Source organism: Aplidium turbinatum, chromosome 4 (assembly GCF_918807975.1).
Source record: "Aplidium turbinatum chromosome 4, kaAplTurb1.1, whole genome shotgun sequence".
Taxonomy (NCBI): Eukaryota; Metazoa; Chordata; class Ascidiacea; order Aplousobranchia; family Polyclinidae; genus Aplidium; species Aplidium turbinatum.
In genome coordinates, this window is record NC_137475.1 from 8,075,462 (window position 1) to 8,147,550 (window position 72,089).

Here is a 72,089-nt window from a genome sequence, read left to right on the forward strand (position 1 = left end):
CATGGTTTATTCAAAATGGCATTTGTCTCTCAGTACGTTTTATTAGCCATGCTTTTGTGAAAGTGATAAGAATTGAAAGAATTAAATCAAGCCCCCAGATCGAACGATGAACGAATTCAATTTATGCCCACATTTTTTGAATTGCTACATGCCAAGTGTTTAACACTGCACTGTAATAACAAAAAACAAGAACTACTTTGAAATCTTTTAGTTTTGCTCCAAGTATATTTAGACACTGGATCTTTTCATGTTATCACAAGTCAAATACTTTGTAATATCCAAATTGTGGTAACTTGACTGTATTTGGTTGAAGGTTTTTGCAGTCCGGTGTGCTACACTTTATAAAAATGGAGTAAGCAATTTAACGTACAGTATTTTCTCAAAATTGGGCAGAATTCCATGTCTGGCAACCCTTGTACGGGAATAATAACCGCAGTCATTTTTATTAACCCTTTTTCTAAACTGAGCTGCTGTAAATGTTAATGTGCTGATTATAGAGTTGTACCGGTACTGAAGAGGGTTTTATACCCGAAATCGCGATATATATACAACATGGTAATTTAGGCTTGGTCTTTGTCCTACATTTACCTTGAATATAGAATTTCCAGGCATTGCTACACTATAGTTAGACTTATTCATAGTTCAGAAATGTATTTGAACTGATTGGTAGTAGCCTATAGTGACATCCTTCCATTAGTTAATAATATATCAATATAATTTTTGCATCAGTAAAGATTGTTAAGCTCAATAATAGAGTATCATTAAGGAGATTGGTTATTTATCAGTTATATCCTATCATTATGAAAAGTGGAGCAAAGAGAATAATTGAGAATAAAAGACTTTTTAAACAATTATACAAAGCTTTCATCATTATTCGAGTTTATTTAATCTACTGGCATTATTATCATTGAAGTTACAACACTTTTGCAGCAACAATAACCAGAAAAGTACGGTACCACTGTGTCATACTTACCATAAACAGTTTATTGACATGCAGGAGCTATGTTTTTATAAACAAAAATACATCATACATAATAGATATGTTAAAAAATGAGTTTACTGAAAAAACTTTTTTAAATGCCATCGCTTTTTTAATCAAACGCGTTTTTAAACATCCTGAAGCAACAAATTTATTTTCTGCTGGTAAGTGTTAGACTGAAACATTGTCCCAAAAACGGTGTACTTATAACAATCCTCCTTATAACAAGGTGCTTAGCGAAGATATTTATATATCTAGTTTTATCCGTAATTCATAGCAATCACCATTTAGATGTGCAGAAATTTTGCTGTTATAGTTAATCAGGTCCTCGTAAAAACATTTTTGAAAGTTATAATTTTGTATTTAATTGATTGTGTCCTTTCTTGGAAAGTTAATCCATCAAAAAAAGAGGCACAAGAAAATAGAATGGAAAGTTCAGTTGTGTGATGTTGAACAAAGGAATGAAGTTGCTTTTTAGCATATTCATGGTGATGGACCACTTTCTGGTGGCAGAAAGGCATTCAAATTCTCTATAAAATAACAGTTGTTTGCAAATGACTCAGCATTTGACTAGGTTTGACTTCATTAATTAAGAAGCTTTGCCACATATAAAAACAAGAGGAAAAAACACAAAGAGTTCAAGAACAACTTCAAAACAAGACAAAGTTGAAAGAATTAATACGTACTACAAAAGTATTTAAGTGACAAGTAGAAACATAAAAGTAATTAGAAAGTTTTTGTCTACCACCCTCTCTCATTATCCGTTGGTAGAGTCAGAGTGGCTGGAGCTGGTATTGTTGGCATGTACAGATTTCAGTAGACCTTGGTGTTAAAGGGGTATTAAAGGAAAAACCTGACTTGGCGATTTTCCACGTTCTTTGTGTTTAACATGCTACCATAAAACGATTTTCAATAAAATTTTGCCCCATTGCGGTCTGACCACCATTGTGCGCGTGCTTTTGTCAGAGCTTTCAAAACGAGATTGGCCTGAGCAACGAAGCGTGCGACTGTAAAGAACGTCATAAAGTCTACGTCATAAAGTCTAGCAATCAACCGATCACGCAATAATTGTTACTGCGGGCGATTTGACTGTAGGCTATGTATGTATTTACATCAAAACAGCACATTTTAACATCAAAACAGCAGACAGTTTGCTCAAAACATCAGATTGGTAACGTGGTTTTTGTTATTGCTGGACTTTATGACGTATTCTTGAGCTGTGTTTGCACGTTTTGGTCATTTTGAAAAAAATGAAAATAAATGAAACACTGGACTTTGGGCCTTGCCAGCGCCATTGAAAACAAATTTTTTTGGGTAATTGTTTTTGAAATGTATTCTTGAATGTTCAGTTTACTCATTTTAATGCTTAATTCCGGTTTGAAATTTTCCTTTAGTATGCCTTTAAACTTCAGTGCCATGATGAGTAAGTAGCTTACTGCATTAGTGAATATACTTTTGTTATAAAAATGCTGTAAGGCAAAAAGTGCTCATCGCGATGAACAAGGATGCATTGTATCCAAACCCTCCTACAAGGTTGGAACGTGATGATTATATATATACCTTTGTTGATTGTGACCAGTACCTTTGCTTTGTAGATATGTTCAAAATACTGTGTTAAAAAATTGGTATTAATAAATCAGCTGGGTACCACAACTGAGAGTATTAATCCGTCTTATGATTTTTTGTATGTTACCTTTTTCTAGTCATGTCTTCAATGTATCTTGGACATGCACCCAATTACTGCATGTATTCTGAAATTGTACGTACTGTGAAAAGCAACAAAGACAACAGTAGTTGTTATAGTACCAGTGACTACAGACCAAGTACATTTGCCAACATAACATTCAAAATTTTTAAGGATTTTGTTTTTTCGTAAATGGAGTCTTTTTATGTATGACTGACAATCAGTTTGGCTTCAACTTCAGTAAGTGTATTTGTTTTTAAATCAATAGGTTAACTATCTTGCATTTTGCTAAACCCATTGCCTACACTTACTTACTGTACTATATATATGTTTAGACTGTTCAAATGAATTTGACCAAGTAAAGTTTTCAAGCTTGTTCAATGATCCGATGCTATTATTTGTACAATTCTTCTATTTTTATGCAAAACAATGTATGATTGTAAAGTAGGGATACCATAATTCTCATCCCTTTGGTGTATGTGATGGTGTGAGGCAAGATCGAGTATTAATTTTGAAATTTTACTTAGGCTATGAAATATAATATCAGGGGTGCAGCCAGCACAAAATTTCGGGGGGTGGCAAACAAGTATTTTTTCATATGTGAGTGAGCCTGGCAACGAGTTTCATCGAAAGCGGAGCACTCACTGGGGTCCTCCCCCAGAAAAAAAATCTTAAAATTGCGCATTCTTTCAGCCTAATCGATAGTAAAACTTTGTCAAATGATCTTGTAATAGAGTGTGAAATGTTACTTTAAAATATTTCCAGGAGAGACAATTGCTCCTTTGCCCGCCCCCTGACTACACCCCTGATAAACATTTATCATTACAATTTAATGGTCTTTCTTTTGGCTACTGATTTGGAAATTATTTTGTATTCGTGTTGTGTATGCTAAAGACGTATGTTATTTTGCACCAAGTATTCATGGTATTTTCTAAAGTGTGCCACTTCTACAGGCAAACGTATTTAAAACGGTTATTATTTTTATATGAGCTTTAAAGTTTGATTATTTTTACTACACACCGTACTTGTTGTGAGGACCTATGTAACAAATAATAATAGTTAGTGCTAATTATGCAGAAAAAGTAAACTTGTGAAAGAGAAATTCAGGTTGTACGTATGTTTATTAGTGCATTGCCAATTGAAAATTTAAGGGGACCCGGAGTTTGGCTTGGTACAGGGCCCCAATTATGCACTCAATGGCCCTGCCAAGACGTATTTTTTTCATAATGTGCATTGAGTAAAGATCATCAGTAACAATCTACTGAATTGTAGAAAATGTGTATATGTATATTTCCTCCGTTTACGTTAATGTTGGTGGTTTGGAGAAAACTACTTCTAATAGAGATTTCATTTCGTATTACAACTGGCATTTATGAAAATTAATAACTCTCAATCAACTCAAAGAAAGCTCACGATATCGTACAAAGCTTTAAATACTTATTACTAATAAAGGAAATGTTTGTCACAATCTTACAATATTTCCTGAAAGAACTTTAGTTGTAGAAACTGCATTGTTTAAGACAATTTGAGTCAGCCTGTTAATAAAATCCTTCAAAATGTGACAAATCTGGCCTTATCTGCAGTGGGCCATGTTGGAGCCTATTTTTCGCTAATATGTTTGCAGGTCACTATTGTTGCCTGCATTGCGATGTGTCAAACATTTCCTTGTTTACTGAAATTGTTGATTGCAAGATATCTTTTGTGAAGCGAAGTGACAACACCACTCTTGCTTGGCGATAAATATTCTGATGAAACCGCTCGCCTCGCTATAAATGCGCAAAACAAGTGGCCTCGTATGCTCGTTTATTAGGCATTGTTAAAAACAGTCAGAAGTGTTGTAAAAGGAGCTTGGCCTGGCAGTAGCGTTGTTCGATTAATTTTGTTGCTGCGGTATTCTAACATAAATATGAACAATATGTAACGCTGGATACTGGGTACAAAATGCGTTCTTTTCTAGCATAAGAGTCAACCTATTTCTTCACATAACCCACCCCAGGCACCTGCTGGTTTTGTTGGCTCTTTCTTTCCACAAAGATAAGAGTTAAACTGACTGGTAAAGCGGCGGTCGATTACTCAAGTGGCAAGAATACGGTGCGATACTGATGAGCCCAGCCTCATGGGCGAAACACGTGTCTTCGCTGTCTATTCGATGCTACAATCGGCTGCCAAAATAACTTAAACGTTTAATTGGAGGTCTTTATGGCTAGCGTGGAAGCTACACCGTTCTGGTTAGCGAAGCGTTACTGCTGCTCGCTGTGCTAGTGAGTAATCAGCCTTGTGCTGATAGCCGGGAAGAACGCCTTTCTTCACATAACCCACCCCAGGCACCTGCTGGTTTTGTTGGCTCTTTCTTTCCACAAAGATAAGAGTTAAACTGACTGGTAAAGCGGCGGTCGATTACTCAAGTGGCAAGAATACGGTGCGATACTGATGAGCCCAGCCTCATGGGCGAAACACGTGTCTATCGCTGTCTATTCGATGCTACAATCGGCTGCCAAAATAACTTAAACGTTTAATTGGAGGTCTTTATGGCTAGCGTGGAAGCTACACCGTTCTGGTTAGCGAAGCGTTACTGCTGCTCGCTGTGCTAGTGAGTAATCAGCCTTGTGCTGATAGCCGGGAAGAACGCCTTTCTTCACATAACCCACCCCAGGCACCTGCTGGTTTTGTTGGCTCTTTCTTTCCACAAAGATAAGAGTTAAACTGACTGGTAAAGCGGCGGTCGATTACTCAAGTGGCAAGAATACGGTGCGATACTGATGAGCCCAGCCTCATGGGCGAAACACGTGTCTATCGCTGTCTATTCGATGCTACAATCGGCTGCCAAAATAACTTAAACGTTTAATTGGAGGTCTTTATGGCTAGCGTGGAAGCTACACCGTTCTGGTTAGCGAAGCGTTACTGCTGCTCGCTGTGCTAGTGAGTAATCAGCCTTGTGCTGATAGCCGGGAAGAACGCCTTTCTTCACAGAGTCAACCTACTTAAAATTTTATTAGTGCGGCCCGCCGCAGCTCTCCTTAGTTCCAAAATGGCCCGCATGCAAAAAGGGTTGGTGACCCCTGCCTAAACTACAACCGGGCCTCCGAGGCCCTAAATTGCAATTTGAGGTGTAACCTACTTTTGTTTTTAGCCAACAAAATTTTTTTTGGACATTAATCCTTACACTCCGGTTTTAAGTTTTGCAAACGACACTATTTTAGGCATTTCTAGAGCAACAACTCTAAAAACCAAAAAAGAAAAAAAAATTAAAGTATTTTCTCTCTCACCGGGCCTCCCAGACCCGTAATTACAGGATAAGGGTTACATTTGGCAATGTTTTACAAGACCTGTTTCATAAAAAAAACCTGCAGCAGGCTACCTAGCCTACTGGAACTGTTTTAGCCATTTCAGTCTCCACAACAGGGAAAGATTTTGTTGCAATGTGGTGTGCAGATTATAGCGATTTATTATAAGTTAGCCTACACAGGCCTTGACAACGTGCGAACTGAAGGCCGGTGTTATTTTGATTTTGCAATCTAAGCCAAATTTATTTTAGGCTATATTCCTAATGATAGTTTTGAGAATCCAAGGAGTGATCACTGAATCTCAAATCAATGCAAAACTTCTAATTATAGGCTACTTCTACTACGGCACTCAAACTATCAACTTATAAGTTACAAGCGATTTTGGCGATTGACAGGTCGGCCTTCAGTCAAGTTTTAAGCTGCACGTTGTCATGGCCTGTGTATAAAGGTCGCCATGGTGGTGTGTCATTATCGAAACAGTTTAAAAGCGGGCTATCAGCCTGGTGTGGAATTATGCCCAATTGTAGGCTACTGCCCTTTAGAGAATTTTAGTGACAGCCTAATATTCGTTTGTCCATAAGCCGTAGCCTACAGCTAAGCTATAGGCTACTGCATCTTTGCCTTTGAACAATGTTGCCACTCTCTTGTCATGGAAAAGTAGGCTACTAGATTTGACTGAAAAAAACACTAGATTCACAAAAAAACACTAATATCATAAATACACGATCACTTACATGCACAATGTACAAAAATGACAGCCACTGGCGTTAGCGAGTGTTAAAAGTCCTTAAAATTTCCTTGAAAGTGAGAGCCCTGAAGCCGTAGGAGAGTAAAACATTTTGGGGGGGCGAACAAAATTTGCCCAAATTTTCCCTAAATTTGGCCTTTGCAAATATATTGTCAAAAACGCAATATTACTCAGTTACTCACAATCTTTGAGGTAGTGTAGTCAAAAAACTCCACACTCATCAACTTGGCAGTTGTTCCCGACAATTTTCACCAAATCAAACGTCATATAAAAACCGTTCAAGTCTACTGAATATTACGTCATGGAAATTCCTAAAACATGAGCCAAAATTGCACCAGCGTTCATAAGAATTGTGTCAAACCTGTTTGGGCCTGTTTGGGCCTGTTTAAACAGGAAATATTACATCAGCTTTAAACACCTGTTGAATGACTTCATAATTGTCTTTCATTATTGCGTCACAGTACTGCATACGTGAATTTGAGATATTGCTATCTATTCTGGTCATTCGTAAAATGATTGTTTGAAAGTTGGCCGCACATTTAACTGTTGGCTTAGTGCTTGCTAGCTGGACAAAGGTTCCGTCTTTTATCCAAGTAATCTGTTCTGTAGTGACAGTTTTCAGTGGTGTACGCGTTGCACCCCCTCGTTTTCGGTAGCCGCGGGCTAATTTTACTGGAATACATTTTTGAATAGACGTTTCGAAAGTGTGTTTATTTTTGGGTCATTGCATGCAGACGAACGGATTCGGGAATCTTATGTTACAATTTTCCCACGAAGAGATTATGGTTTACCGCTGTGACCAGCAGTGTATGATATTAAGAGTTCACTCTTTGATTAGGCTATAGTTGGTCACAGCGGTAAATCATAATCTCTTCGTGGGAAAATTGTAACGTAAGATTTCCGAATCCGTTCGTCTGCATGTAATGACCGAAAAAGAAACACTCTTTCGAAACGTCTATTCAAGTTTGTATTTCTGTAAAATTAGCAACCTGGCTGTCGAAAATAGGATGCAACGCCGTACACCACTAAAACTTGTCACTACAGAACAGATTACTTGGATAAAAGACGGAAAATTTGTCCAGCTAGTAAGCACCAAGCAAACAGTTAAATATGCGACTGACTTCCAACAAACAATTTTAAGAATAACCAGAATGATTTGCAATATCTCAAACTCACGTACGCAGTACTGTGACGCAATAATGAAAGACAATTATGAAGTCATTCAAACAGGTGTTTAAAGCGGTTGATGCAATATTTCATAAGGTCTTACGAACGATGGTGCAATATTTGGACATTTTTTAGGAAAAATTCCATGACGTAAGATTCAGTAGACCTGAACGGTTTTATATGACGTTTGATTTGTACAGAGATTGGCCGTAACAATAGTACCTACTGTTACTTATAAACAAGTGTAAACTGATGCCTCGTCTTCTACCATTATAATCCACAGCCGAAACGTAAGCGACTAACGTAAGCCTACCATGTAAGCCTTACATAATGTAAGCCGACAAAATGTAAGCCTACCAAAAGGTACGTCACGCTACCTACTTTAGTCTACTTTGAACACTTTTCACAGTTATTTGTGTGTATTTTTTAAAGTGTTTATGCTAAATATCTCAAATTTGGTCATCATTGGGTGTAAATAGACAAAAAACTCGCTGTCCACTTTGAAAAGCACTACAAACACATTGATGCAGCCAAACAAAAAATAGGTGGGCTACTTTGAACACTGTCCAAACTTATGCAAACCAACATAACGCTAAAGCGCTAAAAAAACACTAAATAGCAAAAAAAAAACACTAGAACACTAGATGCAACCCAAAAACACTAGATGTAGTGGAAAAACACTAGGAGTGGCACCACTGCCGATGAAGAAAAATACTACGTCAAAGCCTATTCAGTGTTTCCAATAGAGTTTTTGTTTATTCTCATAGTGTTATTTAGTTTAGATAATCGTGGCACATTAGTAGCGTGCTAAAAGGCAGATAGATAAATTTTGCATGGTTGCATGTTATCACATGAAGCATCGACATCAATGTGATGTCATTTCCGTTATCGTGAACTGGCTTTGCAGTGAATTGTTGCCGCCCTGCTCTTCGAGAGAACTTTTTGCTTCATGATTATGCATATACGACCAACGATAGAAGGTTAGTTGATAGGTGAAACCATTGTGTGACCTAGCCAGCCTCAAAGCGTAGGCCTATCACATGGCCTATTGTGCTCTGTGTTACATTACAATTGCAACTTGTCTCTAGTTCTAAAGCAGCATTCAAACTCCGTTAGTGCACCAGGTATTGCAATCAGATAACGAAGCTTCATATTGTCAACTGGGCAATAAAATAGCATACAGTAGTCTATTCTGCTACTGTACGAGAAGCTTTGTTTTCCTAGAGTTTAAGTTTCACAGTTTTGGCAAAAGACACTAGACCTCTTGCTCTCTCAACGCATTGTGATTACTTACGAAACTCAGTTTGCAAATATTTTTTAACAAAAGCAACACTTCTCAACTTGACAATTTGCTCATTCATAGTCTTGCAGAGACGATAATGAGTTGCTTCCTCAATCACAGTCCGAGACTGGCTAACAGAAAATATTCTATACAGTTAGAAGTTCAGTTATTAGGCTATATTTTTGAGAAGGTTTGTGAAAGGTGCAGCAAGTCTAGTATAAATAATAGGCTATCCCATAGGTGTCAAACTTAAACATTTGAAATAAAGTAGAATTCACCCATAGTTCCACACTTCAAGATAAGTTTTTCTGATAATGCGTGAAAAAAATGCCGCCAAAGTTGCCCTTAAACAGCGTTGCCAGAGTAAAATGTTTGAAAACAATTCTTTTTTTCAAAGTAGGCCTACAATCAATTAGCCTATTTATTGGGAACCTTTTCAATCAACGATTATACAATCTTATCGTACCTGGTAGCAAGAGACATAATTTTTTATATAAACATATAGCCTACTGTCATAACCAAAACTTTCGATCCACTTTTTTTCTAATCTCCATTTTGAGTTTATTTTCCTAAATTTGGAAAAGTTTGCGAAAAAAAACATGGTAGAAAATTTGCAAATTACTCAACTTTGATCATTTCAGGCCGAACGTGCTTTTTCTAGTTTTGTATGTTGTGTCAATAACAGCAGCAATTGAGTTGGAGACAACAGTTGTGTTACATATAGGTTATATTTTAAGTTATTTTGGCAGCCGATTGTAGCATCAAATAGACAGCGATAGACACGTGTTTCGCCCATGAGGCTGGGCTCATCAGTATCGCACCGTATTCTTGCCACTTGAGTAATCGACCGCCGCTTTACCAGTCAGTTTAACTCTTATCTTTGTGGAAAGAAAGAGCCAACAAAACCAGCAGGTGCCAGGGGTAGGTCAATGTGAAGAAAGGCGTTCTTCCCGGCTATCAGCACAAGGCTGATTACTCACTAGCACAGCGAAGCGTCACGGCAAGGAAGCTACACCGTTCTGGTTAGCGAAGCGTCACTGCAGCTCGCTGTGCTAGTGAGTAATCAGCCTTGTGCTGATAGCCGGGAAGAACGCCTTTTTTCATATAGGTTATATTTTGGTATAGTTTGCATTTTTTCCATCTTTGTCATCGTTAAAAGTTTTAAACAAGTGTAAAACTTTTGCATTGTCCATTATTTTGCTTCGTTAAAACTGTGGTCGTTCCTCAAGTTTTTCTTGATTCGCTGCTGTATTGTCAGCGTATTGACTATTCTTTCGGAGAAAATTTTGAGAGGTATTTAGCTTAAGCTACCCTACGCTAAAGTGGTGAATGTGAACCTTTTTTCAACATTTACAAAGATTGCAGCCCTAAACTAATGCTTTCTCGCCCTGGTTTTAAACAAGCCTATGATTTTAGAAACATTTTAAGCGCCATCAGTAAACTTAACGGTAAACTCACTAGTGGATTTCGGGGGGAGAGGCAAGTGCTGTTACCACGGTTTTGGTGTTTCTGGTTGCGACACTTGGTTGAAAAGTTAGAAATAAGCCTAATGAACGTCCAATCAATCCCCTCACCCCGTCAGGTGCAACAAGCGACTGTCCGTTTCCGGGAGTTTTGGTAAGCTATCACGAAACAAAGCAGGCTTATTTTACGACTAAGGCACTTCTAGGCCTACTTACTGCAGGTGTCCGCAAATACTTGTTTGCGTGAGTCTAAAAACTAGTTTTAAATAATTAAGCGTTTAGAAGCATACAATTTTGTGGAAAATAGTTTGTAATTAAATATGAACTTTAAAACTAGGCTACCCTACGGTACTATTAACAGTAGGCAACCATTTTTTGCACAAAGTTGTATGAAGCTTTGCTTATCATAGGGTAAAATAGTTGTAGCCTACTCATTTTTTTGTATTAAGATTGATAAGCTTTGTCAATAGAACCAAATAATAAATCAACTCGATGTTGAATTTGAGAGGTGGCAACCTGAAGATATTTATCTACAGTATTTGTAACTTAGTCTTGATCTGTGTTGTTGTTCTGCTATGTATTCCGTGACAATTCAGTAAACGTAAGTGGTCCAGTTCCCAATGGTAAAAGAACATTCATTGCAGCCGCTTAGGCCTATAACTGTTGGTTGGTTTTGAATCTTTATCTTCGGACTGACAAAGGCTTGATTGGTTATTCCTGGTAGTTTCGCATGCTTGTAGAGGCTCTTGACGCAGGGCCGGTTACCGAGATTGGAAGAGTGAAGTTTTCCGATTGTTGAAGGGTTGTTGCCGGGGAATTATTCCATTCACTAGGTGCCGCTGAATAGACAGCGGTCCTGAAATGAGTTGCTCAAGCGCATATCCCGAAAGTCGAACTAGCACCGCGTGATTTTAAGCCGGGCGCTTAACCACGGAGCTAACGGGGCGGACGAAATTGTAATCTCTTGCAACTGAAATCCAAAACGTATCCCAATTTATGTTTGCATCAAAAGCAATTTTGAACTGTTGTGATTTCGTTGTTCTTCAAGTCAATTTCGTTCATGAAAGAACTACAGCTTGGTTAAACTGGTAGTTTTTCACTGTTGACATGTTTGTTTGACTATTCAATATTGAATAACAATGCAATAATAAAATAAAACTGGTCAACGATTTTGCAGTTTTGATGATTTTATTTCCCCAACTGTAATTTTAAATAATTTTGCGACGAAGAGTGGAAAGTATCACGAATTAATTTTCGTACTTTTGGTTTACTGTATGTAGGCTAGTTTGTGCGATATGCTTGATAATATTTAAGCCAATGCATTTTTGATAATCGGTGGTAAAATATAGACAACCTATGCAATCGGTTCAAACGTCACCTACAGCTTACTCATCAATAGCACACACACGAAACTGATACTGTTTTGCAATCATTGAGAGTAAAAGCTGTCAAAACTGAGATGGACTTCCTTGTTGCATTTGTGAAATCACGAGAAACACTGTCTAGGTTCAAAGCGTTTACAGAAATATGGTTAGACCACTATCAAGAATTTCACAAAGCTTTGAGCGGAAGAGTTTAATATAGGCTTATATATCAATCGGGCGTTTTAGTAATATAAATAAATAAACATATCAAAAGCAGCTTGATTTGCTTATGTGAAATTGACGCAAAATCGTAGGCTGCTGTAAAAACTTTTCTTCGTATAGCAAGTTCGTAAGCTTGCAAATAGATTGCTATGCCCTAACAAAACACATAATAAACTGGTGTGTCCAAAAAATAATGTACACCTGTGAAAAAAAAATCATATGCAAATCCATTAATATTATCGACTGCTTGAAATATAATGGGCCTAAGTCGCTAATATTACTGTTCAGTGGATGTGCAGTTGTGTATTGTAGTCCAAGCCTACCCAGCTAGCATAATATCAAGTTTGTAGACGTTGAATCGATATAAAAAGGATGGATTTTTCCAGCTGTGTATGAAACTAACTTTCACAACCATAAGTCAAATGACTGCCGCTGGTAAGTGGTAACCTACATGAACGTTGCAGTAGCCTAACCTACATTTCAATAACTTCAAAGACATTTTTGCAGATGCAATATAGTCCATTGCAGACACTGATAGCCTAAAACAGCCACTTTATAACAGTATGTGTAGTATGACTGTATAACCGTATAACAGTATGTTATAGTGTAGATTGAAGAAGATTCTTCATGTGAACCCGGAAATTCATTTTGGTTTCAAGATTCTTTCCAGATTGCAGCAGTTAATAAAAGCCAACTGTTGAGTTATAGGTTCGTTACAAACGTCATGATATTTGTCATCTAATGAAAGGTGAAATGATAGGCTATAGCTTGAGCATTGATTAAGAGAGTGCACAATGTATATTATACGTAAATAAAAACAAGCAGAGAGTGTTTTATTGCTTCTACGACTTTTGCGCATAGACTTTCCCGGAAAAACAGTTTTTCGTCTACGTAGCGTAATTTTTATAACGTTGACGTGTCTTGCAAAATTAATAAGCAAACTTTCCTTCATGTGCGTAGTCTCACCACGATCTAAAGCAGCGTGAGATGAAAAAAATTTACACTTTACGTCGATAGACATTTCCATTCACGCACTATCACGTCTTTTGTATAGCGCTATGCGTAAGAGTTAATATTTTGCCTACTTGAAAACTTGTTTCATAAGTTGTTGGTAAGTTGAACTTTGATCTGTTTGGGCTATGCCAGTTGGAATAGAATAAAATAGAAGCAATCTTATAAAATAAACCTACTTATGTTGCTACTGGGGCATCAGTGAATTTACTTCTTGAAAGTGGTGGATGTGAAACAGCGGTGACAACAAGGGCAAGATTGGGCTGGGCAAAGTTCAGGGAATGTGGGGAAATGTTGCATGGCAGAAAATTTTCACTAAGGATGAAAGGAAAAGTATATCGGAGCTGTGTGCGGCCTGCAATGCTATATGGTAGCGAGACATGGGTATTGAGAGAGAGTGAACTGGCAATCCTGAGAAGAACTTAAAGGTCAATGGTGAGAGCAATGTGTGGGGTGAAAACGAGAAGGGAAAAAAGGACTGAAGAATTGTTGGATATGCTAGAGATGAGAGAGACCATAGACCAACTGGCAAGGGCAAATGGAGTAAGATGGTATGGACATGTGATAAGGAGGGAGGAAGGAAGTTTTCTTAGAAAGGCACTAGATCTAAAGGTGAATGGGAAGAGGAAACGCGGTCGTCCAAGAAGAACGTGGAAACAACAAGTGAAGGATGAGTTTAAAAAAGTCGGACTGAAGGAGGAAGATGCAAGGGACAGGGTGAAATGGAGAAAAGGGATTAAGACAATTGCTGCGCGGAAACAATCGGCCACCCCCACTAGTGGGGAACAAACCGACGATGGATTATGATGATGAAAGGCAAGAAAGTTGTTATAAAATATGCAGCTGTTTATACCTACCGATAGCCATATATGCTTTAAAGTTTGAACTACCGAGTTTGAGTTGACTGAACTTGCTGTTTATGGATATGTGATTCATCTTAAAAGCCGTAAATCAGTGCTTCTCTCCTTGTTAAGTCATAAGCTATCAAGTTGTTTTATCGTAATCAGCACCTCCGAAACATTTACATATTAATAAAGGTCATCATTAGCTGGGCCGAGTGGCGTACGCAGGGGGGGCATTGGCCATGCTTTGTTGTGATTGTGTAATGTGTAGTGCAAACATGTTCTTGTTTAAGAGTGGTCTCGGGTAGCAAGGCCGAATTAAAGACTCCACGTAAGCCCTCCTGATGGGGGAATAGTTGCATGGGCCCCACTTATTTCAATTTTATTGCTTATTTTAACCATTTGAAATGAAGAAATGTTGTAGATGTTGCTACAGAAGCTTGATATTATAGCTTAAACTACGCAAGGCCTTATTTACCTCCAAAATCCCAGTTAGTGAGACCACATCTCTGTTTAGGGGTCCACCCTTATTCATATTGAGTTGGTGCAATGTTTTTCTGCATTTTAATACAAACCATGTTACTATATGCTGCTATAAAAACTCGACATTTTATAGTTTAGGTTGCATCCATCGGTATATCATCATTTGGAATGACTATTTTAAATCAGCGAAACCAGTAAATCAATGCTATTTTGTTGAATTTACAGAAGAAATAATAGCATAGGACTACTACGCTCTTGCTTTCTTGGAAAATGTGTTTCGACGGTTGATAGGATAAGACTTGTCCAAAATTAAATGCTCATGAAACGACGAAGATGTTCAGCAATAGCATGCAGAATCGTTAACAAGGATTATTCAGCGTATCTTTTGCATTCAAGATGATTTTTTTTTAAATGAAAAACATTTTAAGACTGGGGAGGCTTGCATACGGAAGGAAACTTTATATCGCCAAAACTTTTTGTAACTACCTTGTTTTAGTAGTCTGTTTTGCATTCAACCCAGCGTCTCATTCTTTACGACAATCAATGCGTCATTCTTTTTGTTTTTCAATTTGTTTCAATTCAGAAAAAATTTCAAATGCCCCCCTTGAGAAAATCCTGCGTACGCCACTGGCTAGGTCCAATTGGTAACAGACTTGATAGAAAGACAGTGATGATCTCTCAAGCCTGTGGACAATGACTTCCTTTATAAAGTAGAGAAAAACTCCGGAAAAGGACGTCATGTAATGCAAGTCGCAGCTATATGCTGCTGCTTGTATGGGTGCCGCTTGCTTTGCAGTAAAGGCGCTTAGAAATTTTTTGAACCTGAAGTAGGAAAAGAGTTGCAAAACAACTGTAGAAAAGTCCAGCATTTTTAGCTTGAAATAATTTGCAGAAGATAAAAAGAAACTCAGACTTAGCTGGCTGTGCCCAGTTTTAACACAACTTGTAATTTTTTTAGCAAATAGGGTGCGTTTACCTCAACAGCTAGGCCTAAGTAAAAACACGTTAAGCGCAGGAAAACTCTTGGTCGTGTCAATCTATTAATTTAGAATTGAACTGACAGGAATCGATCGAAGACACGTTTCATTTAATTTAATGTTTTGTATTGAAGCTCATATGAGTTGTTAGTGCACATTTTGTGTGAGTAATCTATGCTTGGTGTTGTTGGTGACACGGTATAGGCTGGCTTTTTAAGTGTAAATTAAGCAACGAATTATGGCGGGAATTTTTGATAGCTTACCAAAGTGCAGGCAGACTGATAACACAGCCGATCAGCTTAAGCTACCGATAGTCTTCGACCTGTCATGGTAGGGAGCTGCTGTTTTCTTTACTTTTTATCCCTGGTTAGTTCTTGTCAGAATCATTTACAATAATAAGTACTTGAAGTTTTATATTAAATTTTTAATTTCATTGATTTAACATCACAACACGATAAGCTGACTATAAATAAATAGGCGTTTCAACTCAGTTTATGGATGTGCAGAAAATGGCTCAGTGACCTACGATCTGATGCTTGATCGAATTTTGCATTAAAAATCGCGTGTGGGATTGTCTTGTCATAATCAAAGATGAAGGAAGTTACATTTTGTCCAAGAATTAAGTTAGTCAGTGGTGCCACGGCTTGTGTTTTAGCACAAGATCTTGTGTTTTTACTTTTGATCTTGTGTTCTTGTGCTTTCCGATCAATTTTTGGCTAAATCTTGTGTTTTTTCAATCAAAGTGAAATTAACCGTTGCTACCATGGTTTGAGTTTGGTAGAGAAAGGACTGGCACTAAAAGGTTTTGGTAGCTAGGTTTCTGGTACCGTACTTTGGCATATTGACCAATTTTACGCATTGAGTTATCAAACCTGACAAGATTAGCTAAAAATTTGATCTGAAGAGAGTAGCCTACGATATGTGCTCATCGCCAGACTCAGAGGTTGTGTTGCTAGATAACAAGAGTAGCGAAAAGAGTACATCACTCATCAGCATTCAGCATCAAATAATGACAATCATTCACCAAGTCCCAAAACAAAAAAATGGTATAAACAGCCTTTTAATCGTCAATGATCCTTATTTTGAAAGTTCGATACAAGAAGACAAAACTGATCGATATGTAGCCTTTTGTAAGATTTGTGATATTAAATTAAAGACCACGAATTGAAAGAGAACAGTGATTAGTAAGCATGTATCTTCTCTAAACTGTTGATTTTAGAGTCGTGTTATTCTTCGAATTGGCACAAAATGGGTCGCAAGGTTCAATTTTGCAATCTTGTGCTTTTATATCCAAATCTTGTGCTTTTTTTTCTTAAATCTTGTGCTTTTTCCAAATTTGTTGTGGCAGCATTGAAGTTAGTAACTGAAAACAACCAGTAAAGTGTATCGTAGCCCAGCATGAAGATGTAATATCAGAAATGTCAGTAAAATACAACCTAGCGCTGATTCATTGTTCATTTTAACTACGGTAGCCTACTGTAAGACACTTACCTGTCAGACACCCTGGCACAAAATGATTGCAATTAATTTGGTGGAGATTGCAGTAAATCTAAATACTTTATTGAAAATGCACTACATTAAAAAAAAATAAACGTTTAATTGCTAGAAAAATTGCCTGAAAACGTTTAATTGTGTTGACCGTTGTCAGTAATTTGGTAACGAACTTGTTATTGCTATAGTCTTGTGCAGCGCCAAAAGCACAATTGTAGTACGTAGGCTACAGTAGGCTATGTTGATGCAATAATTTAACTTCAACCTACTTATCTCATAATATTGCGTCAGGACGGTCAAGGTTTATGACAGCCTGTGACCAGTGTTGGGCGCGATAACTCATTTTTCAGTTAAGCGATAACGATAATCGATAAACGAAAAATGCCTAAAGCGATAACAATAAATCAAAAAAAAGTTAAGCGATAACGATAAACGATAAATTATCGCCGATAATGTCCGATATCGATAATTTTTTTTTCTTGATTAGCGCTGCCCCATCCCATGCAGCACGAACTGTTTTCATCCACATGACGAAAAATCGAACATAATGTACTGTAAAGGGACAAAACTTTTTGTAAGTTATGCATGAATAGAATCGCAACAGCGGCAGTGGGTATCGAATCTTCAACCTCTTGATCCAGAATCAAACCACTGAAGTAACCGCCGTGCTTATAATTATACCTTCAGATACCAGTTGGATGCTTTTATCAATTGAGTTACACTGCCGCTTACGTGCAGTAGAAAAAATAATTAAATCAAATGAAAATACCATAAAAAATTCCAAACTTTGTATTTTGCTTTCTACTGGCTGTTTACAGCAAAGTCAGCAATAATTGAAAAAATTCCAAAAAACGCAAAATGCTTGAAAATTTATCAGTAATCTTAAGCGTTATTGGTAGTAAAAATACGCATACTGTGAAATCCATCAAGCTTGTCAAATTAGTCGTGTTTGTTTTAGAACAATAACATAATTATCGTAATTTACTAATAATTTCAGATAAATTTTTTTGTTTTCTTTGTGAACACCATCATTAAAGCAATGGCAGAACGCTGAGTTGTTGAGATAAGAATTACAATATAGGCACTGTATTATTAGTAGGAATAAAAATATTTGACTGAGCGTTGGCTATGTCGCATAGGTAAATCGTCGTCGTATCCAGGCTTACCAGTGGTTGAAGATTTAGATTAAGTGGACGGGAAGGCAAGGAAGCCAATCTTCAGGCATGCCTTTAAGTGTTCTGCCCTTTCGATTGTCGTTCCAGCGCTCTCACCACTCGGCTATGCAGCTATTTACCTATTAACCTATGTAAATGAGAAAGGTTATACTGTATTTAGCATAATTTTACCACGCAACTCGATACGCAACTGTATGCTCATGAGCGGTGTCGAACCGGCGCCCTTTCGATTGCCGTTCCAGCGCTCTCACCACTCGGCTATGCAGCATAGGTAAATGAGAAAGGTTATACTGTATTTATCATAATTTTACCACGCAACTCGATGCGCCTATTGTCATGCAAAAACTACTACAAGATGCAAAAAGTGTGATGTCGGTCTGCATGTCAAATGCTTCAAGCAATATCATATTCTGCAATGACTTGTTTCAGTGATGGTGGCGCGAAAGACCATGTTTCCGATGTAAAAACGGCCTCGTATTGCGACACTTTCATAAACCACTTGCCAATTTCTTTCGCTTCGCTTCAAAGGAATCTGTAGCCTACCGCCTGTGCGCTTAAATTTTAATTGTAAAATTCACTCGCGATTGCCGATTGCAGCAAAACAACAAGAGACTTGTTGCATGCATGTCATTGCATTGCAATTTGCAAATCTAAAAATTACTGTGTTGTCGGGGCCGTCGCTGCAGGGGGCGTGCCCCTCTCATGACAACGACCTGTGCACACACACTTCAGGCACTGAAGAAGAACTGGTTTTAATTTTAGTTTCATGAACTAGGTGGCTTAAAAACGCTTAAAACGATTAGCTTAAAACGAAAAATCATGGACACAGTAATATTGCCAACATTAACATACGGAGCAGAAACATGGTCACTCACAAAACAACAAACAAGAAAACTGGCAGCAGCACAAAGGAACATGGAAAGAATAATATTGAACATAAATAGAAAAGACAAGATTAGAAATGAAGTCCTCAGAAACAAAACTTGTATCAAAGATGTCATAGAAACACCAACAAACCTAAAGTGGCAATGGGCGGACATGTAGCAAGAATGAAAGACAACAGATGGGCCAAGATAACCACAGAATGGACACCAAGATATGCAAGAAGAACTAGAGAGAGACCAAAAAGAAGATGGCGAGATGATATAGAAGAAAAGACTGGCATCACCTGGATGAGAACAGCAAAAGACAGAATGGTGTGGAAACATATGTGGAGGCCATCTGCCAGCAGTGGCATGACCGGCTGATGATGATGATGATGATGAACTAGGTGGCTAGTAAAAATATTTCTTTTCATGTTCTTTCCACTTGTGTGTTGATCCGAAATAAAATTTATCGGCGATTAATTATCGGCGATAATCAAATATTGCCTTTGGCGATAACGATAAACGATAACTGAAAAAATAATTAAGCGATAACGATAAGCGATAAAAATTTATCAATTCAATTCAATTCAATTCAATTTATTTTTCTTTGTCAGAATGCAAAAGAAATGATATTGAGAAAAAGAAATACAGTAACAAAACTAACAAAAGGAAAATAAAGAAAATAAAAGTTTATCGCCGATAATTATCGCCGATAAATTATCGCCGATAATGCACATCACTGCCTGTGACTGTATCTTCAGAACAACTAATGAATCCTCGCATTTTGTAACTTGCCGAGTGGAGACTATAAAAAACAAAACCAAAAAGTACCTACATAACAAGAGTTTATCTTAGGCGTGCCATGTGCATATGATAGGTAGGCCACTAAATGTAACATTTTAAGTAGAGGTTGAAACAATTAATCATTCACGCATTGCCAGAGACAAATGCATTTGCATTCATTGTTGAAGCGATGCGAAGAAGACTAAATTTGTCAACTATTAAGAAGGTAATATTGTATTGGCTGACTCTACTACAGTAGCCTATATGCAATTCAAACTAATTATTTGTCTTTTGGTGAATAGTGTACCCATTTGGCAACACTGGCTTATAATTTGCACTCCATTTTTGGCAGCAATAAATTTAGTTCAATCGTTGTGTAAAGTTTGTCAATTATGATGTCAACAACTACAATGCATGCATTTTGATCTGTTTCAATTGGTGACCAAGAAAACAAAATCTATTTTAAGCAAATGTAACATTTTAAAACAGTACCGTTATATAAGTTTGTATTGTGGTTAATGACCTCATTGAAATAGCATCAAAAACACGACTTTTCTTTGTAAAACAAATTACTGGCACTAGCACCAATAAATGGTTATTAGTCACATGTTTTATTAAAACTGCACTACATGAGTTTATTACGACACATTATATAGTTTAGTCACTTTAGTGGACGCCGTTGAGAAGATAATTTGGGCCCTTTACCAATGAGATCTTTAGGCTTCAAATAAAAACACTTTAAAAAAACGCACTATATTCAAACAATACACGGTAATTTCTTCAAATTTACGAGCCTCTTGGAAAATTTACCTCCCCCTAAATCATTTGTGGCCCGAAATTACCCCCTAGAACCTCCTGTTTATGCTACTGGTTTAGTGTGTTGATTTTCAACCGTTATTTCACGAAAGAGTATTTGGCTGTTTCACGCAAAGATTTTACTCTCATAAAATACACAATTGCTGTCGTGGGGGCCCCACTATATTTTCAAATATTCATATACAGATATAACGACATAACACTAAAGAAGTGTGCATTGTAGTTACATTCTGCTTCACAGCATATGATTGTGCTTTAGTAGGTGTGTGGTGTACAGTTTGCATTTTCAAAGTTAACTTACAATGTTTCTTTTCTTCTTTTGACGATCTGCAGAATTTTTTCTATTCAAACGTGTTCTGGGATTTGAAGGAAGTTGAGAAAGATTGATTTAATTGTTTCTTTTGATTGAATGATCTTAGCTCATTACATTATTTATGCTACTTGCACGGTTTTGTATCTGTTTAAGTTCGCGACATACAGTTGTACGACGCAATAAAGGCGTAAGGAAGCACAGTTGCCTGACTTGACCATGTCATTTTTGTATTTGCCAAGTAGTTTATTTTCACTTTGGCTGCTTGCCAATATGAATGAAGATATAAATAATTAAGTAAAAAAAATCATTAAAGATTCAGCATCACATCAGCAAACCTGATTTCAACAGCCGTGACAAAAATCAACAATGGAAAAACGAGATAATGGAGCTTGGGCGACTAAAACAAGAAATGAGGGTCAATTTAGTGATATTTAAAACCCATTTTCTGCCACATAAAAGACCTACAGGCCTATCTATCACACATAGTGTAGTTCAATAGCCTAAAGACAAACTTCCTGATTTTTGAATTTTTATTTGTAGACGACCAGATTTAAAATGATATGATCATTGATCATTTCAGTTTCCACTTTATAATCAAAAGTGAATGAAAACTTTATGTGATTTAATGGCGTGCTTGTATATTTCATATTACAGCTGATGTTTTTGTTCTGAAACACATGACACAAATTAAACTAAATGAAATCTTTGTCATCTATATTCTGCTTCTACCTTTTTTTTTGACATCTCAAGTGATGTGTGTATTACAATTTTAATAGAGATTTTGTTTTTCGAAAAATTATCTTCACAATAATTTCTATAAGAAATAAAGATTAGAAGCTTTTTGTGTATCAGCACTGCAATTGTCAGGTGTTGCCATTTATCCAAAACTTTTCGTTACGATTCAACTCTCTTCGTGTATTTTGTGACAAGGAAACTGTGGACCCGACAGATTATACTTGGCTATAATTTGACAAATTGCTGACTGCTGACTTCTTTTTTACATGTGCTAGCCGAAGATGCTATTACTATAGCGAAATCGATTCTTAATAAATTACACCAAGAGGTTAGATTGTTATGCAAATGCCAGCATTTGATGAATGCAAAAGAGCTGAGCCATCAAAAGTCATAAAATTAGAAGTGCATTATAATGGGTCAAACGTAGTTACACTACCTCATAATATGCTTTAGTCAGCATTCTTAGAACTTTACTGCGCTGTTTCGATTACTGTGGCTGGGTGACCTTCCACATCGTAGTAATTTACATTTAAGTATTGGTGTGATAGAAAGCAGATTGCTAACTAGATAAAGTCGATCACTTGGGAAATGTAAATCTACCACATGGGCCTGTCAGGTGATATTAAAGCTTCTGCGATTTTGCAATCAATAGACGTATTCTTTCCCGTTTTGAACGTTCAACAAACGTATAGTGTTAGCAAGTTTTCAAAGTGTTCTTGTTGGGACAGCTTGTACCGGCTTTATGCTTAGTTCCCTGGAGGTTATGTTCAGACAGATATAGATTTATTATTTTTTGTCGACTTTGGCCTGTGATGTATGGTCTTTCCGTGATGCTTTGTCAAATAATTGCTTTTTACGTTTTTCCCTTGGGTATTGAGGCAACAAATTTAAATTCATTGAGGAATGACACAACAAGAAAAGTTTGCTTTTAATTTGTATTGAAGTTTCAAAATATAGTAAAATTGAAAAAATCAGAATGGGTTTCACTTTCAGGTGAAGCTAAAATCATCTCAAAAGCAAAACTTTACGTGCAAAGATTTGGGTTCTCAAACTAGAAAATTACTTTTTTTAATTGCGTTAACCAGACGTTGAATGTAAAGCAGACATGTTTCGTCATCTGGATCTAGACTTGTACCTGAATAAATGGCGAGATAAGATGACAATTTAGAAGCGGTTGCTCAGCTGCAAGTCAGAGCTCTTGTTCAATCAAACCTTGTGATGTAGCCACTAGCCAGGTCTACTAGCAAGATTAACATACAGTACAATCATAAACGTGACATTTAAGCCATCATGCATGACAGCTGCATCTATGTCCGTGATTCATACCTTTTATTAACAATGCGAAAATGCAAAAACAAACCTTCACAATAAAGCTTTTTGAGCTAACGAATCTTTCCGCTCTAAAGTGCCTCAAACCATCAAACCACATTCAATTATGCAGTCATATTTGAAATTTCGACTTTTTGAAGTTGTTCAATTTGACTTTTTTTCACATCACCACTGCAATTACGATTTACGAAGTGGATTGCTCAAAGCATAGTATTTAGAAGTCCATGCTCAAAGTTTTTACAGAATTCTATTTCTCGTGTGACGTCACAATGACGTTGATCATCAACCTATATATTGCAAATTGATTCCTCCTACCTGAAGGAGTTATGTGGCGTTGAAAAAGTCCAAGCTTACAATAACCACAAAATCCTGCTGCAGGAAGCGACAGACGAAAATGTTGAATCGTGTTTAAAGACTTGTTTGGTGTCACAGACTAGGATAGAAACTGTTATTGTTTTAGAATAGGGTGCCATACTGTGGTTCGGCATAAAACTGCAAGCACTAAACAGCTGTTTATGAAATCCGTAAAACGTGCAATGCATAATTCTTTTTACACAGTGCTTTCTTGGAGGATGCAGAAAAGTTTTGTGAAACTGTTTCTTTTTTTCATATTATGATCGCATATCACGTCAGAGTGCCACTTGTTGAGTTTGATAAAAAAAAATAGCAACTTAGCGATTTGATACAACTTACAGGTGTAAATGACCTGTTAGCCCAATTTACATCAACGTCTGACAACTAACCTTGTGTTTACAACGCTTAAATATGTCGCCGGTAAATATACAGTAAGTCAAGAGTTGGTTGGTTTGGAATAAGTTTTATAACGTTCTTATACTTCTATACGTTCATCACAAACGTTGTTTCACAAAACTCAAGTTAAACCAAGGCGAAACTAGTCAAGACACTCGGCTAGTAAAATGAACATTTTCCTGTCAACCAGTGGCGTAGCCAGGAATTTTGAAAGTGGGGGGGGAGGGGGGGTTGACAGCCGGCGGGCGAAGCCTGACGGCGTGTTCGCCTAAGACTACATCCAGCGGCGGGGGGTCTCCCCCATAAAATTTTGAAAAATTACTTTGAATTTGATGCATTCTGAGAGCATTTTCAACAAAAATGTGGGTATGAAAATTCCTGTCAAATGGTGCTGTCCGGTAGCATAGCAAAAGGATAAGACCATGTTTTCTTCGGCCTTTTTCGGAAACAAAGCTAAGTCTCTACGCTTTCTTGTTGCTAATTCCTGGCTGAGATATTTGAATGTTTGGTATTGGCAAAACTCGCTCTTTTAATGCAGTTTCGTTTAAGATTAGGCAAACTTTGTTTTAAAGACATAAAGAGACTGAAAACATCATTCTCAATATCGTGACATCACTCGCGTGCCAAAAGGGGGGTTGAAACCCCCAAGTCCCCCTCCCTGGCTACGCCACTGCAGCCAACCGTTTCCGATATATCACAGATCTTAGTCTAATCTTTAATCACCAAACATTTTGAAAGTAAATATAAGGTCTAGTATGCATCGTCAAGCACTGAATGTAATGCGAAGCAGATTTAACGTTTATAATTCAACACGATCCGATGCAGTGTATTTTGTTAAGTAATTAAACGGGTGTTAATTAGCCGACCAAATTTTAGTTAAAGTACCCTGTCCATTAATAAAAACACGTGAATTGGGCCAATTCTTCGAAAAAATAAAGCTTCTTATTGTTGCTTTACTGGAAGCAACTTAGGAATAGACACTAGACAGTTTTCCAAAGCTACAGTTTTTTAAGCGCTATATACATCACATGTCTGAGTGAACAGTTGCGTTTGAAGCAGAGAACCAGGAAATATTTCAATTTGAATCGGTTATATTGACTGAGTTATTGCAAAAGTGGTTACAATGCGGAAATATAATGCTATTTCAACGTCAGTTTGGGAAGCCGAATCACTGTTCTTCTGTAATGTTGCGAATTAGTAGTGTGGGCGTCAGTTGCTCACTTTGCCTGAAGAGTTGAAGCTAGATTTTATTGGAAGTTTTGTTTTAGTAGCAGCCAAACGAAGCTAACTGTTTACTTGAAGTAATCTTCGTGAACAAAATCTTCAGTCCAGTGAGACTTTGTGTAAATGTAAATAAGATAGAAAGACTGAATTTTGCTTTGTCTGCGATTTCTTGAGGGATTTGATTCATATGGCAGCTGTGCTATTTCAATGATTTTAAGTTGATCTGCTAAACATCCAACAGCGTTGAGTTAGCACAAAACTTGACTCGCGCATTAACCTAGATTCAACCCGCAAATAATCTCCATTGTTTTTCAGAAAGATTAACACGGTATTGCGTCATAAAAATAGTGCGGGTAGCATAGTTTGCATTCGGAAAACTGACGAAAAAAATGGAAGATACTACAGAGACGCCTGCTGCGAATGTAGAAGAGACCACAGCGCCAGAAACAAAAGAAAGCGAAGCTGAAGAAACACCCGCACAAGAGCCAGCGCCAGAAGAAAGCGAAGAAGCAGCAGCTGTCAGTGCAGAACCTGAAGCCAGTGCTGTTGAAGAAGAAACCGAAGATACAGACGTCAAAAACGACGAAGCGGGAAAAGAAACAGGCGAAGAAGAACTTGCTGAAACAGAAAACATGCCAGAAACAGCTGAAGGTAAGTAACCCTGTTTCTAGAATATGATAAACAGTTGTTAGATACAGTGAATTCTTCAACACGTACCAAAGAACGTGTGAGTTCTAAACCTTTACTAGACAATTAGGCCTACTTTGTAGTCATTGTCAATTTTTGGAATGCAATGTAGTGTTTTCCTATCACAGATTGGCCAGCATGCTTGTTGCTTCATTCAAAATGATATAGCCTACTGCAATACAACTTGCAGTTTGGACGATTTTTAGTAAGAAGCATTGTATTTTCAAAATGGTTTCTGCGTTGACAGTTGTGCTTCCAACGTGACTAAGCTGATAGCTACAACATGTTGAAAACCAGAGGTTTTTGTGGATTTATCTTGTGACAAGATTTTTATCATACTATTTTACACTGATGTAGTAGACCAGTGGGGAAGTGGTGTTGTCAAGAGTGTACATCTGGTGATTTTGGACCCAGGGTCGGATCCAGCAAGTAGGTTAGCTTTAACGAAAAGGTTTCAACAAATCACATTAATCCGACCTTGCAAATGTGCCCTAAATACAGTTACTTTTATGTGTTTTAAGGGGGGTGGAGGCGATTGGGGCTATCGCCACTCGGTGGTTGTGAGTGTCTAAAAAGTTTAGACTGGTCTTATTTTCGTAGTGAAAAGGTTTCTATATTGTTCTTTCGTAGCGGGAGTGTCTTTTCTGATGAGACATTTAAACTTTTTTGAGTAGGTTGGGCCTTTTATTAGTATGGAGTTGAAAATTATCTTTTAAGCAATCCAATACATCACTAATCAGGGACCCCGAATTTGGCTATTGCTGTGTGATAGTGCGGTTGAAGCGCTTTGTTAACAATAGCATGAGTAGGCAGCCACAAACATAAAACTGTTTTAAATTATGAGTATGTATACCGGTACTTCCGTTTTAACTGCAAAGTAAAAGCAGTCACTCTTGTTACAACCTAAGGAATTACATGTCCTAATACAAGAGTGTAACATCTAAACTATCCATGAAAGTTTTTCTGCGTAGGGTATGCCATCGTAATAAAGATCGTGGAAAAATACACTAATGTTTTGGCTTACCGCTGTGAGTATCAATTGACTACATGGCATCAACCAATCGACGTCATTTCAAAATCTATACGCATAAAACGGAAGAAAACAGGTTGATATTTTGTCGTAAAATCAAAAGTTCTCACAAAAGATTGAATGTCAAATGAAATTCAGAGTTTGTAAAGCTGTTACTTCAATGCCTATTGAAAATCACTCCCACCTACGCGCTCAGTGGGCAACATTTGATGTTTCTACATAGGCACATTCTAGTGTAATGTAACTAAGCAGGCAAAATTTATTTGATAGTTGTTAGAAGTTTATTTAGCTTACATGTTATTTTTCGGTTGATGAAATTTGTTCCCATTGGTTTTAGTTGGCCAGACGAACCTTGAGCTTGGTAGGCACCTAGATCTGGCAGCAGGCGCGAATCTAAGAGTTTTTTTCGGGGGGGGGGCCAGAAAATTTGAAAATCAATTAAAAAGAAAGAAAAAGCTAAACAGATATCAACAATGATACTACGACATATACAATATGCTAGAAAATAGACATTAAAACAACCATTTTCATCAATGGTGATGCCGAGGGACTAATATCAGCTGTTTAGAAGCATATCAAACCATTTGATGCGGAAACATACAATTTTTCACAAAATTTCGGGGGGGCCCCCTGGGCCCCCACCATAAATCCGCGCCTGTCTGGCAGTATATCAGTGGATAATTTTTTTGCGATGTAGCCTTCCTGTTATGACGTCACATCAACTGAACACGCCCTTATTCCTTAACGTTCTCTGAATCGAAAGGGCAAAGCTCGGTAGCTGGTGTTGGAGAAAGGCCGGCTAAAATCAGCAGCACGCACAACCGTTTATATTTGCAACCAACTAACATGCAGAGCATTTTGCGCCATTGATTCGAGTGTACAAAGCAACAATAGCTTTGAAATAAAGTCTCAGTTTTTCGTGCTGATAGTCACGTCGCCATTGCTATCTCCAAAATGCTGTTTAGTCTGGTCAGAATTCGGAAATCCACTCGAGTTATTTGTTCCTATTTCTTTGACATCTTCTTTAACTTCGAGAAGCTTTTCTGAATTACGCAATGCATTTCACAAGTAAATAAAATCTGTACATTTCGCCGGTCTAATCGTTGACCTTTGAACTGCTCATGTGGTGACAAAAAAGCTTTCTTGTAACAAATCAGTCAGTCCTTTTTATACTTTATGCAGACGTTGAATCGATGCAAAAGTTGCTGGATTATTCGAACTAGTTCACGATAGCCACGTGGTTTAAACTTGCCGCTTAATTGACCTACAAATGCCGTAAACGTTTGTTAGACATCAAAACAATGTCGAAATTTATTTTGTCAATGCTCGAAAATCAGTTCAAAGTTTAGACTTGAATAAACAAGACATTTCAATTCACAATCGTGGAAAGATCTATTAATATGACAGCCTGGACTTGAGTGGATTATCCACATTGCGTTATCATGCAATGAAATTTCCTAGGTCGTTTGGAAAATAAACTCAAAATGTGTTGAAAAACATGCGGCAGTGCGGTCAAATAATGTAGGTAGAAAAACAGTCTTTGTCCAGTAATTCAATATTAGCAGTTATTGCTGCTGGAAGTTATTTTGATTTACTCCGTAAATGTGCAGTACATATTCAAAGACTTGATCAAGCAATCCTGTAATAATGAATATATGATGTTCGTTATTCATTTCCAAAGAAGGCCAACGAATCTGAATCTGATGATAAGTCCTGATTCAAGAGCAGGAGATTTGCGTGATTATATTTTGAGTAAAGGAACGCTGCGCGAGACTCCAACCTCACTCTATTTCTCAAGCTTCCTAATCCATGGCAGGACATGATCACGACGATTTGGTGAAGCATGAGATGCAGCACGGTGACCATGACGTTTCTCCTGTCACATCATGCTCAGGCACTTCTGGCAACCATGACACTTGATGGTTATTTCCTGTCCATTAAACTACATTTGATGATGAATTTCTTCCGCACAGTTTTCCACATAGCCTACCCATGTTTTAAAATAAGGTGACAGGCCTAATAAAGCTATTTCTCCCATAGTTGGCACCCAGACAGGTGCTGCTGTTGCTACAGGCCAGAGCAAACCTAGAAATAATGAAAAGCTAAAGGGTAACTCTATATTCCCTTAACTCAAGAGTTCGCACACCAGAACCTTTCCCACCAATTATAGTTTTCACGTCACGCCCAGGACACAATAAATATGTAAAGCTACTGTACGTTATATAGGATTCAACATTAGCTTCTGGAGACTACTTAAGTATTGTGTTTTTTGTTAAAATAATGTATTCCACCCAGTTGACTGTGTGTTGCCTGGTTTTGTGAGTCGAACATCGCTCGTTTATATCGATTGCAATTTGCAAACTGCATTCTTGTCAGCGAATTTTGTGTGATGTTATTGTAGTTCTAGTAGCTGTCTCTCGTCCAAGAGTTTCTACTGTAAATTCGTTCCTAATTAGATTACACAAGCCAGATGTTAAAATGGATAGCCTGGCAATCGATAACAATCTGATTTTATGCGAGCTTTAAATTTTGTGTAGTTTTTACATTCTCACAGATTTTTCAATCCTTATGGACGACCTGTAACAAATTGCAACTGTCATTTCTGGCAATACCATTCAATAAATGCATTTTTGAACTGTAGCCTACAGTACTTCTGCTGTACTTGCTGCTTTTAAGAGAAAATTGGATATGTCCTATTGCCTCACGAGTCTAAAGTGCATATCTTGTTTTTGCATGATGGGAGTCAAGCTTATGAGGAAATGATTATGCGCTTGGTCTATCTTAGCTTTGTCCTTATGACGACAAGTGTTTTCCGGAAAGTAAAGGGTCATGTTCCGGTTTTAAATAGACTTTTTTAAAAGTACACACTTCCCGTTTGGCAAGGTTGGGACGAATCAATAAGACTTCAAATAGCTGTTATTGCTGTTTGTCAATGCAAAACAAAACTTTTTAAAAGTTTAGTTTAACCGTACCCGTATAAATCTCGTTTGAGTCAAATTGCCTTTGAGCTGTTTACAATTACGAGCAATTCATTTTCGGTGAATTGCTGATGTAAAAGTGTATGTTTCTTTAAGTCGGTGTTTGTCCAGAGGTGCTCAAGAATAAAGAACAGAGTTCTTGCGTTTGTGACTTTAATTCTCATATGACAGCTTATGATTTAATAGTCTGTAAATTTGGTTTCTTTAATCGTGACCAAGACGAGGTTTCAGTCTCTAAACTTTGAATGCAACGGCTTAACTTGTTTACAAAGAAACGCCGGCCTCATTTTTGCTGTCAATGCATCGTTTTTGATTTTCAGTCTTCTGGCATCCTTCTGAGCTGCACAACTGTTAGGAAAGTGACCAAATAACCTAGTAGATACTTACACTAGATAGGTGCTGTTTTTTGCTTTTCATATTCTGTATGTGTTTTCAATTGTTTGTTTTATTTTTTGCAGTTAAAGAAACTCCATCTACTGTGACAGAAGTCACGGAAGAACCAACAAAAACAGGTTAGTTTTCAATTAGCAATAGGCCTACTTATCACTTGCTTAAACAAGGTGAATGACTTGAAATGTATATTTGCTTTTGAAACAGTCAGTTAGTTTGATATAAGAGGAGATACGAAAGTTCACGAAACTCAAAAATGTCAATGCTTTTACAGCTTGTTAAGAGTTATTCTTGTGTGTAGATGAATCAGCTCCAGCGGAAGAAGAAACATCGAATGGTCTTGATGCTGGTGCCACAGAAGATGGTGAGGTTTTCATCCGAGGCAGATTATATTTAAAATCACTTTTCAGCTGGTGATGATTCATAAAATTTACCTACACTTTTGCAACAAAGAGGTTTAGAGATTATATCATATGGGTGGGAATAAGCCAGCAGTGAATTTCGAATAAAAATGGGGAGTACCAGAGTTTCCACTAAGTAAAACTTCTTGGACAATTTATATTTGGTCAATTTATCAAATTAGAACTGAATTTCTGTAGAAGTTAAACTGCAGGGTGTAATTTCAAGTTGAATTTAGGTTTGTAATTGTTTTCATGACCACAAAAGGGTTTCAATAACTTATTTTTTGAAGAAAGTTTATATAAACGTTGTGTCATCTTTCAGTGAATGTTTAAAACTTCGTCTATATATACTTAATGCACAAGGTTTTCCACTTTACAAAAATAACCATGGGTGTATCAGAACGTCCCCTGTTCGTTGCTGCTTGCCTGAGTATGTAGGATTGTAGGTTAATGTGTTTGGAGTTGTAATGTATTTCACATTTTAAATACGGTATTTTTTATTTCACATTTTACAATTTTAAATATATACGGTATTTTTTAACAAAACACAGCAGAAACACCGGCCGAACCAGAGGAAAGCGCAAAAGATGAAACCCAGGTAAGTTTTACGTGAAATTGGAAGTTATGACAATTAATGTTGTGTGACAGCAAGCTATTGCCATACACGAGTGACTTACATAAGTCAGCTTGTATTTTTTTTATTGACCCTTCTCGCATCATAGGGCAATCCCACAGATGTTTGAAGGCACAACCCTGTTTTTCTCACTTTAAATAAATCGTCAGTTTTTTGACTGACTTACACAGAAAAAATTTGTTTTTTTATCAGTTTGCTTTCGATCCTTGGTAGCGGTAATCATGTTTATAATTTGCGATATAGATAGCATATGTTCAACCTAGTTTAGGAGACGCTGTACCAATAGCACTATTAGCGTGGTAGCCTTTAGCTTGAGGCACATCAGCCCGGAATGTGCTCGTGAGATCTTCCTGGAAAGACGTAAAAACGTGGTAAATCTAACCTGCTAAACAAAAGTGTTACAGTAAGCGACTAAGCGTACTTTGCATTATGTATCAAACCTTCAATATCAACCCGCTTCTATCTAGCGTAATACCATGTTTAATCTGCTCTGTTTTCTCTTATCTTTTTGTTGCTTTGCTTCAATTTTTTGTTGTATTCCGTTCAAAAAAACTGCTGTGCATTGAGCAGCATCGTTAAACAGAACCTTGTTTAATAAAAATCTTTCCATATGCTTATAAATTCTTATACTGTTAACATATGTTCCCTCAGAGAATGAGAATATTCTTACTTTCGAGATATATATCTACTGAGAATCAATGAAATGACCAAGATCACTTCGTATTTACTGCCATATGTCTTTTTCACAAATATTATACGACTATCTGTGGTTCAAAATTGTTATTGTTTGTATTGGTTCTTAGAATAGAACCAAATTAATCTCGCTTTTAACGTCTTTAATCTAGTAAAATCTGGCCTGCAAATATCGCCCTGGTGGATCCCACGCTTATGGGTTCTATTTTGTCCAGTGTCCACAATAGAATAGTCGAGAGTATGCGCCAAGTCGTGTTTAAGAAAGTGAAAAACGCCACTAGTTTTACGCGCCTACTTCCACTCTGCAAGACCAGACACGCCTGATCGTTTGGATCATCGGACTTCACAACCTTCTTGGTTACAACATCATTTAATAACCGTCCTAACAATCATGTTGATTTCTCAGGAACTAGATGGTAAAGCAGAAGGTGAAACCGAAGCAAAAGAAGAAACTGAAGAAAAAAGTAAGGAAGATACAAAAGAGGAAGGTAAAGAAACTACGGAAGCTGATAAACCATCCGAAGAGGCTGCAGAAACTTCAAAAGCAGAAGAAGAACCGAAGAAAAAGAAAGGAAAACTTACCAGTAAATCTTTCCGGAAAATGTTCAAGGGCATTTTTAGTAGGCCCGCAAAGAAAAAAACTGGTAAATATTTACTAAATAAAGCTTATTTCAAAAATTGTCTTTTGCAAACACTAGCGTTGACAGGAAGTACTTTTGGACCGAGCCCGGAATAATTTGAGGGTCCCGGAACCTTTCCAAGGAACCAGGCCCCTAAAACAACACCGAGTCTTCTTTAGATGTAGTGCGCTTTCCTTAGAAATGTCTTACTTGAGCCTCGACGATCTCATCGGTACCGGGCCACAATTATAATCTCAGCGGCCTTGTCTGTAAATACAGAACATAAAAACCCTTACAGTTCGTTCATTTTGCACTGGGTTGAAGTTAGGTTGGGACCATTTTCATGGTAGAAGACTAAGAGTAACAAAAATTGGAACTTTGTGGAGTGTTTTTGTCATATTTAGGTTTATGCTTGGTGGATGGTGGTTAGATTTGCATAAAGTGAACGGAAGACAAGGTGGTGCACATAGGATCAGTGCCGGTCTTAGGATATTTCGGGCCCTGTGCGGAATATGCTTTGCTGGCCCCTATGACAATGATCCAATTCAGTAGCGTAGCTAGGTATTTTGAAAGGGGAGGGAGGTTTGACGGCCGGCGGACGAAACCTGAAGGCTTGTTCGCCGAAGGCGACACTCAGTGGCGGGGGTCTGGGGGGCCTCCTCAGAAAATTTTGAAAAACTACTTTGAATTTGGTGCATTCTGAAAGCATGTTCAACAAAAATTTAGGTATGAATATTATTGTAAAATGGTGCTGTCCGGTGACATAGCAAAAGGACAAGATCATGTTTTCTTTGGCATTTTTCGAATTAAATTGAAATTTTTCCATTGGAAATGACAAAATTTACTGCATTTTCTGAGTAAATTGCGGGCCCCCTAATTTGCGGGCCCTGTGCGATCGCACGGTTTGCACACCCCAAAGACCGGCACTGATAGGATGTTTATTGTTTAAGTTGGTAGGCTACTTTAACTTGTTAAATTTGTGAATATATTTAAATTACAGACGAAGATCACAAAGAAAAAAGTCCAAAGCCAGCGGAGGATAACAAAGAAGAAGAGAAGAAAGCCGAAGAACCAAAACAAGAAGACGCGGCACCATCTGCTTCTTCTGATAATCAACAACCCACTGAAGGTAACACTCTGATCTAGTGTTTTCAGACTCGCTTGAGTTTAGGATGTAAGTTGTGACTCACTGTGACATTTTAATGTGACAAAGTGTTGTCACCAAAAACAGTTGCAAAGCGTATGGACGTGATTCATTATTTAACCGGAAAATTGTGTTTTCAGCTGATGTGCGGTACAAACGTTCAGCTGCAAAATTAGACTAAATGTAAATTTGTTCGCTTTTGGGAAATTGAACTCGCATCGACTTAACGAAATTGAATTTTAGAAACCTATGTTTTCATTGAAGCCTGATCTCGAACCTTACTACACGTTAACATGCTGGCCTCGTTGGCTACATGGCTGAGTAGTGAGAGCCTTGGTACGACGCTCCAAAGAACGTCAGTTCGACACCGCTCAAGAGCATATGGCTGTGTTTTTGACAAGATACTTCATCGCATGCCGAAAGGTGGACACGAAGATTGGCGTCCTTGCCTTCACGTCAACTTGATCTAATTATAAATCATCGACTTGCCACAGGGCTTTGGAGCAGGCGTAAATGTTAAGTTGTTCCAGCTCCGGAGCTCTCTTATCATAAATTAGCTCCAGCTCCTGAGCTTATTGATACCAGTGCTGCGGCTCCAGGCACCAAAAAGTGCTTTTATTAAAATAATGACGACATATCAATTTAATTTCTAAAGCTTAAAGTGCCTCTGACAGGAAAATAAATTTGCTAAATTTACCTAAGATACCAAAGAGATGACACTAACAAACTTCCCTGACCAGCAAATCGTAAAAAATATCAACAGGCTACTAAGTTACACGCTTGCAAACTTTCGTTCATTTTCGGCAAATCTGGCAATCAGTCAATTACGAAAATAAAAACGGCAACACCGCTGTGACGTCACCGTGGGTGGGAAGGATACATTCTTTCTCTGTGGTGAGTTGGTAAGGTATGGTACGACTGCTCCAAAACGTCAATGTGTGGGGCTCTATTGGTCTAAAGCATGTGCAAAATGAGAATTACCGAAATGAAAAAGTCAACTTATTATTACTATCAGGTTTAGATCAAATAGATTGAGTTTATTTTTATCAAACAGCATCTCAATTCAATTGAAATTGCAGTTTTTCTAAACTCTTGTAGGGCTACAATTTGGATAATTTTTTTGTTTGTCCTAATCTGGCTATAGCCATTTGCAGTGTAACAGCAGTATCTCACAGACAGTACCCTTAATTTATGGTTGAGGTAATGCCTGGAAATTGCTGTTTATGTGACAGAGTCACTGACAAAGACGTGTGCTATATTTTCATGCTTTCAAACAAAACAAGGTGCTGAGAAGAAAATAGTCAAAGTTTTCTTCAAGTCTTCGAAAGTGGGATGGACCATACAAAACTAGTCGTATATGTTCTCTTTACTTCAATGGAGATGATTTTGTTAACACCACAAACCCGATTTGGATCTTCTCAGCAATGAGTGGCGTGCTGGGAACTGTAGGTGGTGCGTTTGCCACAAGTGCGAGTCTATGTCCCAGCCCAATGAATGTGTATGTTGCCATGAAGTGCCACAGACGAAAGCACTTTTGAAGAAAGACCCATCTAGCTGTGTTACCAATTTGACCCATTTTGAGGCACACTTACATCCTGCAGTTCTGAGGACTTTTTTATGAGGAGCAGGAAGAACTGGAGAAAAAGCAATAAACCGAAAGGAGAAAACGGAGACCTATCGAAAGAGTAAGGATGCTACATTAGGCTAAAAATACCCTAAACGCTAAAGAATGCACACTAAACAAAGTGATTTTATTTCCTTGCAGGCAGTATCGGTAATTAGTCGCTTACAGGCATGTATTGGAGTGGATACTACAAGGTGGTACTCTCGGAAGCAACAGTCGGATTGTGCTGCCATCATGCATTGTTTGGCAAATCCGAAACAATTTTAAAGTCCAGATGGCTATTACACCGGTTTTCAATGGCCAACTGAAGGCACATTATGAGAGAGAGAGAGAACTTTTATTTATTTATGAATAGTGATGATGAAATAAATATGAATGATGATTCGTACGATTTCTTCATTTTTCACTTCAAGTATATTTTAGGTTTTGTAGGAACGTATCCAGTACAGTTTTATTAAACTGCAAAAAGAATAAATATTCGAAAAAAGCAACCGCTTGTACCAACTCCGACCAAACTGTGATCCACCAATTACATCTAGAAAGCATTTGTTTTATTCGTCGCTAACGACGCCCACCCACGATGACGTAATACCACCAAAGTCGTCGCAGAGCAGTGAAATATGGAGTTTCGCCTGTGGTGGCGCTGTGGAACTGTCGTTTTGTATAAATTTCGCCCTTACCAGTCGAGCTTCGAGGTTAAGATTAAAAAGTTCGTTAAGCATAATTCTGCGCTAGAAAATGCTTAGAAAAGTTACTATACTTGAGTCCAACCTGTCAGGGGCACTTTAAAATTGCCTGCAGTCAGCTGTTACTAAAAATGGCACAAATTTATGAAATTTAAGGTACTTTCATCAAAATGTTATGCGAAACTGCGTTTCACAACGTATTCGTTAATTCGACGTCTGATTACGCAAATAATTTCTTAGTTTTGTGAAGGGTTGCTGTTATAAATTATGTGACTTCAGCCAATAGTAGTAGCATCTTATGAAATACATCGGAGCCGGGGCTATTTTTCAAACAACTGGCTCCAGCTCCTGCTCCACTAATTTCAAGTAGAGCTCCAGCTCCGTTGAAAATGCACGGCTCCGGCTCCAAAGCCCTGCTTGTCAGGCATAAAGCGTGTGGATACGGCAAAACATGCCGAGATTGACGTGCTCTACCATATTGCTAAACGCTGTTGTTCATTTCAGAAGACAAAGATGACGACACACCGAAAGAAAACGGAGAAACAAAACCAGTTGATGACGTCACCGAAAGTCCCGCTGCCGCCGATAAGCCCGACGCTGACGGGGTTCCAGAAAGCAACGCTGTAGAAGCCGCGGGTTGAATAGAGAAAGGATAATCTTGTTAGTTGGCTGAGAGCATTCCATCGATGGGCAGCATTTCTATTCTGAATCAGTTTTATACGTTGAATACGATATTAGAGTATTTTAAATCGAATCTAAAATAGACCGATGTTTGAGTGCGTTTCTTTCACATTGTCTTGTATGAAGACGAATGAATTTTTTTGCTCGATTTGTCCCGCTTAGCCTTCTTCAAGGTTGAGCAAAGAGTGTCGTTTTATTTTGTCTTCTGCCAATATAACGATGTTTTCTTCAAAACACAAGCGTTGTTATTTTAATCAGTAAAGCACCGTGTGAGACCTAAGTTATCATTCCACAAACAAATCCCCATTTTAATCAACCACCGTAGGCTATAAGGATATGATTTTCTGTGAATTAAATTTGAGCATTTTGAGTTTTTCTTAAGCGTTTACAGTTTCTTTGAACCTTAAGTTATATAATGATCAAATGCAAAAGTAGTTTTTACTTCTTGGAATAATGAGCTTCAATTCGTATTTTGCATTATACTTGTCAAGTACTGAATACTTTGTGACTGGTGTTTTCAGCAGTTATCGTTAAACCCTATTTCTTTAATAGCGTTTTTATAGTAATGCCTAATCATGAATTCATCTTGGATTAACCAATTTGAGACTACTCAAAGGCCCAACAACTTATCCCGTGATAGTTTAAAAAGAAAAAAAGTCTACTGCCTCTTGTGTCACTCGTTTTGCTTGATCGATCATTCTACTTTGTAAATATCATTGTCAGTAATTGTGTAAGGGCCATTCCAGCAATGCAACGAAAGGTTATTTTCACTCACATTGTGCTTTTGCTAAACAGTTTAGGAGGGTAGTATGTACTCTACAAAAATTTTGAGATACAGTAGGCTACAACGGTGTTGGCGAGTTCAGAACTTTATTAGCTGGAAATTTCTGCAAATGTAATATTTTTGGGTTTTCTATAGCTAGCAAATCGGTGTGTTTTACATTGACTCAACGTCTACAAACGTTGAATTAATGTAAACTGATTTTTAGTATTCACCACCGATAGCTCAGTTTGAAGATCAAAAGCTGCGCAGGTTTGAGGTGTCACGCACTTTAAACACTGCCTTTACGGCAGTGAATCGAAGCCGGTCGTTTGGTCGACAGGACATTTGGGTTAGGGTTAGTTAACCCTAAAATGAATCGTTCTGTTGACCAAATGACCGGGTACCGAATGACCTTCAGACATTTCAACAAGCCGAAAGTTCTCATCTGCATGGCTCAGTTAGGTAAACGTCTGCCAAGCGCACGAAGTAACCCTGGTTCGTCTCGGGGTGTGCGCTTGAGTAACGCAATTAGAAACTACTCTCCATTCAGCGGCATCCAGTGAATAGAATAGTCAACAAACAAACGGAAATTTCACTGTCAGCCTCGGCGACCGGCCCTGTTTCCAGCTGAAGTATGCGAAACTGCCGGGAACAAGCTTTCTAAGTCTGAGGATAAAAATTCCCACAATCATTCAAAAGTAAGCAACGAAAGACTACGCACTACAACTATCATATCAGCTGCTTTTATTTGGATGAAACACTGAACGTAAAACCAACATGCATGGAAAACTAGTGATTTAGTAATCCAAAACAATTATCAAGTCTGTAGAGGTTGAATCGACATGAAAAAAACGGAAAGCATTATAATCGTACTTGAGTGCTTAATCAAAATAGTATATCAGTTATGATGGGGATAAGCTACTGTAAGTAATGATGCGGGTCAACATTCTTTACATTTTTTTAAAAGTTTGCAACATTTGAAATTTATTGAGTTTATTAAGTTACTTGAAAGAGCGGGGCAAGCAAATAACATACAGCAGGAGCTGCATTATACGTTTAGCCCAAAGCTAGCAAGTCAGAAAACAACCTTCGAAACCGCCATCTTTTCCACGTCCTGTACTCATTCACGACTTCTTCGAAATTCGCATGTCCACTGTAGTTCAATTTCTTCATGGCCGATTCCTTGCAAGCAATTTCTATTCTCTTTCATCAGTAACGTCTGGCGGCTTTTCTGAACTTGTCATAATGGTAATTGTCCGTTGCTTTATCGGTTTTGTGCGGTCTCTTTTCTGCTTCATTGTGAGGCCTTGGCCCTGCAAGTTAACAGTAAACGTTAAAAAGATTGAGCATAGTACGAAGCAATCTTCGGAATTCAAATTCCAAACTCAAAACTGCTCTTCTGTGATTGTCAGAAAAACTGTTTCATAAATGTACATTAAAACCTAAGCACAAACAGCAATAGCAAAAATTTGGCATATTAGTTAGGTTACAAAGATAGGCTACATGCGAGATATTAAAGCTCGAGCAAAATAGGGGAACCAACGCCACACATCTCTTGGATGTCATTTGAAGACAGCAGGGAAATGCTACTGGTGTGTATATAACCATCAGGACATCTACCCATCAGAAGTGGAACAAGTTTTCCATTGAAACATTAACTTGCCTGCACCAAGCTTCAAGGAAGAATTATTTTAAGCCGAACGTGAATTAGTTCTAGCAACAAAAGCGGCCAGCACTATACCGAAGCTGTTTGTATGAAAGACAAATAAATAAAACCGGATAGCTCATTAAAAATTAAAACATAACGCCTTATGACGAAACGTTGAGGCAAAGATAATGATCATTCATTAGAGAATAATATTAAAATAAAACATATATTTCCAGTAGATCAGTTTACGTATGTCCTTACTTGAATCTCCAACGACGAGAGGAGCAGGAGCCTCTGGGATGACTTCTTTCTTTTTTTCTTTCACGTTCTCTCCGTGCATGTCTGTAGGAGGGAAGAAAATACAAAACGTTGTAAGAAAATTCAACATTAAAATATGTTAACAATGTTACATCACGACGAAAAGGTTCTTCAAATGATCAGAAGGGTATTTTTACAGATTTATTTCACACACCTAAGCAGGAGAGAGAGGGTGTACTGGGGGTAGTGCTAAGGATAGAAAGGGAGTGAGAGATTTACGGCTTGTATTTTAGTTTTATCAATCTCAGGGCGAAAAGATTAAAAAGATTCTCAAACGCGGAGGAAGCTTAAACTTAGGATTAAGGGTTGGTTGGTTTTGAATCTTTATCCTCGGACTGACAAAACCTTGATAGGTTATTCCTGGTAGTTTCGCATACTTGTAGAGGTTTTTGACGCAGGGCTGGATACCGAGATTGATAGAGTGAAGTTTTCGTTGGTTGAAGTGTTGTTGCCGGGGAGTTATGTCATCCATCAGGTGCCGCTGAATGGAGATCTGTCCTTGGAATGCGCTGCTTAAGCGCACACCCCGAGAGTCGAACAAGCGCCGCTTGATCTTGAACTTTTTCGTTCACGAAGCCACGCGTTAAGTAACTGAACTTTCGGAGCTAAATTATGTTATCAAGAAACTAGTCTGGAAAAGCACACAATAGTCTACTATGTGATGGCACTAGTTCTGATGCCAAAATTACTAGTGGGAGTATATTTACAAAGTCGTACAGAGACAAACGAAAGTGAGCAAAGAAATCCTGTCATTTTAAATCGATGTTTCGGTCACAATGAACTCCATGGTCGTTTCCCACACAGCAAAATCCGTCATTTTTACGTTGATTGAACATCTGCAGACGTTGAACCAACGTAAAAATAAAGGATTTTGCAGCTGGGTTGTTCAAACCAGAGTTTCACACAAATCTTTATAGCTTACATGCCTAGCAAACGTAACTTTCGTTGTGTTTGAAAAAACAAGAACAATCAATACAAATGAACGATTTTCTGCGATGAAATAAAATCAAAACGACTTTCAAATAATATAATATAGAGTCTTATAGACGCTATGAAGAATCGTACTTACATCGCTTATGTTGGACGTAATTGACAGCCATGTTGGTCGGGACAAATGAAGTCGTCTTTTCCTTCTTCTTAGACAAGTCTTTGATTAGTTGCTGTTTCGCCTCTTCAGTCCTTTCGATGTTTTTGATTTTGACGCTGATTGAAACAAAAACTTAACAAGGCTGGTGAGAAGGAAAAGGATGATGCATTACTCTTTTTTCATGTTGCAGGCATAAAGTCACTTTCACAAGATGCTTAGGCTATTTTACGTCGGATTCCATCTTTAAAACATAACATAGAACCAGTGACGCTTTCAAAGTCGTGATCACTTGTCAGACCCATTAACACAGCTGGACCGCGAATAGCTGATTCTACCGTCGTTGAAAAATTGTTAGTCTTCTTGCTGCTATATGACCAGGCCCTTCTATAGTAAAAAAAGCGAAAAAAACAAGCGTGTACAATATATAAACCGCCAAGATCGGTTAAGGTCAGTGGGCGGACAAGGATATTTCTCCACTTCAGTCGTACTTAAGATAAAAGGTTTTTGGAAAAAAGGGAGTAAGGCTTTGGGAAAGTTCTTAAAGAAAACTGTAGAAAACTCGAGTTATTAAAAAGATTAAAAGTACATGAAATAATCAGTATTGTTAGCGGTTATTGTCTATTTCTATATTTTATAGGAACTTGCAAAATTCACGGTGCTTAACCTCTAAACAAAGAAAAAATCTTTACGGACCAACCATTTCTTTTTTTCAAGGTACAGGTAAAAAAAATTTGAAAGAAAATATAAAACTTACTCAATGCCTAAATCTACTTCTGGGATGCCACTGAGCATTTGATTAGACAACATTTCCTCGGATTGGGAATTCGCTTTTACCTGTAAAAATGACAATGCATGTGTTTACAATCAACAAGCAGGCAACAATAAATACAAGAACTTAGATGCATCCATAATAATGACCAAGTGACGATTAGTTATGCACAAGGGCGATCTACCTGGCAGTCAGCCGAAGGCTCAGCACTGCCAGGTAGATCGCCGCTTGTACATCATGCACACCCCTGACACTTGCTAGCTCGGTTGTATTGTTCTTACAACGGTAACAATTCAATTGAATAAAAAAAAAACAACGGTCGGGAGCACTGTGATATAAATTAGTTCCGATACCAATTGCGCTCATCCTCATAAGCGAAACACGTGTCTATCGCTGTCAATTCTAGCTGCAATCGACTGCTGGGAATCAACGATAAGTATATTGGATTTGTTACTGCTATAAATCGCAACAGTTTTTCGCAGTATCCAGCCACAAACCTGCAAGTGTTCAGGTAGTTGATACAAAGCGTCTTCTGCGGATTTTTGTTTCGATTTAGCATCGTCAGTGGTGGTTTCACCTTTTATTCGCTTCATTTCGCCATCAATATAAGCCGTTCTGAAAACAAATGTTAACTTCCGTGTCAAAGAAAAATACAGTATATATGTAATATAAAGAAGCTTGATTTTTTTTGTTTCCACAACCAAACAATCGTCCAAAATTTAGTACTGTATATACAGTCTGTAATTGCGTCTGCAACAGAACTGGGTGCAATACTGTAATGACACAGCCAAAGACGCGGCTCACACATGAAGTGAAATGCTGAGTGGATGAATAACATGAAGGCCCAGAAGAAAATAAAAATACGATGGTGAAAATTGGCAACATGGATTTATAGCACCAAACCTACTCGAGGAAAAGTTGGTCATACGTCTTCCTCTAGTGCCTTCTGATACCACCAACGGACAGAATAAAAAAAATATCAATCCTCATAATGTAGCGCCAGTATGCCGGAAGCAATGTTGCTAAAAATGCTTGTGTAACTTTATGCATTCGTCCATTATGGTATCAATCATTCATAAATTGCAAGGAGCAAATTGTGAACATTGCAGATCATTATTGAAAAGATAATGATAGTTGCTAAAAGTTTAGTTGGAACTCTTACAGTTCAGCATCTTCGTCTCTTCTGTTGGTTTCAACGGAAAACGTTGAACCAAGGTTGGTGACATCACGATCCACATCCTCATACGTCCTGTCTCTGTTCCGGTCCTTCACATTCATCAGCACCAAACCTCCAGTGGCCAACTTGAAAGGATCATTCTGTAATATAAATAGAATGAATGATGTTAACACACTAAATCTGCAATTAACACTTGACAATAATACATTTTCGTAATACAGTATAAGCTTTAGGAGACGAGGATCTACCCTTTTACGATAAGTTATCCCATTTTTGCACGTTTCCTCGCACAATGTGATCGCTAACAGTTGTAAGAAGATAACCTGCCACTTTCGCTTACTTACACCACACATGCATATTATTGGGAACCACACTTTTCTATTATTGCGACATTAATGGAATGCTTGGGGGACTCATTTGTAAATATGAATGTCGGCAGAGAACAGCAATGAGCTTTAATAACAGGCTTAGTGGGCAATAGCAATATGACTATAGGAAATGGGGAGAAAAAACATGCATGAAAAATAAATAAATAAAACAAGAAACTAACGTCCATTAACGCTTCTTCCAGTTTTGTAACTTTTAATCCCGTAGCCAATGCAGCGGCATTCAGACCAGTCTGTCGCTTCCGAATCTTTTGTAGTTCACGAGTGGTTTCAAGGATGTCACTAAAATCGATTTTTTTCAGATCAATACATATAACAACGATTGTACACTACAGTGTGGATTAAGAATTATGGTACAACAATACAGAATTCATCAAGTGTCAATTTGAACTTCTCACATTGCTATGCACACAAATCATACACCATAAACAAGCAGTGGAATTCAAAAAAATTATTCTACATTGAAAAATGAAAACCAATTCTGTATGATATGGAGCTCAATCTTAATTCTTCATGTTTTAGAACATGTCACTTCAATATACATTGTTTGTTTCCATTTCTAATTTAAACAAGACAACACAGTAAAAATTAAATGACACTTTTAACTGGGGGGCATCCAACTTAACAACATGGTGCTTCTTCTGGTGTAAACATACGCTATCACAACATGGCTAACTTCTTCAGAGAATCCAATCAGGAGATAAATATCTGATCAAAATCCTTCAATAAGTCAGTCGAGTTAAACTGACAAAGCATTAAAATAAATACAGATCATCACATCACATTACAATATCTTCTAATAGCTTGCCAATGCATCAAATGCACAGCACTTCATTCAGAAAACACATGATGAAAAAATGATATATTATGATGACATTAGTTAGTACCGTACTCATAGTCACAACATAATAATGCTGGAGATGGGCATTTTCGAATAATTGAGGTTGAGGATACAAATCTATTCTAGAATAATCCAATTCGATATATGGTATTTTGATTAAAAAAGATGGAGTAAACGTCAAATAAAGTTAAGTTTTCATTTGGAGCCTATTAAAACAAATTATTAAATGCCTATTAAAACGTAAAACAATTGCTATGCAGTGTTTATAGCTTTCCAAACCTTTTCCTGTTAAACGATGTATTAATTTGACGGTGGCTAGCTTTGTAAACTAATATAATAATGTGGAGGCACATGCAATAGTCGCTGCTCTAATACCCCGACGATTAACAGCGCTACATTTACTGACAAGATTTTATTTTGCTTTCCTTGATACAACACAGTCATTCAAACTAAGTCGTGAAACAAAGCAACCAGTATATAACGGTTTTTATATTGATTTACGGTCTGCAAATGTTGAAACAAATACAAAAAGACGGGTTTTGCTAGTAAACCAAACGATCATCACACCAATGGCTGTTGCACTGTTGCACGTGGCTGGGTTTTTTTTTTCGGTCATTTATCGGTCATTGACCGATTTTTTAGAAAAATGTCCGAATAAAATATAGTCAATTCGGTCAAAATGTCCGAAAAATATATAGTCAATTCGGGTGTTGCACGGTTGAGTTTTGCTAATGAACGTTGAAGAAAGTTTTCTCAGATAAAACACAACAACGTTTCTCAGCGAAACTTAATGTTGTAGCTCATAGGCGCCTAATTATTTTTTTGGCCGTGGGGGCGAAAGCGTGTTTCATCAGCAGCAACGCAAATTCAGCAAAATGTCACGCAGATGGATGACATAATTATGTCGTCACACTAGGAGTGCTTTTATTGCCACACTCGGAGTTATCGTTACGTTCGACCTATCGTTAATTATTATAAACAAAACTCGACCACTTCGGTTAAGCAAACACATGCCATGCGTCTGCGTAAACTAGCGGTTGATGGACTGCGACTCTTTAAGCTAAGCACAACATAAAGTTTAGCAACGAATTAGATTTATTACCATGAAACAAGAGACGAAAAGGTTTACTAAAAAGTAAAAGGTATACTGTAAATGGAATGACAATGTCTTGAAAATGGAATGCAAATACTAACTTGATTATACGCTTGAAAATGTACCTGTTGAAAGTAAAATCATTCACGTTTACATCAATTCAACAGCACGTCACCTTGAATAAATTTAGAAGTTGCTGACATCCGTAAACAGCCTTTGAAAAATAGTTACGGAGAGACGTTTGATTATAGCTCCCTTTTCACTACAATATCGCAACTCATGACTGACCTGTTTTCGTGTTGCAGATGAAACAAAATATGCGCATATTCCCGCCTTTGATCAGGTGTTTATGGCAACGGTCGTGTGTGCGCCATGCAGTTTGCGCGAGTCCGTTGTTGCGTTGACTATTCCGCATGTGCGCAATGCAGTTTGTACCAGCCCTTGTTGCGTTGGTTGGTGGTTACGTCGTGCCGACACTTCAAGTTCATTTTCACAGCGAGCGGTTCACTGCCGCGACAATTCACTGCAGAGGTTTCGACTTTCGAAAGCAACATCGAGTCTGTTTGCAAGCGCATAAAGCTAAACGCACGCTCCGTCTACGTAGCAAATTATGTTGTTTTTGGGTGCATTCAACATCTGATGACATTAAATCGACACAAAATGGTAGATTTTTGCTATGTCGCAGGCAGCAAAATCAGTCATTTTTACATTGATTCAACGTCTGCAGACGTTAAATCAATGTAAAAATGACAGATTTTGTCTGGTGTGGAATTGTAGCATCCTACTCGTTCTAGTGATTATTTATCGCGAAGCTGTTGCGGTTTGCATTCAAAAAATGTTGTCCTGCTGCCGATCGCTAGTTAATCTATTGTTTTATGTATCAATACAGCATAAAAAGTTGGCGCCTATGTTGTAGTTAGTCAGGAAGTGCAAATTTTGGTTTGTATCAGCTATATACTTGAAAGGAAATATTTTCCTCAGAAAAAATGACCGAAATAAATAAAAAATGACCAAAATAAATAAAAAATGACCGAGTTTTTTCAAGTCATTTCGGACAAATGACCGAAAAGTGTCAGCGAAAAAAAAAACCCAGGCACGTGGTGGTGTTGACCAGACAGACCAAATACTATACAGTATGATACATCACCAGCCTTCCAACATTGGCACATTTCGAATTCCCGAATTCTGGTATATTTCATTTTGAAGTTATGAACGTAGAACGAAACAAAATGGCTTAAACTTCAAAATGAAATTCTTCACTCAGAAATTATTTCGAAACGAAACTAAGACAAGGAAGTTTGCTTCGAAAAGAAACAAAACATTTCAAAATCTTTTTGTTTCAAACAGCCCTGATATCTGTGTGCTCCTCTCAAAATACTCAAAAATTAACTAAAAAATGCAAAATTACACCATCAACTAAACGCAATAACATTGCTGAGCGAAGAAATTCCTAGTCATGTAGCGCTGAAATCCCTGCCGAATTCTCAGAACTTCTAAACAAGATTATCAAAGATCTGCGTGCAAAACCTCAAAACCGGCAACTGCAATGGCAATCAGCGTGTTTGTGCTTGTGCAAAGTATTCGTTGCGCTACTTGCTCGGAGTCCATCGTTGATCAATGATAAATAACATAAATGTGAGTTGAGAAACAAAGATACATACCAAATCCTGTTTAGAATTCGAATAATTTAGGATTCGAATCCACTTAGAATCTAAATTGCCCATCACTAAATAAGGCACAATAAAAATATGCGGCAAAACACAGAGCAAAAAACGCAATTATCACATGAGCTGCTTCAAATTGGAATCAAGTTTGCCTAAATATACTTTACGAGCTCTGTTAAACCAATGTCCAGGGAAATTGCACACATGCTCTTTACTAAAGCACCGCGTAAGTCGACAATGAGACAAATAAATTACAAAGTTATCAAGTCAGCATTTTGTCATTTATAATATTAAAACGCAGTGGCTATTCTTACCATATATATATATGTATTGTGAATATAGACTTTGCAGGCATATACACCTGTTCAGTGTTCACTCAAGCACAACACATCTTTTCTTTCGCCTGTCCCTTTTCAATAGGTAATCAAAAAGGCTGAATTTATTACCTCCAAACTCAAGAGATTTTAACATGATTGTCAGTGGCTCATTGCATGTTTCTCCAATTCAGATTTCAAAAGACATGAGTTTGACACCAATCAGAAGTACCTACTTTTTTTAAATTTGATCGATGATAGTGCATTTTTGCAGCTTCCAGCTGTTATAGTGTGAGTGATCAAGTTTAACTGTTTAGGGTTATTCTTTATTTTTGCTGGAATTTGAAATTTTCTCCAAGAAAATTTAATCAATGTGATCACATTTGCCAAATAAACTTGCACGTGTTCTTCACTGCACCACCTAGTTTACAAAAATGACTGATTTTATGCACTATATTTTTGCTGACAACGAGTTAGTTTGGTGGCTGTAAAAATTAACAATATATATAATATACTTATTTCAAGAAAACGAGTTTTATTACTGCACAATTTAAATGTATTAGTTTTGCCATTTTTTTAATACTGTTGCCTTCATGTGTTTATTAATTATTATGCATGCGTGACCACATTTTGCACATGCCGCTGACGCTACGGTTTTGAAAAAAGAGACAGAGCCTACGTACTAACATGCTTGAGTGCATGTTGAGATCAAACATCTTGCTTAAACAAACAGGGGAATATACCCTCAGAGGCAAAATTCACAATTTTCTGTACCGGTATGAATGGTAAGTATAGCCTAAGTTGCCTATTCAAAAACCAGCAAAACAGAATTTAAGCAAGCTTCATTCTCAACTGATGCTAGTAGCCTACCATGGGTGCAACCTAGTCTGTACCTTGAACCATTCTTACAGTTAGTTCGTACCCTGAAAAGATCGAGAAAAAAAATTAAAAAAAGCCGAAGTCGCTGATCGTAGTTTAATAGCACAAAGCCGAAGTCGCTGATTGGAGTTTCCCCAAACAATTTGAAACAAACTCGAGGGTTAGGGTTAGCAAAAACTGCGGTTAGCGGAAACTGCGAAAAAATGTTTGCGAAAACTGCGATCAGCGAGGGTTAGGGTTAGAGCATAGATCACTCTATGGTTAGAGTTAGGGTAAGCGGTAACTGCGGTTAGCGGAAACTGCGAAGAAATGTTTGCGGAAACTGCGATCAGCGAGGGTCAGAGCATAGATTACTCTATGGTTAGAGTAAAGGTTAGCGGAAACTGCGGAAAAATGCTTGCGGAAACTGCGGAAACATGTTTGCGGAAACTGCAATCAGCGAGCGGTAGGGTTAGAGAATAGATTACTCTATGGTTAGAATTAGGGTAAGGGTTAACAAAAACTGCGGAAAATTTTTTGCGGAAACTGCGATCAGCGAGGGTTAGGGTTAGAGCATAGATTACTCTATGGTTAGAGTTAGCGGAAACTGAGGAAAAATATTTGCGGAAACTGCAATCAGCGGACTTCGGTTTTGAGCTATTTTTTCTCTCGATCTTTTCAGGAGGAAAATTTTAAAATGATTGCGGAAACTGCAATTAGCGACTTTGGCTTTTTAAAATTTTTATTCTCGATCTTTTTAAGGTACGAACTGATGGTCCGAACTGTTTATGGTACGAACTAGGTTGCATCCGCCTGCCATACCCTCAGAAAATACCATATATGGCAACCAAAGCCAGGGCCAATAATTATTGTTGTTGTCATTATGATATGAAGTGGATGCAACCTAATTCGTACCATGAACATTCGTATTGTCAGTTCGTACCTTGAAAAGATCAAGAAAAAATTAAATAAGCTGAAGTCGCTGATCGCAGTTTCCGCAAACATTTTAAAATTTTCCGCAAACAAACAAAAACTCTTAGGATCATTACCGGAAATTTTAAAATGTTTGCGGAAACTCCGATCAACCCTAACCCTTTTAAAATGTTTGCGGAAACTGCAATCAATGACTTCGGCAAACTCTTAGGATCATTACCGGAAATTTTAAAATGTTTGTGGAAACTGCGAAAAAACGGAAACTGCGATCAGCAATGTTCTACTTTTTTCTCTCGATCTTTTCAGTTCGTTTGTTTGTGGATACCGAAACTCAGATACCCTAACCATTTTGAAATGTTTGCGGAAATTGCAATCAGCGACTACGGCTTTTTTTAATTTTCTCTCTCAATCTTTTCAAGGTACGAACTGATGGTACGAATTGTTCATGGTACGAATTAGGTTGCACCCATATGAAATATATAAAAAATACCTGGTTTCTTCATCAGGGTTTTCTTCACTAGATTCGCTTTTCTGTCGTTTTCTAAATTGTTTGTTTTTTCGCTTTGTAGAAAACATTGAAGAAGATTTGTGCATAAGAATTATATCAAACAGTATATCTCTAAAATGAACTGATAAAAAAGTTTAAATAAGTTATGTTCTACAGTTTGTAAATTTTAGAGCAAAGGTCAAATGGTGACATGGAGCTGGTGGCCAAGATCTTCTAATACCTTCTATAAAACCACATGCTTATGTTTCATTGTACCTTTTCAATTAAGTATACAACCTCACTCACTGTGATTGAGTATATCTACTCAGGTAACTGCATAGTATATGTTTCCCTAAAAATACCTCTTCAAACTTAAAATCTGTCTAAATTTTATCAAAACAAAAGTGTACGCCTTGGTGATTTATACTTATGATTACATTTAAGAAAATAGAGTTGCTACCACCCAAAAAATAAACATAATCTTGCATAGGAGTCAATTGATTATGTTGTTCAGTTCAGTCAATGTTATCCTCAATTCCAGGGTTGCCAACCTGTCTTCACCAAAAAAAGCCAGACCTAGTCACAAAAAAAGCCTAAAAAAAGCCAGAAAAAAATAGCTGAAAAAGACAATATAAAATAGCTGAAACAGCCAAGAAAAAGCCAATTAGTATTCATTAAACATACACATATAAAAATTGCACAACCAAATAGTGTTCCACCGAACTTTGACTTCAGCGACAACGCAGAAATATAGTTAATGAAAAGACAAGCAACTAGAAAATTTTCTCGTTTCGGCTTCAAAACGACATTCGGTCGGACACTACAACCAAATATAAGTTAGAAATTACTGCTCCGATTGACGCTGACTGAATTTTGTTTCTAAAAAAAACGGGAAAGATAAAATTAAGCCAAAAAAAGCCAAAATTATGTTGGCTTTTTATTAAGTTGACAAAAAATCGATGAAACATGAAAAAAAGCCAGAAAAAGCCTAATTTTTCTGGCTTTTTTTATTTAAAAAAAATAAGCCAAGGGAGTTGAAAAACAGCCAGATTCTCAAAATCTGGCTTCAAAAAAGCCAAATTGGTCACCCTGCTCAATTCCTCAAACTTTTTTTTTTTTTTTTTTTTTCAAACTTAAACCTCTTCAAACTTAAAATCTGTCTAAATGTTATCAAAACAAAAGTGTACGCCTTGGTGATTTATACTTATGATTACATTTAAGAAAATAGAGTTGCTACCACCCAAAAAATAAACATAATCTTGCATAGGAGTCAATTGATTATGTTGTTCAGTTCAGTCAATGTTATCCTCAATTCCTCAAACTTTTTTTTTCTTTTCGCGCAAACCGTCAAAGAGACAGAGACCAACGTAACGCAAAGCTCAAGCTCAACTCAAACTTGGTTAAATACTCATCATTTGGCAACAGAAAACAGTGCCAACTGAACTGTATCGCTTAAAATTGCCAATTATAAAATAGGCTTCTGTTGCTTTTCTGTCTTTTTCCTATGTCACAGGGTTACTCAACCAATCTTAACAAAGGTCCAGTTTGACAAGTTGAATATTTTTAGCGGTCTGATGAATAATTTATTTCACACGCAACCATAAAAGTTAAACTATCTGTACCAAACCACTTTTTCAGGTAAAATGTTCAGTTCACTTCAGTTGTTTTTTATTTCTGACCATCATACCAAAGCCACTATATAGTGGCTCTGATCATACAGTATCAAAAACAGTAGCCTACACATCAACATAGCAAAGGTCGAGAAAAAGGTAGAAGCGACAAAACGCGAACGTTAAAACGTGCTTGTGACCGAAGTAAGTTATCGGGTTGAGAAATTTGGCACGGTCGCAACACCTTCAGAAAAAATTAAGATATAAAGGGAAAATAAAAAAAAGAAACTGTTACAAAAAAATAAAATAAAAAACTTATATTTAAGCTATAGCTTTATTAGCCCAAATAGCTTTAGCTGATATATTTAAGATTTGTATGGACAGTTGCCATGAAAATCGGCCATGGTGCGTTATCAAGAGTGCTGATGGTCGTAAGGGGAACCCGTTGTAGAATTTTGACGCGAATTCTACGTTAAAGAATATCTTTCTCACTGGCGCCAAACAGTGGATTGGATTATTATATGCCTCGCTCAGTTAATACGGTTATGCGCCTACAACAGACAGAGAAACAAGCCAAGGAAATTGAATCCGAACAGGGTCTTGAGTTCTGTTATTTTATTATGGCAGAAAGGTTGCAAGATCACAAAGTCAGAAGGTCACAAAGTCACAGGATCACAAGTTGCTAATCTCGAGTTCACGGGGTTACAGGTCGCAAGTTCAGCCACAAGGTTGCAGGTCGCAAGGTCGGCCACAAGGTTGCAGGTCGCAAGGTCGTTTAACAAACTTAGTGAGCAGATATAGGCTACTTCAATTCTAGATAGAGCTGGTGATTATAGTTCAGACTCACCGAGACAGCAATCAGGGCTTGAAGTGATAATCCGTACAAACAATAATCCAATAATAATAGTCGTAACAGTCGTACAGCAATTGATTCTACTAGTGCATCTTATTCAAATAGAATACAAAATTTACAATTAGTAAATGGTCAAGAAATATTAACATAAAGTTTCTCAATTTATGCTTAAGAGTTAAGATTTAAACATCTCGTTTTACCAAATGCAGCTAATACAAAACTCAGAGAGCATTGCTCGTCTATGCTTTCACAAGTAAACAGACTTCGCTTTGCTAAGCTTTTATGCTGATTGCAGCAAAACGCAGAGGATGTGCGTTATATAAAGACAACGATAAGAAAAAATAGCTTCAGTAATATGCCTTGGTTGAAGCAAGCAAGCGGATAACAATTGTTTGCTAACGTTCATACAACATCTTTCAAGATGCGGCGAAAGCTTCGAAGAAATGTTGTGCTACATCAAGTATTTACATTCACATACAGACACACAATATTTAGACGTTGAATTACCGTTGGCCGTGCTATGCCAACTTTTAAATGGATGATGAAAAACAACGATTAATTTTCAGCCCACAAGATGACATAAGTTGTTTTTTAGGGCAATGGAAGTTAAAAATAGCATTTTAAAACAACACACTACAGATACTCTGGTGCCGTTTCATGAGTCAATCGTTGCAAGCCCAGTCTCTTGTCTAGAAACTGACAGCAATTATTTAACTTGTTTTTCGGGAAGAATAAGGAATTGCTAAAAATGTAACTTGTTTTTGTACAATTCGATAGATCACCAACTCCGTGGAAAGAGATATATGGATTTAAGTAAACACAGGCTTTATGTCTGTAAAAGTAACGTAATAATTCTATCAATACGAAGACGCGATTGACGTTTCAGAGGTTATCTTAAAACAACAAGACTTGCGTGTTTAGTTGATATACATAGACTGCTTCATACAGTGGCTGCTATTTGACATGTTATTCAAGTCGATTATAAAATTAACACCCGTCTTGATGCGTTTAGCTCATAGCAAAGAAGAGCAAGGCAGGCAAAGAAAACCCCACAAAGAAATCCTACCACGGGCAAAGCCATTTCAAGCGCAACGCACCAGGCCTTGCACGACTCACAAAATAGGTAGCCTACAACTTGGCGATACGAATCAATGACGAAAACAAATAAAACAAACTAGCATAAACAACATCATCATCTTGCGGAAATTCTATTTATACCCAGAAAAGTTATGTCTTGAAGATATCAAGCGTGCTTTGATATAAAGTTTCGTTGATAAAGCGATAGCCTACCCCAGTCAGCTAAACTCGTCACCTCCACACCGATTCAACGTTAACAACGTTGAATTAATGCAAAAATGACAGGCATCGCTAGCTGGGATGTAGTAGGCTAGTGGCATGTCACAGTAATATGAGAAATTTGGGTTACCACATGTTTTACACGTTAAACCATAATAGAAGTAAAAAAAAAAAAAATTCGACAATTGACATATTACGTTAGAATAAATAGATAAACAAACAGACAATAGCATGACGATCCAGTCCAAGCTATTGATATAAAACAACTGGTTGGAGCACATGGCCACCGCTTCACCGAAAGATGGCGATTGGTCAAAGAGGATGGAAAAACTTCTGCAGACTCTGTAGAACTTCTGTGGACAAAAAACACAAGAACCAGAAAGCCAGCAGGAGTATTTACAACCTTACTATTTTGCTAATAAATCTACACACATGGTCTATCACTGCTGGGCAAAAAAAAATATTAGTATGTTTGGTGTAGACCTAGGCTATATAATACTTAGATAGGATTATTTCAAGGAAGACTTAGCTTGCTCATTTTTGATTTAAAGCTTTTTATAGTTTTACATTCATTTCTTATAGTAGTTGGAAGCTTGTTCCAAACTGTTGGCCCCATGTAGGGGAGACCGGGGCTAAAAGTAACAGGGGTAAGTTGTAACACTATCGTTTTCTCCCCAACTAAACAGAAAAATATATTTTTCTATAGCGCCCTCTATCAAGTGTATTGTAGCTAAGTTACAGAGAAACCCTCGTTTCAATATCTCTCCGTACAGTTGAGTTATAACGAAAAGCATTTTTTGCCTACTGAAAGTAAAATTTTAGAAAAATAAACTTGTAGTTACTACGACAAGAAAAAGTAAGCTAGAGGGCTGGTCTTTTTTTTTTTATATAACCATTTACTTAGGTATTTAATAAATTAAAGGTGACCAAAAATATGTGGCATTTTATTGGTGAAATATCGAACAGTTTATGGCTAACTGCTATTGGGGCAAGATGTAACAAGAGCTGTGTTATGTTCTTTGGCAGTAAATGAACTAAATTAATTGGTAACTGTTACAATTATGCGTAATTATAAAAGAAAAAGTGAACGTGGGAAGACTCCACCTGCTGTATTAAAACGTGCTGCTGAGGAAGCCATCACTGGAAATGAGTCTATTCGAAAAATTGCCAAAGATTACAACATATGCCATGTGACTTTGTACAGACTGGTTAAGAAAGTTAAAGGTAAATTTAACTAGCCTACCTAAGATAGCTTACTGATTGTAAAAAAAAACATTGAACACCTGTAGGCCTATGTCTTTTCTATTTAATTGTTGGCTAAATTAGGCTTGTAAGCCTGTTTTGAAGATTACACAGTGATGATGTAAGCAGACCATCTCATATCATAAATAGCTGGTTGTCACACTGAACTTACAGAACAACGGTTGAGAAAAGATTTGTTGCTATACGGTCTCATTTCAGGCTTTGCTTGTTTTATTATGTGTTTAAATGTCAGTAAAACAAACTAGGCTATAGCCTACAAGCTAGCTTATGTTAAACTAGGCTATATTCTTTTTTATAGCTACTGCATCTTCCCAAGTGCATGAAGTTAGGCAATGCTTGGAGGATCAAGCCGTTGGATACACAAAGCATAGACAAGTGTTTTCTGATGAACAAGAAGAAATATTTGCAGATCAAATTAAACTTATGAGTGATATATATTTTGGCCTAGCTCCTTCTGATATTAAGATGTTGGCTTACAAGTGTGCTGTCACTTATGATATTGCAATACCATCATCTTGGAGCAAAAATAAAAAAGCTGGTGTGGATTGGTTTTCAGGATTCTTGAAAAGACGCTCCGAATTGTCAATTCGATCTGCTGAAGCAACTAGCTTAGCAAGGGCAACAAGCTTTAATAAACACAATGTTCAGTTGTATTTCAACAAACTTGGTGAAGTTTTGAATCGTTACAAATTTAAAGCCTCTGACATTTGGAATTTGGATGAGACAGGGGTCACAACTGTGCAAAAGCCACGTAAAGTTGTGGCTCGAAAAGGCAGCAGACAAGTTGGTGCTATTACTTCAAGGGAAAGGGGAGAATTGGTGACTGTTTGTCAAGCAGTTAATGCCATCGGCAATAATGTGCCGCCAATATTGATTTTTCCTAGAAAAATTTATAGGGACTGGTTTATTCGTGGGGGACCACTTGGCTGCATTGGTGTAGCAAATAGTTCAGGATGGATGCAGGAAGCTCAATTCTTGGAGTTTATGCATCACTTTATTAAGCATGTGCGACCCAGTACAGAAGCCCCTGTTTTGCTACTGCTAGACAACTATTCTGCACATTTGTCTATTTCTGTACTGGACTTGGCCAAAGAAAATGGGATTGTGTTTCTGTCTTTTCCTCCGCACACTACCCATAAACTCCAGCCTCTGGATGTTTCAGTTTATGGGCCTCTTAAGAAATATCTTGCTAGTGCACAGGATAATTGGATGAAAAATCATCCTGGTGAAGTAATGTCAATTTATCATCTGCCAGCCATTCTTAATGAAGCTCTACCAAGAGCCAACACCCCAATCAATATCATGAATGGGTTTAAGAAAACTGGCATTATGCCTTTTAATTCAAATATCTTTGAAGATCATGAGTTTGCTCCTGCTTCTGTTACTGATAGAGATGACCCTATCCATGGCAATGCTGCCCCTGCTCTACCTATCATCACAGATGAAAATACTTCCACTGAGATAACAAGTCTTGAACAGTCTTGTATCACTCCAAGTGAGGATGTTTCTACTGATCAACCTTCAGTTGCAACACCTTCTACTTCTTTTCGTTCAAGTGAAACACCAAGTCCTTCTGTTTCTTTGAGTGCTGGTTCAGCAGTGTTTTCTCCTATCCAAGTAATGGGAGGATTGCCTAAGGCTGCACCTAGAAAAGTTGGAGCAAAGAAACGCAAAACTAAGCAGTCTGCAATCTTGACAGACACACCGGAAAAAGAGAAGCTTGAAGCAGAGCAACATGCTTCCAAATCCAAGCACACAAAGAAGCGAAAGCTTACTTTTGAAAAGAAAAAGAAACAAGGCTGCTCGAAGAAAACCGAATGGTATTGTTTGGTGTGCTCCGAAGCGTATTCGAACAGTAGACCGGGAGAAAACTGGGTCAGGTGTGAAAAGTGCCATGGTTGGTCGCATTCTCAATGTACCGAAGGATTGCCAAAGTATTATTGTCACCTTTGTGAGGAGTAAAGGAAAAATGTGAATTTTTGAAATGCCTATTGTATTGTGTGCTGTTTTGCTTCAGTGTGTACCTTCTGGAGAACATTTTCTGACCTTGAGGAGTGAATAAACCTTTCTTGAGCAAAAGTGAATGTTCAGTAAAGTGTTTGCTATTTATTAGCAGCAAAAATATTCTGTTACAACTTGCCCCTGCCTGTATTACAACTTGCCCCAGATGCGGGGCAAGTTGTAACGCTCGATTGAAGTTTTTCTAGGCCAATTTTCTCAAAATCCTTAATACATATCACAGGGCTTTAGGTGGAATAATATGCGTAAATAGTCTACCTATACAACTAATCTCCAAAAAATTCGCTCAAACTTGTTTTTACAGACATATAATAAATAATTCAAAAAATGTTACAACTAGCCCCGGTCTCCCCCTACCGTATTGATTGTTTGCAAGTGTTAATTCTGCAATATATAGGCTGGAAATTTAAGGAGAGTTACTTCTTGTTGTTAGGCTACTTGATTGTTTACACATAATTATATAATGTAACTCAAATTGGATTTCTGAGAAAGTGTTGGGGAGTCTGGGAGTCAAAGGTCGAACCCCCCCCCAGCAACTAGGATCCCCCCATCAACTAAGCGCAATTAAAGATCACATTTTCTCATGTACAGAATGTCAAAGCAACGTTTCTATCAAGCAATTTGAGATCATGTCCAGAGGCAGGTCTGAGTATCAAACTAAGATCTTGGAAGCCTTGTAGGCCTACATAAAACGTCACAATCCACTTTTGAACAGACATTTGTATGTCTGCGGCTCGTCTTTCTTGCTCTCTGTATTTTAAAATTAGTTTTTTCGCACTTTGCCTTTCTACCATAGCCTATCATGTGATCTGTTTAACACCTTTTGATGCAGTTGCCTTTGATTCTCGTGGAGCCTATCGTTGAGTTTGAGCTAGTCAGAAGTAGCCTACTGTGCAGTTTTTGTCTTTTCCTGTTTATAGATTTAGTTAACCATTGTATTTTATTCAGATGTAGTTAAGTTGTATGTATATTATTCCTGAAGAGGACATCTTGTGATGTCAAAAACGTTCGATATTTAATTGTTGCGTAGTTTTGTGTTTTTTGTAAATATAATAATCTTTAATAATTATGTTAAACTTGATAACGTTGCTCGGCTTCGTATGCCTATGGTTCAATTGAATGCAAGTAGATGAGAATAAGTGCTGATATAAATTGTGTTCGAAATTAGAGTTATTTGAGAAGCCGTTCGTTAAAATCCTTCAAGAATTTTCATTATCATTTCACTAGTAGAACTATTCGACATTTAATTGACTGCCTTTCGGTAATATCTCATTAAACTACGTCATTGAATTTTTCCAAGTCTCTTTCCTGGTAAGAGATAGAAAGAAATCGTGACAGTGGGCTACATACTTCATCATATAGGCCTACACAAAACACCTCTCAAATATGCCCCCGCTCATGTTGTTGTGCTACTCTACTCTGTTGCAATGTCTGACCCACATGACAGAAGATAGTGCAATGAGAGGAGACGCAGTGCAAAGATATTCGGCTTGGTAAAACAAGCAGGCATGATGCGGCTTTATTTTGCGATTACCTGCAGCGGTAAAGCTTTTCAGCTTGCAGAAGCCGTCGCAAGAAAGCTCCAAAAGAAGATCTCTGCTTTTTCAGCTTTGGAATCCATCACCATTCTCCCCAAGCTGATAAAAAATCTCGGAAAAAATGAATCCTTTTCCAAGCTTATGGAAGCAGAGAACGTCTTTGCGTGGTGTAAAAACTTATATTATCTTGAGGAAGCAGTAAAAATAAGAAAAATTAAGTAGAAAAACGTTCAGTCAGTTTGTTCGCAAGCGGTTGACACTAACAGCTTGACTGAAAATTTCTAATTCAAATTGTCTTGTTTTTCAAAGCTTAGTGATGTTAAAAGTTATAACTCAGTTTTTCACCCGGAGAAAACAGAAAAAATACGTTAAAAATATTCTTTTTTAAAAACTTTATTATTTTCCAAAATTTGGCAAAATCTAGGAAAGTTTGAGAAATGTAACAAATCAAGCCGCATCCATAGGTAGTCATCGGATGAAGATTTCCATCGTTCCGGTTGTGTACATTGCATTGTTTGAAGTAATGTTGATGTAGCAACTTTCTGCTGAGGTGCTTTCATACGTTGGTAGTAATTTGACATTTATAGCACTGAAGATAAAGACAGTTTAGTTTTCGAAAGGTTTTCTGAACATGAGTTTAGTAGGCCAATCGACATTTTGGACTCGCGTTTTTGATTAAATTGGCTTTCTATTGTTAAAATTTATGTTTTTGACCAGTTTATTCTGTGATCTTTGAGGAAGTGCAAACAGAAAGCTGATTTTACCTTCCTTATTTTTGACAGCTCTGCGACGTCTTTAACCCATGAGTTTATGTTACTTTTACTCTGGCTAATATAGGTTACTGCGTTACAATCATTGCAAGAAATTTCGTAAACAAAACCACATTTATTGTGAAATAGCGTTGGATCTTTGGGTAGGTCTAGGTTAGTGATAAAATATTGCCGATGGTTCAACCAGAGCCACTATATACATTCACTGTATTCACCAGAGTCACTGTATATAGTGACTCTGGTTCAACAACGGTTTCAAAGCAACTTTCACTCTGGCACGGTTTAATGCTCCCTTTATCGACTCATAAACCCCCAGTTGATTACGCCTATGTATGAAATGGTGGTGAAACTGTTATAAGTTGTAGACCTATTGCTGGTTTGTTTGACGCCACGGTTGGTCGAAAAATGAATGTGTCGTCATGCCATTTTCGTATTAGGCTAATTATCAAAAGAGGTAATTAGGCTAATTATCAAAAGAGGTAATTAGGCTGTTGGCACGGTTGTGGAGAGTTTCCGGAATAAATAATTTGTATTGAAGTGAGTGCTGGTCTGTCGGCACCCAGACCCAGTAGGCTATTATATTTTTCTTAACCGACCCCTTTCTGTAGCCTATAGTTACATTGTCCTAAAAAGTTTTTCTACTCCTATCTGCATGGCAGCCAGGTCGGTGTGCAATGCTACGGTCAGCCTGTTATAAATAATAAAAACAAATAAGTTAGGTTTTTCATTTATTCTCCTCAAACAATCTAATATGTAAGTAGGCTATACTGGTATTTATTAAAAAAAGCAGAACCTATTACACTAAATTGATGAAAACAAGTTTATTATAGAGCTTACAACACACGCACACACACATGGATTTGTCGGCTACATAAACTATCTTATTCAAATAGAAGTAAATGATCATATTTTAATGATTATTGTTAGTCAAAATAGGCTGTTCAAGTGTTCAATGCTTTGACAATAGCATATTTTTTGCATTTCACTGAAAGCCTTCAATCTAGTAACCATCTCTAACGTCTCTTAAATCCACAGAGTGAATACCAATGTTAAAAGCAGGAGAAGTATCCTGCAATCTGAAATCATCTGCTTCAATGTCCACAAAAAGAGGGTCTTCTTTCACACGAGAATCCAAATCATTTCCAGAGTCGATTTGCCATTCGGAAAAGCTTTGACCAGAAGCAGTGGCTTGGGTAATTGGAAAAAATACCTCAAAATCTGTTGAGCTAAACGGATTGAAAAAGTAAAGGTTGTTGTTCACATGAGGAACGTCGCCATTCCACAAATCATTTCCTCTCCACATGCGAGATGCTTTTTCAGTGACGTAGATAACGTTTTGTACCAAGGAGACAGTCTAAGCTCAAAAAAACAAAATCATGTGTTAGATCAATAGACAACAACAGACATTCAATAAGAAACTTAAAATGGAGAAACGCTCAAACTATTCCTAAGTTTGTTTTTTTAATAGCCTACTACAAAAAAATACTACAATAACACTGTTGTGAGCTACATTAATTGGACTCCAGGGCAAATGTTCTAGACTCGATTAAGTAATTGTCTTCTTAAACTCAAAACTTCTTTTTTGAGAGAGCAGTTTCTAGAAGGCAATGCAGATATCTCCTATTTAAAGTTGAATTACATTTGGTTGCATCAAAATTACATTTTATGGATATTGATAAGTGTAAGCCTTTAAAACTGCTTATGACTTAGTGAGCCTTCTCAAAACCCGCTTAGTATATTTGTCAGGTATTGATAGAGTTAAGCATTTTATTTACTATATATCGAAATGTTTTGTCTGGTAGGTTATCTAATCTAGATTTAGTTCAATCCTTTTGATTTTTTTCAAGTGGTCCGACAACTGTTATATTTATTGGGTAGGTTGGTTTTACCTGCTGAGCCTTAGTAGAGTCGGTGCTTTTTGGTGCACAAATGTCGAACACAGCGTCCGCATTACCATGATAGATCATGTTGTTCACAGCTTTGTTGTTCAGACCGCAATTAAAATTGATCGGACTGCTAGCCAAGTCGTACAACCAATTGTTGGAATCTGCAAAGCGTTTTATTGATTGTATCAATAGATCAGCAAGCGACACCAATCTAGCTTTCTATCACCTGCCCTGAAACTTGCGCAATCACGTCTCAGCACACGAAAGACAGAAGAAGTAAATATTACAATTCACAGGCGAATAAAAGTTTTCTCTCTCACTCTCCACCAGTCCAGTGGTAATTTTGAAAGAAATCAATTTGAACTTTTTCCTCTCAGGATTTCGGTTAGATTAGCCTAAGTTTAATTTTCCGATCAACAAATCTCAGTTGCTCAGGCGTGCTGAACAAATAAATACGTTTTTATTATTTTGATATCGCTTAGATTAGAAGACCTTAAAAACATGGTTTGAAATAGTTTTAGAGCTTAGGCTATGCTATTGTTAACTTTGAAACAGAAAAAAGAAGATATTTTTGAAAAGTTGCTTTCATGCTCAAACTTACATTCTAATGAAGATGCTGCACTATCGGCTGACACACCAAGTCCCCCGTACTCAAATCGATCCGAATTGTGAATCACATTGCGTGAGACTGAGGCATGAAGATGACAAGTGTCTAAGTTCTGTTGATACACAATCAAGGTTTTGGAAGGTTTTTAGAGCTACTTAGACCAGTAGGCCTACTCTTCAACAAGGGTTCCGCGAGTATTTCTTGGATTAGTATATTGATGCGTTATTCTAAATTTTTAGATCACCGCAGGCTAGTTAGTTGAACAAGAGGTTGAGTGCAGTCAATAGCCTAAAAGGAAACAGTTGTTCATTGATTTATATATTTTTATTAGTAGGGGTTTCGTGACAAACGCGAAAGTAATTCAGGAATCCCGTGTTGACAAAAAGGTTGATAAGTGTAGACATAGACTCTTCTGCTACACCACAGAGATGCAATCAGTGAAACGTTCAATATTGCTGTACTGCTTACTCTTCAAATAATGGAAGACTATGGAGTATTCATTCTCAAACTTGACAAGAATACGACAACTCTTAGACAAGGATCAAGCATGACGTAGGTAAAAGGTGAGTCCCATGTTTGAATCCAAGCATCGGGGGATGAGAAGATAAGTTTCTCATTATACTAAGCCATCAGCACTAACGAGAGTAGGGTGGCCAGTTCCTTTTTCTCGGCCGCCTTTACTTCAGCAACTACGCCCACCCAATTTATTACACCTTGGGTAGGGGTGAGCGGTGTTTTTACCCGCTGCTCCATCTCACCGATGGCTACTCTCTACAATAAACCGCACACACGAGATGTAGCCTATTTGGTTGTCCTTTGAGTTATTTTGTGGCCCACGATGCTGATTCACATCACCATGATGGTTTGAATTTGATACCAATGAAGGATAGTTTTGAACGTTAGTGAAATTTGAGTTGGGCCTCTTTAAACTATCCTGGTTTTGGCTATTAGGGTATTTTGGTTTTGTTAAACTTTATAATCAGGAAATTCTAAGGGTTAATTGCACAACCAGTGAATTTTAAGCTGCCGATTAGGCTAAGCGTTTGTTTGTTTTTATATAATCGGGAATCAGTTTCAGCAAGGTTTATCAGCGGATAAGTAATCGGCGATTCTAACCAGTGAGGAACGAATGGTCATACGCAAAAATTAGTCTGCGGAATAAGGTGCTTAATCAACAGATTTGTTTAATCTGTAAATGATCTAACGTTCCTGCATCCAACCTTAATTAAGTAGGCTAGTCTATCATAATAGAAAAGTGCTCAAATTAAAACTTAATTTTAGCACACATTAACTTAACATGTAATTTTTAAATTTTGAGAAAATTAATTAGAGCATTTTATGAATATTTTTTGCGCACTTACTCTATCATCAACTGCGCACTCTGTGTTAGCAGCAAGATAAACTCCTCCAAAATCATTCAGGATTTTCATTCCGAAGTTGTGGATGTGGTTGTCATTAATGTAGAATACCTTTTCATCTCCTTGCACATGATTCAGATCAAAAGTAGACTGCCAACCAACCTGTGAAGACACTTTGGTGATTTATTTGTAACTACAAACGATGGGGACCGCTGCTTTAACCATTGCAGTTTAATTTCGCCGTTTATACCTTAACAAAGTCAGGTGTTTGTCTACTAAATTATCGGGATGGGTTTTCAATACGATGGGTCTATCGGTAGCAGTGACGATCGGTGAGGGAAAGCAAGGAAAGCAGTGCTTACCTGAGCGAAAACTATGCAAAGTATAATGACTGAATTCTAGGTTTAACTTCTTATTATTTTTATCATGTCTATTTTAACTTGAAAATTACTGTATTCGTGACTAGAATTACTCGTAACGCTAGTGAGTAGTCTAAACCCTCACCAAACCGCATGTCTTGCCTATAAATGCCAATTAACGCAAACGCTTCTGTCAGAAACAATCACTGAGGCTCCAAGGTAAGCAACTATCAAACTTGCTTACCCAGATTCAAAAATGTCAAAAAACGCCTTCGTTTTATCCAATCATCACTCGTTTTGCAAAACGTCACCAGCTGCTTAGCCAATCAGATGTGTTATGGTGAGACCAGGTGAGTCTTGCTTTCCCAGTGACGTCAATGCATACATTCGCTAGAGCGACTAGACTAACTCGTCAGAATGGTGTCTCGTCACGGTACACGCACAAGCATCATAATGCCGAAATAATTGTTGCTGTTTTTTGATGTCTCCTCGCCATGTACTGTACTTTAGCCTACTAGTTTTCATAGTCATGCCTTTGCCCTTTTTACAGCGTTGATATAACGTTACTTCACCAATGAACGTTCAGGTGCGGATGCAATATTTAGTTTGTTAAGCTTCTATACGCAGGAGGCAAACTTATCCAGCTTTTTGTACAAATTGCTTGCGGTTGTGATGTTTAGACCTAAGCGTTAATTTTTGTAGTGTAGGCCTAACTGAATATCTCAGAATGAACATTCATGACGAATTAAATATTTAGACAACTATTATTCCATGTCTAACATTGGATTTTGGTCCTGCAACGTTAAAATTAAGATTGTTCATGACTTCTAAACATTAAATGGATGTATGATCACGACATAGCCTAGGCGAAGCACAATTTGACAGATTTTTATGTTTGATTTGTTTTGAAAATGCTCTCAGAGCGCATAAAATTGGAAGTGTTTTTCAAAAATTTCTGGGGGAGGCCCCCAGACCCCCCGGTGGAAGTGTTGCCTTCGGGCTTCGCCCGACGGTTACGCCCTTCGTGCCTAGGCCTACTACCTTGCTGCAGCATATTTACAAGTTGCTTTCCCAACGGTTTAAGCCACCGAACGTCACTGATCGGTAGTGGTTAGACTCTAACCACTACGGATAAGTAGGTATCGTAAACTTAATTATATTGCAGCTCGATCTTAGTGACAATAGGCTATGCGTATAGTAGGCTATAGCTTATATAGCAGGCATATACAAGTTAACTTACGGGCCACATGCAGCCGCAAAATCTCTGTTTGGCTAATGATTCAAATGTATTTTTACAATTACATTTTATAACAACAATTTTAGCTTAGGCCTATTAACTTGATTTTAAATAAGTAGTCTACGAGTTAACTTTTTTAAATACAACACTGAGATAGTGTGGTATGCTTCATCAGCGGTTACCTTTACAACAATTGTTTGTTTTTTTTTCATCTAAGATAGTCACTTTATATTGTAGAAACGTTACAACAGCGTTTGTATGCGGCCCACGAGATATAGTTTTGCTTGTTGAGCCCTTGTGCCTTTTTAAGCTGTGTAGGCCTGATAGCATCATATCTTGCCATGCCTCAAAAGCAGCTTACCCTCACTGCAGCGTATGGTGAACGGGAAATATCGTTCCGTTCCACTGTTATGTTCCTTACACCTTTCACAAGAATACAACTTGGCTGCAAAACAACATTAATAAAATTAATTAAAGCTTCAATCTATAGCCCACTATTATTATTTCTTGCTAAAAGTGCAAAGCAGTCCTGCAGCTTACACTACATTGATATTTATGATATTTAAATTGTATCGCTAGGCTAGATAGGTTATCGCGTCGTTTAGTCAATGTTGAAGAAAAGTTTTAGAAGCAGTTTTAACAACAAAGCTGTTTAGCCTAAATGTAAGCTAGTTGATATAACTATTTAAGTGTCTAATAACTGTATAGGCTACAGTAGTTTCAAACAATCAACTTCATTTCCAAGTATTTTAGTGCACATCTTCTACTCCGAGTTATACCTGCAGCATATTTATTACTCCACATCCATTTATGGTATTACTTGAGATGGCAATATTTTTGGTTGCGTAAAAATAGCTGTCGTGATCACCGCCATTTTCAACGTCTTTTGGATACTCAGCTACAACACCCATATATCCAATATCTTCAAACACGTTCTTTGTAATCTGGTACAAGTTGAGGCTAAGTAAGCAGGCTGGCTGACTAAGCAACGTAGCTTACTAAGAATTTTTATGTGCAAATTATGCAAGGTATTTTAAGCAAAAAAAGGTGAAGTGTAGCCTAAGTTGTTGTTTTGCAAGAAGAAGAGACATGGACTGTACAAGTGTACAGTCACGTGGAACAAAATGCAAATAAGTATTGACTCTCAACAAAACTAAGATATTATTTGGCAATAACGTCAACTTGCATGGTTATTTTACAGTAGGCCTAATAGCCTACATTGATTATAATTATTGCACGCATAATTACATAGGAAGCTTTTTGTGTTAAAAAAATGTATTATTCAATTGATCAGACGCTAACATAGAATTTGAAGATGATATGTAATTACTCTAATCATCGATTTTTTAAATGCCCCCCTCTTACTTTGCCTCTAACTTTGCCTCGCCCCAAACACCTGAATCCAACACTGGTCATTTGAAATTGAGCAATGGGAAAAATTTCTAATCAGATGTTTTAAGTTTTTTTTAGAGTTCTAATCTGTCTTTACTATAACGCCCCAGACAAATCTAAATATGAAATGAAAGTTATGTTTCACTTGTTAGAGCAAATGGCTGAAACGGTGGATTTTTAAATGAAAATGTATGAGTATGATCTTAGTCGTCGCATGTTTGGCTCAGGCCATCGGCTAGCGTTAAACGAGAATAAAACGCCACCGAGAATAAACAATGGATGCACAAAACAGCAAAAAGAGATGGAGGTTTTTTTGGTTAATTTTCAAGGTATAGGCTAATGCAGCTTAAATGGTAATTCTGAAAAAGGCATTTTTTACAATTTTCATTTTCACCCAAACATTGTTTTTAGAGACTAAATATAAACATTAGGCTACTTGTGGCCAAAAGTACAATGATTGTGCAAGTCATACCTCCACATTGATACAGTTGGACAAATGAATGGCAGTGTATCCCATGTTTGCAAATACGCAATTGGTCACTTTGATCCCATCACTTCGCTCAAAATCAAGAGCTGCTGGTCTTGGATTAAAACCCTCATTATCTCGGTCGTGTGTGTGCCGGAATTCCAAGTCGGAGAATTCAATATCTTTCACATCGCTTTGAACTAACAAGAACATATAGCAAGCTAAAGCATGCTTAAAGCGGTGCACGGTCGATTGGTCGACAGACATTTGGTCGACAGGACAATTGGTCGACAAGACAGTTGGTCGACAGGACGTTAGGTCGACAGGTTAGGGTTAAGTGCGTAGGGTTAGGGTTAGAGTTAGAGTTAGGTTAGAGTTAAGGTTAGTTAACTAACCCTAACCCTAAAATGAATCGTTCTGTCGACCTAACGTCCTGTCGACCAACTGTCTTGTCGACCAATTGTCTGTCGACCAATTGTCCTGTCGACCAACTGACCGGGTACCCTTAAAGCAGGGTTGCAGCCACGAAGCTTGGGAGAACAACCGCTCCCCAAAATTTATTCTTGTCTCTCAAAATGAATTTTTATTGCTATTACAACGTTTTAATGACGTTGTATACGTCATTGACGTTGATGACGTTTTTATGACGCGCTAAATGACCTTTCAAAAATGTTTGGCTGCATTTGGTAAGTATACAAACTCTTTATTAAAATAATAAAATGTTTGCCTCTTCAGTAATTTCTAAAAGATCCTCATTAAATCTATAAAATAATACAGTCAAATTGATAATACGATGATCTATGAGACAGATGAAAACGATTCCTGAATTTATTTCATTGATTTTTCGTTGCGCATTGCATTGGCTACCTCTGAACGCGAACGACGTTGTTGCAACGTAAACATCTTCGCTAGGAAACGTTCCTTCTGGAACTATGACGTAGAATTGTCCGTTATCCTCATCACAGAAAAATTCTCCTTCAGCATCCAGTTCTAAAAAAAAATTATGTTGTGATCACACAAACCAATCATCCAACTATGTATGAAAATTAATTTTCTTAAAACTGAAAAATATAAAATAAACTGTTGGTATTTGTATCAATTTTTGCCGCATGTTTGAGCTAATAATCTATGTTTTGTTTGTCATTATTAACGCAACTCTAATACATCACAAAAATACAAGCTAATCGTATATTGCAGCTATTGTTAGGATGCTTTATGCAGAACAAAAAGTAAACCTGTTTGTTTTGTACTTTACGCATACTCCAATATTTAAGTAGAATGGTTATAACTATTTAAAGGCATTGGTGAAACAGGGTTGACTTATGCTTAAACCCTTTTCTGTACAATTGTATGGTAGGTACATTTTATAAACACAAGGATATAAACGCAACGTAATTTTCTTCATATGTGCTATTAGGAGAGGGAGAGGTGTAATTTTAATTTCAAGTTTAGGCCTAATTTTAGGATACAACAGTACATTCTAAGACCTCTAGATTTTTTTTCTTAAATTTCTGTCTAAGAAGCATGGTGCTAAGCTCTCCATATTTGGCTTGTGGGTCAAAAAACAAGCGAAGTATCAAGCGGGAACAAGCGAAGTATCAAGAAAAAACACTTCATTTATTAATATTGCTTTTTTGCCTGGAGTGCAATGCCGTGCATTGTTTGGGAATTTAAGAAACGATCGTTTGAAAATTTGCTTTACAGGATCAGCGCATTATGTGATGTCCTTTTGATAGAGCTACAGTACCTCAACAAACACCTCGCGTCGACAACCATGCATTACAACTTGCTGTTGAGGTGCATCTTGAGCAGCTGCAGTTGTCAGCCTGACGTTTTCAATTGGTTGTTGCAGTAAAAGCTAGTCAATCGACGTGATTAAGCTGATACCAGCAGATAAAATAGACAAGTAAAGATTTGATTGACTACTGTAGACTAGTGGTTCCCAACCTGGGGTCCGAGGACCCTTTGTTGGTCCATGAGAAAGCATTTGGAGGTCCGTGATTACCTTGATGAATGTCGGAAAAGAAAAAAAAAACGAAAAGCGATCTTTTTACTTTCATTTCCCTCATTAAATTTGCTTACGTTGAAAAAGTTTCGGCATGGCACTTTGGGTCACCTTAATATTTAAATACTGCTGACATTTCTTTAACAATTCATTCATTCTCTTATTTGAGCAACTGTTTAACCTGATATTTGCCGCAGGAGTCATAGTGGCAATGCCATATGACACAGTACAGTAGTTGAGTAGCATAATTATTACAATAGTCAATAGTATGTTAATTGAGTTTCAGGCTTGAATCGAAAATAACGGGCTAAGATAGCCCGTGACATGCTTTCCGCATACGCAAACAGCTCGTACTGAGATAGGGTTAAGATATTACCGGGGGAGGGAGAAGATTGCTCCCTTTGCCCTCCTGAATACGCCCCTCGCTGCAGTGCTACACTTACGAAGCACTATTTTGTTTGTGACCCCATAACCAATACAATTGTATCATGTGCAAAAGAAACTTTTTTTTTACGACTTTTTACTAAATGTTTACTATTATTTGCTAAATGTAAACAGAAATACTTCAACGTATGAAGGCTAATTTCAGTTTGGAAAGATTCATATCGAACATACAAAACTGTCTTCAGCATACAAAAACGTCGCACGAAAAATGGCGCATGTTTGTTTCCTTTTACCATTCACACCAGAAATCGTATTCCTGATGTGAATGGTAAAAGGAAATAAACATGAGTCATTTTTCGTGCGACATTAGTGTATGCTGAAGACAGTTTTGTTTGTTCGGTGTGAATCTCGCCTAAGGGTTAGACAATGATTTTAAACGTGCTGGCTTGAATGTACATGTCATGTCTTACCTGACCGTATGTTTTCAACTATGTACCGCCAGCCGGAAGGTTTTGGATGCCTTCCAACAGGGTATCGAAGTGGGGTGTCGAAATACACTGTATTTTCGGTGATGTCACTGATCAATCCTCTTTCTGCGAGCCACGCTTGGAAGACGACTATTTCTCCTGTGCTTCCTTTGGATGGTGAAAACCACGAAGGATCTATGTCCCCGGATGTGTATTTAAATCCTTCTTTGTTTTCGTCTGGACAATCTCTCTGCATTAAACACAAATTTATGATCTATGTTAGAACAAAAACAGAGTAGAAATCGGGCCTCTTCTTATTTGGTGCCTATTTTCATCACTGCGCTGAAGTGACCCAAAAGATAGAAACAGAGTTATATCTGCAGTTGCTGTTCGTTATGAACTTTATGCAGACGAAGAGCTTGTCTACACTCGCTGTAAACAAAATAACGTTTTGTAATAATTTAACTGCTGTACAGGGGTTATTTACAGTTATTAAACCGGTGCTTTTTCTTGGGAGGCTATACAGAAACATGTGAAGCTAACTGCAATAAAAAAACTGCATTTAGCTTATAGCCTACCGGGCTTTCACACGAGTGTATTAAATCATATTCGTGGTTTGTAAAATGTGACGTTTCATTGGCATGGATGATTTAATTTTGATTTAAATTTTGTTTTTCTTTTCGACACAGCAAGGCTCTTTCCTAATGACTTACAGAATTAAGCATAAAATTATTACAAATTGTAGCCTACCTTGGTCTACAAAATTAGGTATTTCAAAACAGTATTATAGTCGACTAATAGCTAAATATCTGTCTTGCTGCACGCTTCATATCTAAATTTTTGATTTTTGTTTTGGTCAAAACAAAAAACAGTCGCATTTTGCAACAATGTTTTTGTATATTTACATAATTTCGAAATTTGCAGAAATTCAACAGATCCTTTTTTTTAACGTTTGATCAGCTATATGCATGTTGGATATCGTGGATTTCGGTGCTGGAACAGTTGTGTGCAGGCCCGGATCTAGGGGGGGGGGGACAGAGGGGCCCCCCGACTTTTGAAGGGCCCCCCCTATGTGGTTAAAATGTGATTTTGTGTTATTTGTTTTCCTTTTGGCCTTTAAAGTTTCTGCAAAATGCTGTGCAGTACTGGACTGATGCTACTGTAGAAGTAGATATGGTTTTTCGCGCCGTAGGCTTGAAAAAATTTTTTGCATGGGGGCCCCCCGATCTAAAAGTGCCCCGGGCCCCCCATCAGCTACTGTAAATCCGGCCCTGGTTGTGTGGTTTAATTATTACATATTCGAAACAATTCTTGGGTCAAAAATAGTTCGTTGACTCCAAAATTGAATGAAGGTAAATATCCAGAAATAAAAAGTCCAGAAAGAAAACGTCCACATCGAAAACATCCATTCAGAAAAAAATCATATAGAAAAAATCTATACAAAGAATCTCCATACGGAAAATATGTATACAGACAAATTATCTACCCTGGTAGTGGACATAGTATTAAAAGGAACCTCGGAATCGGATGATTTTGTACTTAAATAAGCAGGTGGACCTGTTAACCATGAGTTTAATAAGTAGGGAATATTGTAATCGGAATTTGGCAATAGGCTAGAGTGCAATTGTACTAGACATTGTGCACGTGTTTCATAAATATCAACAACATTACGAAATAAATTATTGTTTTTACCGTGTTAGCCTATTCAAAGTATCCTTAGAAGTTTTACTTTCCGTTTTACCACCGCCCGTCTTCGACCTCCTGATGTTTTTTTTTCTTTTGATCAAATTTTAAGCTATAATCATGAAATAAAACTTTCCACGATATTTTTAATAGACTAACACGGTAAAAACACGAATTGGTTCCGAAATGCTAGTGATGCTTCATTGCACACTTAGACAATGTCCAGTACAATAGCACTCAAGTCAAGGATAATTTTTTTCTTGATGGATATTTTCCATTAGGTATATTTTCCGTATGGATTTTTTCTTTCTGGATTTAAACGATTTTCACAAAGTTAGACATATCTTTCACAAACTAAAATGAGAACTAACTTGCTGATAGCCGCCACTTCCTTCTTTATCACAAACGCCAGGAATTGAGACTAAAAGATCGTCGATATACAAGTACGGGCCTTCACCGCTCATATTGTTTCCCGTCCATTTAGAAAGGTTGGGTTTACTAGAAACGAAATAAATTGAATTTAAATGGAATAAAAACTTTATGACTACAGCGCGGCTGCGTATAGGCTACGCGGTAGTGTCACCATGTTGCGAGGGCAAAGAGGAATTTTGACTACTGAACCTTGCCGTGAAGACAAAGTCTTGGGATTAAACAGAAACAGTAAAAAATGTTTTCTATTGACATCATTAGTAATCTAGCTAATCCCTTACGTAATATTTTTTTTTAATTTTGTACATAGGTTACAGTTTCACACAGTTATAGTTGATTCTATTTGAATAAGCTTAACTGACGACGATCTATAGCTGCTAGCTGATCGAAATCGATTTTTAGCTGTTTATGATTAAACTAACTTGTGTGAAAATAAATTCGTCTGTGTTGTAAGCTACAGTTTTATTGTCATAAAGTAATGTATGGAAAATTGATAATAAAAGGGAGTCATGAACAAATCATACAAACTTTGCAAAATCAAACTTGCAGTTGAAATTGATGACAAACATAAGCACACGAAACAAAGCAACTGTTTTCTTAGCTCAATGGTCTGTTACGCCCGGATGACTTTTACAGTAAATTAAAGGAGGACAAAACTGCTTCGATCTCAGTTTGGTGGAAGTTTTAAAATATGAGCAAAATTAATTGCTATTAAGAGATGACGGTGTCTAACTGAAACATAAGTTTACCAGAAAGGGACAGAGAACCTCAATTGCAATCTTCGTAACACAAGAAGTAGCCATGCAAAAGTCGCAAGGAATCAAAGACAGACCTTGGTTCAAAATCAAATTGTTCTAGTGAGGGACTTTCTAGCGATAGCACGCCGCGCTACATTTATCACTTTATACCAGAGTTACTTAAGTAATGTTAACAAAGGTCCAGTTTGACAAGTTGAATAATTTTAGCGGTCCGGTGAATAAGTTATTTCACTCGCAACCACAAACGTTCAACTTTCTGGACCAAACCACTTTCTTAGGTAAAAGGTAACTCGACTTGGATTTCTGAAAAAGTGTTGTTGGGGAGTCTGGGGGGCGAAGCCCCCAGCAACTAGGATAATTGCAGTAAAATTGTTTCCTCCCAGTAGAAATCTGTTTAAAGAAGCCCGGAAACGTGGCAATGAGGTTATTCTTCCAAAAGCTCAAGGTCCAGCACCATCAACACCCAGAAGGTCCGGATTCGGACCGCGGTCCGCCAGTTGAGTACGGTAGCCCTGCTTTATACTGTAATAGCAAAAAAGTGCAAACGTTTTCGGCTATAGCTAGCCTACATCATTTAGCCATCTTTGGGCATTCGAAACGGTAAGTAAAAGATTACCGGGCTACAAAAAAATAAAAAACAAAACACCTAACTAATTAAAAGAAAACAGATGAAACGGAAATGGACAAGTAAATCACAAACACAAATACAAAAAAGCGGAAATGGATAACAAAAATTTAAAAAATGCAGTTTTATTACCCAAGAATGATTAAAAACAAAACATAACTGGACCAGCATGGCTACCATGATGAAAATA

At 37.5% G+C, this 72,089-nt stretch overlaps 3 protein-coding genes across 4 annotated transcripts in view; 1 reads left to right on the forward strand and 2 right to left on the reverse strand.

The window, feature by feature from the left end:
- The first annotated feature begins 25,307 nt into the window (after positions 1 to 25,307).
- LOC145769598 (uncharacterized) lies at positions 25,308 to 37,326 on the forward strand. 2 transcript variants are annotated; one of them, XM_082581261.1, is made up of 7 exons: positions 25,308 to 25,639; positions 30,142 to 30,195; positions 30,375 to 30,437; positions 31,026 to 31,072; positions 32,208 to 32,445; positions 33,422 to 33,550; positions 36,380 to 37,326. In XM_082581261.1, exons 1-7 carry the CDS (start codon positions 25,378 to 25,380, stop codon positions 36,514 to 36,516), a joined length of 930 nt encoding a protein of 309 aa, XP_082437387.1. In that variant the 5' UTR covers positions 25,308 to 25,377; the 3' UTR covers positions 36,517 to 37,326. The 2 variants fall into 2 exon arrangements, with proteins under 2 accessions (XP_082437387.1, XP_082437388.1); XM_082581262.1 differs by having other exon boundaries at positions 31,029 to 31,072.
- A 714-nt stretch (positions 37,327 to 38,040) lies between these two features.
- Positions 38,041 to 49,031, reverse strand: LOC145769346 (splicing factor C9orf78-like). The gene is made up of 8 exons (XM_082580956.1): positions 48,898 to 49,031; positions 42,869 to 42,986; positions 42,304 to 42,458; positions 41,639 to 41,756; positions 41,127 to 41,206; positions 40,355 to 40,488; positions 39,229 to 39,309; positions 38,041 to 38,632 (listed from the first exon to the last, which is right to left on the reverse strand). The coding sequence occupies exons 1-8, from the start codon at positions 48,999 to 49,001 to the stop codon at positions 38,529 to 38,531; spliced, it is 894 nt and encodes a 297-aa protein (XP_082437082.1). The 5' UTR covers positions 49,002 to 49,031; the 3' UTR covers positions 38,041 to 38,528.
- A 9,932-nt stretch (positions 49,032 to 58,963) lies between these two features.
- Positions 58,964 to 72,089, reverse strand: part of LOC145769446 (uncharacterized) — a 15,144-nt gene continuing 2,018 nt past the window's right edge. The window contains exons 4-13 of the mRNA XM_082581089.1: positions 70,459 to 70,585; positions 68,408 to 68,654; positions 66,416 to 66,538; positions 65,555 to 65,748; positions 64,470 to 64,634; positions 64,052 to 64,135; positions 62,098 to 62,256; positions 60,731 to 60,848; positions 60,133 to 60,290; positions 58,964 to 59,597 (exon numbers count right to left, since the gene is read on the reverse strand). Coding sequence (XP_082437215.1) covers positions 59,244 to 59,597; positions 60,133 to 60,290; positions 60,731 to 60,848; positions 62,098 to 62,256; positions 64,052 to 64,135; positions 64,470 to 64,634; positions 65,555 to 65,748; positions 66,416 to 66,538; positions 68,408 to 68,654; positions 70,459 to 70,585 — 1,729 coding nt within the window. The 3' untranslated portion in view covers positions 58,964 to 59,243. The remainder of the gene's footprint in view (positions 59,598 to 60,132; positions 60,291 to 60,730; positions 60,849 to 62,097; positions 62,257 to 64,051; positions 64,136 to 64,469; positions 64,635 to 65,554; positions 65,749 to 66,415; positions 66,539 to 68,407; positions 68,655 to 70,458; positions 70,586 to 72,089) is intronic.

Excerpts from the sequence above, each read along its gene's own strand:
- LOC145769598 (XM_082581261.1), top strand. The coding sequence starts at position 25,378 with ATGGAAGATACTACAGAGACGCCTGCTGCGAATGTAGAAGAGACCACA. Across the intron at positions 25,640-30,141 it reads CATGCCAGAAACAGCTGAAG|TTAAAGAAACTCCATCTACT; the intron begins GTAAGTAACCCT and ends TATTTTTTGCAG. Across the intron at positions 30,438-31,025 it reads TGCTGGTGCCACAGAAGATG|CAGAAACACCGGCCGAACCA; the intron begins GTGAGGTTTTCA and ends AACAAAACACAG.
- LOC145769346 (XM_082580956.1), bottom strand. The coding sequence starts at position 49,001 with ATGCACAAATCTTCTTCAATGTTTTCTACAAAGCGAAAAAACAAACAA. Across the intron at positions 42,459-42,868 it reads TGGAAGAAGCGTTAATGGAC|AATGATCCTTTCAAGTTGGC; the intron begins GTTAGTTTCTTG and ends TTTATATTACAG. Across the intron at positions 39,310-40,354 it reads TTACGTCCAACATAAGCGAT|ACATGCACGGAGAGAACGTG; the intron begins GTAAGTACGATT and ends TCCCTCCTACAG.